This window comes from Halichoeres trimaculatus, unplaced genomic scaffold (genome assembly GCF_033239565.1).
Source record: "Halichoeres trimaculatus isolate MK-OKI-2021-1 unplaced genomic scaffold, fHalTri1.1 fHalTri1_scaffold_4, whole genome shotgun sequence".
NCBI lineage: Eukaryota > Metazoa > Chordata > Actinopteri > Labriformes > Labridae > Halichoeres > Halichoeres trimaculatus.
The window spans coordinates 32536974-32609062 of NW_027437182.1; the positions used below are offsets into that span (position 1 = coordinate 32536974).

Here is a 72089-nt window from a genome sequence, read left to right on the forward strand (position 1 = left end):
AGAAAGAGCATCTAATACACTGAGCATTGTTTTATGTAACATTCCTAAATGCTTCTTATCTCCTTCAGCTAATTATTTGCTATCTGAGTGCACTGCCATTTCTAATTATTCAGTATGAAGGAAAGTGTTTTAAATGAAAACGTAACACAATGAGAGAGCTATTTCATATTCAGGATTTCTAATTAGTTTTCTATCTCTGTGATCATTTAAACAACTTTCATCATCATCTTTTGATGTTTACTAAATACAAAAAGAAGCAGGCATCATCCAGATTCATGCTGCATATTTGCCTCATAACAACACTTGCATTTACTAGTCAATTAACTTGATTAAATTCATATTCCAAGTCAGATCCAACAGGAGACAGTTATTGCTTGGTGGATTAAATAGCAGCACAAATGATGCAACAGAGAAAGTGGGTTGGGGGGGTGACACATGGGGGGGTGGGTTGGGGGTGGGTGTCAGGTTCCATTATGCTGTAAACAACCCAGGACAACAGAAACACACAATGTAAGCAATACAACCCATGTGAGGCATGTCTGACGGAGGAAAAGATATGTTTGCTTTATTTCCTCATCATTTCTTTCAAGCAGTGATAATTTACAAGCAGCACTGTCACCAACCCTCAAAGGAATTCAGCACAAGAACTAATGAAACCATTAGGACAAAAACAGATGACGTTTTTGCTGCATTCTTCCCCTGACTTTGTATTCCCACAAGCAGCAACTATCTTGTAAATTCCGTGCAATTAGTAGCCTTAACATACCCGGAGAAGCTCATTTGATTTTAACCTCCTCTGTCCAATTAACAAAATGTAGGTTGGAAAATAAATGGCAGACGCCTAAGCAAATTAATTATGTGTCCACCAAGCTGTTAGCCTGTGTGCGCAGAGCCGAGGCTGGCAATAAGAGCTGGGCACACACTGCCATATGGCCTGCGAGAGAGCGGACATCGTTTGGGGTTGTGGTGGCACACCCCGCAAATTCTCACAGATATTTATGTCCCAGTAACAATGGACGGATTGTGCAAATTCTGCAGACTTAATCTGGTCGAAATGTTTCTGTGATTGTTGTTTGCTGATTTGTGGATTTGATCCCCTCGAGTCCTTTAACCTTTAACCTTCTGTTAATAAAAATCTACTTGTGGCTTAATTGAACATTTCTAAATGCAGCTCTATACTATTGTTTTCCTTAATTGGATGAAGAGACCTACTTAATTGTGACTGATTTATGAAAATGGCGTTTTGCCAAATTCTCCAGCCAACATATATGAATTGGTTGAGTTTTCAGGGCCAGTGTGGATATGTGTATAGATTTATTGGTATGAGGATATGCATCATTTGCTAATATAAGATCAATTTTTGGGGTTATTTGGAAAAGGTGTCATGACAAACTTTGTCCAGCCGACTGGGACATAGTTTAGTGTTGAAGCAGTGGTTTGCACTCCAGATAGTTAGCAATTTATGATGTTTACTAGGGGTGCATGATGGGTACCAAATTAGGTACTTTTATAGGTACCGACCAAATTCTGTAGAATCAAAAGGTACCATGTAAATACATCCTTGTGACTGTGAGAGAGTGGAGGAGTAGGCAATTTTCCAAGCTGGACATGAACACAGCTTTTCAAGGTTATATATTGAAGAATAAATATGTCAAGTTGAAAAAATATGTGTTTTATTATTAAACAAATTGATGTTTTTTACCACATAAACACAAACAAGTACCCAAAATTGGTACCATTGTGTACCGGTACCGATTGCCAGGTACCGGGTATCTGTACCGCATCGTTTCAAATGTGAAAGGTACCCATTTCTAGGTGCACTGATCACAATTTTCTGGCCAATCACCGATCTTTAAAAAGCCTGACCTGTCGATACTGATTTGGGCCAATACCTATTTTTATAACTGACAGGAAATACCTTCAACGTTCCAATCTTATTTACTGAAAATCATTGAACAATACCTGTGAATCAATAAAATCTTTATGTTTTTACTTAAACAACCAATAAAGTGTCCTGGGTTTTAGGTCTCAGAGCAAAAAGCAACAAAGGCTGGCTGTCAGACCTTCCTGGAAGTTTATAAGATCAGTTTCACATGCAAGGATGGGCCGATCACCGATCCCTCAAAATTAAGGAAATTGGCATGTCTAATGTTCACTCTTTTTTTAAAGTTTTTTATTCATAAGAGCAGCTTCTTGAGTACTGTCCTGTGTAAAACCAGTGCACTCTCCACATATCTTGTATGACCGTTATGATGTGTATCTAAAACTCAGTTCACTGCAGCTGTCTTGGCCACGACATTCTTGAAAAAAAGAGATTTCTAATCTCAGTAAGCATTTTCTCCTGGTTAAATAAAGGTTGGATTAAAATAAAATAAAAGTAGTTTAAAAAAGAACAAAGAGGGAAAATCCATTTTCACTCGAAATACTCAATAAAGGTCACCGGATCTGAGTTGACTTTTCGCCACAACTATTGTTATTAGTCATAGATCTGCCAGGCTCTGGTAACTTTCACACACTTCACTCTCTGTGTCGTTGCTACAATTTGATTTTACCTCCGCTTTGGCTTAAAACTTCAGTTTCCCTCTGGCTGAAACTCTGAATCACAGGGTGGAGTTAAGAGATCTCATAAGAGGCGGATAATTAAGAGTTCAAGAGTCTTTTCATGAGCTGTGTTGAGTTGATGAAGCATTGTCCTTGATATAACAACCTCTAAAGTGGAAATACATCTGCCTGTGCTGCTTTTGTTTATCCACTATTTTCTAACATTTGTCCTGTGAGTGCTCGAGTTTTATGGCAGTGTGACAAATTGATCCTTGTGTACATTTTTCAGTGTTTGAGCCATCGTTCAACTATTCACCTAATTACATTGAAACTTTCACAATACATTCAAAAACAAGCACAGTGAAGGAAAAACGGTTTCCAGCTTTTCACTTGAGGCTTTGTGACAAAGTTTGATCAGAGAGCAGGAAGGCCGCTCACATGCTCAGCTATGTTTCATTACAAAATATGATCAACATCGCCCCCTAGAGGCTGCACAAAATACACCAGGTCTCATTTTGGAGCAACAATAACCTAAATCCTCTCTCAAACAGGATTTTGACATTAGATTATTGGCACAATATTCACAATTAACATAAATTATGATGGTATTATGCAGACAGACATTTAATCCACATGGGATCTGGTTAACTGCATACTACACATGTCTGACAACAGCAGCCAACGCATTAATCCCATCCTGATTCTGACTGCAGTTGTTGTTTTCCCAGCACCAGTTTATGCATTACTACATTACTAAATTACAACAAATTCACGTGACCTATGTTTGGAATCATACATTTATGGTGCTGGGTGTCCTCTTGTGGTAAATTCACTCTAAACGGCACAAAGCACATAAGTTATTCCTCCAAAAATCTATGTAGAGACGATCAGCGACCGTAAAATCTGCTACATTTGGTTTCAAATAGAAAGATACAGGAGATTTATAAATATAGAAGATGGTCAGAAGATGGTGCCCTTTCAGACCTCCTCATTGACTTACACACCTGACAACTGTGTGAACACATGCATACATGTAGGATAATTATATGTCACGGGCACAAGACTGCAGGTTTGTACATAACAAGTGAAAAGACAGACGCCCGTCTGCCTGGACTGAGATCAGCTACCGCTTCATACACATTTCTGTAACCGAGCCCTGGCCCTGACCCTGAGCTGTGTCCTCAGACTCATGGTTATTGAACGTAAACAGCCAGCTTGAAATGTAATGTGATCACTTTTAAAATCATGAGGTTGAATCTCATGAGTAATGAAGTTGTTCAAAGTCTGAAGTAAATGTAAAAGTCATTGTTTGTGAAGTTTTGTCCCTTAATTTTACAAAAGAGAGGTTACCAGAAAAAGAGTCCATATTTGTTGTGGCCCATACTGTTTGAAACATATGTCAGTCTAAACAGTCCAAATGCTGAATCTATGTGAACATAAGCAGGTAGGTGTTTTGTCTACTCCTGAGAAGTGATGGTGGCTTAAATTAATGACAGATGATCACATAATCTGACTGTCCATCAGCCTGCATGACTTCAGTAAAAATCCTCAATGTTTTCATGGCTCAATCATTACAGTAGGTCACAACACATTTAGCGAAATTGCATTTTTTTAGTTTACTTTTTCCCTTACAAGACAGCTTACATCAGAATTCAAACCTGCACAGTTTCAACATTTATATCAACGTTTTTGGTTCCCTCTATGTCTATGGTGGGGAAAGTGTGATGGATGAAATATCAATACTCAAGTCACAATATAAAAACAAATGAATAAAATTTCCAAACCTTTTTGTTTGTTTTTGTTTTGCATTACTGTTGAAAATTTATCTATAACTCTATAAGTGCTACATGCACTGTTGAGTATATTCTCAATCTTGACCTTTGTCTCTCCCTAGTGGTGTAAAGGAGCTCTTACAAGTGGGGCACAGCTCCAACAACACTGAAATAAAATGTTAAAAATATTTAAGGGACTTATTTACTATAACGACTGAAAACTGCTGGAAAAAAGCCACTAGCACCACCATTTGTACAGCCCTGTTTGGAAACCTGATTAGGTATGACTATTTAATTTTTTCAGCCAGTTGGTCCAAAGCCAGAGTGATTTCCTCACCTCCATAATTATGCGACAGTGTCAGAATCACACGCAAATCCATATGGAGTTATTAAGCTGTACCAAACAAGTCGGAAGGCTTTACGAAGCATGGTTTTCATGTTAGGAGTTCGCAGCTGTAGTGGTAAAATAAAGTAACTGATGGTGCTGCCTTTCAATTTCTCTACGATATCCTACCTTCTCAAATCAGAAACACAGGATCCCTCGGTTTGTTGCAGGGTGAAATGTTATTTCTTTCTCTCATTCATGTGAAGATCAGCAGAGCCTGAGGAAGAAAGTCTCGGTTTAAGACAGCCACAACCACCTTGATGATAATCATTGTCTACCTGGAGTTTAGTTGGTCAAGATAATACAAAGACAGAAATTCAGTTAAACTACTTCTAGTCAAGAAGTCCAAGATACTGAGTTTAATACAAAACCTGTGTTTTTCTCCAGTGACATGGTATGATATCTACCATACCACAAGATTTGTGACAAAATATTTAAATAAAAACAATATTATTATTATTATTATTATTGTTATTATTATCATTATTATTATTATTATAACAATAAAAGTTAGCTGTTTGGACATCACAAAATAGAACTACGTTCATGTTTCACAAGAATCTTGAATAAACCTTATTTCACTAAAATTATTTTCCCCTTAATTAGTCCAGAGATTTGAAATAAGCTGCTTTGTGTCTAACGGCAGCACAAAGAGATATACTGCTCAACAAATTTCTGACTTCTCATAGAGTTCCAGTGTGATAGTTTAAATTAGGGAACAAAAACATCAATTCAGTTTGAGTGAATAGGATTTGGTGAAAAAGAAAAAGTCTGAATTAAAGCCCTTCATGGTTCTGTTTTTTTATTGGTTTTATGACGAGTGGTCTACTAGATTTGATAAGCACTGTACATTTATTCTGTTTTTAATTTCATTATTCCCAACAAAATATTTCATTACTACCTCATTCATCTGTTGTACTGATAAGTCCTAAAGTAATACAGCAACAATCTAAATATGCATAAATACATTGAAGTGTAACATAAACTCTGGAAGTAGCGTTGTGACTTGATGCTAAAGAACAAAATATTCAACTACATTTGACCCCTTTGTCTAACATCACTACAAACAACGATCAAAGTGTTAAGCTGGTGAAATGTGTTGGCGTTATTAAGCTGGCTAATTTGAAATGTACTCTGAATGAACTTTGTGGATACTAATGCTGTATCAGCTAACAGACAGGAACTCAAAACTAACTGGATGTCACTACTTTACCTGGTTTGGCCAACAGCTTCATGTTGAGACGGACCAAAGCTCTTAGAACGATTCACTGAAGAGAAGTGTTTGAAATGTAGTCGCCTGTCAATGACTGGGGCTTTCCTGTGCAACTGGGTTTGCTTGCGTTTTCTAGAACTTTCCACCACATGGAAAGGGTGCTAGCCATTGGCGCTAGCTTGAGAATGAAACGTGTCTCGCGCCCGCACTGCGCAATCGGCGGCGTTCTCTAACAACGTCACATTCGGTTTGCGCTCCGGCGGGAAACAACCTGCTAGCTACAATGGTGGATTGTTGCCAGGTGTCCTTCTGTACCAATGATTGAAAGAAGAAAAAAAAATAATCTAAAGTGGCTAAAGTGTCTTTTTTTTTTTTTTTTTTAACAAAAAAATCACAGAGAAAAGGAGGAGGACATCTTTGCTGCAAGAGTTTGTCACCTGTGGAACACAAAAGTCATTCATGTGTATGTCTGTTACATAGGTCTGTTGTCAGCAGCTAAGCGAACATGAGGTATGAATAACTTGTCTAAACATTGTTCCATGAACAAGATGAAACACTAAAACAAAAGAGAAGTACAAACCACGCTTTTACATGCTGTCCTGTGAGTAAATCACTGCGGGACAAAGCTTATCAAAAATAACTAATATCAAGAATGCATGAAACGCATTAAAACATATTTTGTGTAAATAACTTTGTTTAATTTATTATTATTATTAAACGTGATATTGCTTCTCACAGGAAAATTTAACCAGGCAGGTGACTGTAGGTGATTTTGTTAGTCTAATCTTGTCTAATTTGTGAACCATATGATGTATACATTTGTATTAATGTATTGTTCTGTCAGTTATGACTCATTGAAAAACATGACATTTTATTCAGTGTTTTTAAATCAAGGCTAATTCTGGGCAGGAGAAAAGGACTGACCTTTATCCAACTGTGACATGATGCTAACTGTAGCAATGACTTGGTCATGTGTCAGATCATTTACAGAGCAAGCAAAAACATGTTCTCATTTACATAAATCACACACCCAAGCAATTTAAAACTATCTTACATTTTCAAATAATACATCTGTACACTAAACTGAAAAAAGATACTACACCTAACACACAATACCCAGACTTCCTTATAGGTCACAGCCTTAAGTTTTATCTTACCCATAACCCCCTAAAGTGCAGTGATAGATTGGTTTCTCTGTAAAGAAAGCTTCTTGGCTTCAACATGCATTTTTTAGTATATACAGCTCACTTATCATATGTTTGTACGTGTGTGTGTTTGAAGTGATTATTTATATAGCATAGAGCATAGCAGTAGAGTTGGTTGTGTGTTAAGCAAGTATAACAAAAACATCGGAACAGGTTTGACAAGTGACCAGCCAGGTAACAAATTGATGATTTTTAATGAAAAATTATCATCTTATTAAATTCACATCAAATATCAGCAGCATATCTGTTTTTTGACCACAATAAAGGCAAACCTTTTTGTAATTCACCAAAACTATCACAAAGTCTAAACAGCAGAAACTGTCTGACTGATTACAAACTCAACACCAGCTGAAGTTGAACCCCTGACTGTGCGTATGAATCACGGATTTATTGAAAAGTTATGACATATCTTCATTCATTGATTGCAAACCTTTGTACCTATAGAAATAAAAGGCTCATTAGGTTGAGAGGCCTGTTAGCCTGTCAAGACATTGGAGGTCAAACCTTCAGTTATTCAAGTTTCCAGTCTGAGTTGTGGTATCTGTGTGTGAATACATTAGGAATTAAGAGCCTGTATGTGTACATCTGTGAGAGAGTGAGTAAACGATGTGAATACTGTGATATACTCTAAAGCTCAGTAAATGTTCCATGTAAGTTCAGTGGTTTTAGCATTTATTGTTAAACCCATGTAAAAAAAAAAACTCATCTTAAAAAGTAATCAGTTTTGACAGTTCAGCATCGGGAATGAAAGAAAGGGTCAGGGACAAAAATATAATCTCACTGTGCATCAATCAAACCCCAGCACTACAGTTTAAGGGAAGACTTGTCCTGTCGTGCACCATGATCCATTAAATCTTCCTCCAGTTTTTTAAGATTTCTTCTGCAGCATCCAGAGTGCTATCTTGCTGTAGAGGTAAAGAACTGAAGGTTATAAAAACAGTTTACCAGAGAAAATTGCATTTTTTAATAGGTTCATATCAGTTATTCTGAGTTTTTGTTTGTATCTGGTAAGTTTGTCCTTACCTTGATGAAACAGAGGCGAATATATCTCTCAAACTGCTTCTTGGACTCATCTCCAACAAACGCTGTGACTGGGATGGCTGCCAGTTTCTGTTTATGATGATATTATTATCAAGAACAGAAGACCTGTGATGTAAGTGCAGCTAAACAAGAATGGTCTCATATTTTAGGAAAACATTTAACGAAGTTCAGTACACTACCTTTTCTTTAATCATCCATTTCACAAACTTGTAATCATAGGCGTCATCGTCGACCATATGTGAGAGGTCCTGATCTGTGATGAAGAGAGCTGAGATGATTATTCACATGTAGGGCACTGTATGTTATAGTTAAACAGTTCATGTGACGAGATCAGTGTGATTTTTCTTTTTACCTTGATTTGTTGTGACTTGTCTGTCAGCTAATTTACAGAGGTTTGGTTGAGAGGGCCTACATGCTGTCACACACCTGGGAAGCTGTCCTAAAACTGCTGAACAACAGGGGGCACCGTCATCATGCCACTTCAGCTGCAGACCCGGACGGTTCTGCAGCTCAGGAGGAAGAAAATCCACCTCGACACAGATCATCTCAGGACGCTTCAGTGTGGTGAGTCAAAGCGGTACTGTAACATGTATAGTTTATACGTGGAAATATAGGCAGACTTCACCAATAAACTATTTCTATAACAGGGCTCCATCCTGCTCCTTCACTTTTCTCTGTCTGTTTTATCCATCATGCTGAAAGTGTAGTCTAAAGATCCCCTCTACCGTCAGTTTGTCACTATGTTAGCACTCAGTCAAGTTAGCCAGAACTAGTAGGGAGCTTTATTTATACTCGGCTCTTGGTGGGTGTATCCCTCGGTGGCGGTTGTGTGACTAACTGACATCACAGAGGAGGAGCTGCTTTATCAGATTACTCCAATAAAAAGAAAGGATCCTCGTGTGGTCACGAAGGTCGAAATCTCGCAGCCAAATGTCAATGACCTATTTTCAGAGGCATCAAATCTCGTTCTAGGATATCAGAAAAAATACAATATCTCATTTTTTGAAAATTCAGGGGGTGAAAGGTCTTGTTTTCAACTTTATTATATTATATGTAAGTATTAAATCAGGGATCAGCATGATGTGTACCCTTTAAATGTAAAGATGTAAGACCTCCATCACACAACCACTGGCTGAGAGATTTGATGATCATCCTCAAGCTGAAAAGAATCAAATGGACCCTCAAAGGTACCTGTAAAAGTTTTTATAAAACCTGGTAACCACTTATGCAATATGTGAAAAGTTTAACCCAAAATCTAGAACTTCAGGTGGTCTTTCCCAATCAGGATAAAGGTTTTAATTTTCAATTATTAACATAATTTTATAAGTATTATTAATTGCAAATTGTATATTTCAGCTTTACATTAATCTGTATCATGTCTTCATCAATTTACTTTTACAACGTTTTTTTTTGTTTTATTACTACATGTTTATGCACAGACATGCATATGTGTATGTGTCTTTATGAATATATTTTCTATCATTACTTTATTTTATAGGTTTACTTTTGAGTCTGTTTGTATGAGTTGTAAAAGTGAAAATCTAATAGAATAAATTCTTTATTAAATATGCGAAGGTAAAAAAAATGATCACACTGGTCTAGTTACATAACTTTCTCACAAGAATGTACGATGTCAGACCAAAGTAACCTTTTTGTATGAGAACATGACACCACTAATCCAGCCACATGTTTGGTTTATGTGGTTCCACACTGTAGAAGCTTAAATCTTACTATTTGTTTTGATAAGATAGTTCTGAGTCAGTGAGAAAGAATGTTATTTCCCATGACAAAGACCATCTTGTAAAACTTATTTTTCTATTTTTGTACAGTGCAGTTATGAGCCAATTGCTGCTTTATAAATCTTAACCATCTATTACTTTTTAAGTCATTTCAAACTATAATTTACTCTTTATTCAAAATTGTTGTCAGCTACCTTGCTGCAGTACTAAACTAAGCAGAGATTTAAATTGAAAAATTGGAAATTGGACACATCTGTTGAGTCTCCTGTCAAAGGGACTCCAAGAAGGTTTAAATGTGACTTAAAGAAGCACAAAACATCAATGAAAAACTGATAAAAATAACAATGTTCCTCATGTCTCAAATTCTTCATGTTACTGGTTCAGTTAGTTCAGCAACTCACTGAGAGATGTCACATCCACCAGCATGAAGTATCCTCCCTCAGGGATCACAGGAGTCATCCCAGCTCCCTGCACGATGGCAGCCATGCGGTCCCTCTTAGCCTCCAGCTCCTCTGCCAGCGAGGAGAAGTAACACTCGGGCTGACCCATCAGCTCAAAGTTCAGGAGCAAACCTTGTGCCACAGCCTCCTGATGAACCACAGTGAGATTAATTAGACTAAAAACAGACTTCAGACTTGAACAAACACACTTCACCCAAACTCACCTGTAGAGGAGTCGGGCAGGTGTACAGAGTGTTCTGCATGACGGTCTGAAGGTGCTTTATCAGGTGCTCAGGGCCGACAGACCAACCCAGCTACAAAACCAAAGACATAATGTGTTAGAGATAAATATGAAGTAATGCAATAAGTGACCTAAATTTACACATTTCTTACCTTCCATCCAGTGACACTAAATGTTTTCCCTGCACTGCCGATTGTGATGGTTCTGTCCCACATTCCAGGAAGAGTGGCTGTAGGTGAAGTGAAATAAGACAGGGTGTTAAAGTTTTTCTGCCAGTAACTCAGACCACAGAACACACAGTGCACATCTTTACCAAAGCCAGGTAAAAAGAAGAGAGAGGTTATACCCATATGACCATAAGAATATATCCTATATCTTTCATTTTATAATCGCTTATGTTTGAATACTTTATAATTTGTCAAATCTTAAAATTCCTTATTTTGTACTTTCTATTTTAGACTTTTTGAAGAAGTAGCAGTAACAAAAAAGCAATTTCTGCAATTCTGATATCCACACACCACAATGGACCTGCTTCTTTACATTTTTGTTATTTTTTGTTTTATGTTGGGATTTGAATATTAAATCTTTTTCTTAAAAACTTCATTACTATTTATGTAAACTGTAAAACATGGGTCTTTGGGGAAAAAATCACAGTTTTTAAACATGGGGTTTGGAGCCTGACATTGCCATAATAAATGTATTGTAGGACATAAGCTAGGGGCAGGACATGCCTGCTTTAGATGGTTTAATCCATACGTCTGAGAAGCTACAGGAGCATAAAAACACAGCAGCTCCTGTCACACAGATAACCACTGAATCCCTGTGGAGAAAGAACGCAGAGGTAATAAACAAACCGATTTTGATATGTTGGTGTCCCCTGTAGACAAGCCATTCATAAACCTCGTCACTGAAACACAGCGTGTCGTGTTTGATGCAGAGGTCAGCGATCATCTGTAGCTCGTCTCTGGTGAAAATCTGCAGGAAGAGGACAGGATCCACTGAGAGCACTTGTTCTCTGTCAGGTCAAATGAGCACGTTTAACAATAAGTGATGAGCGTGGTTCATACTAACCTTTCCGATAGGATTGTTTGGGGTGTTGATGATGATAGCTTTTGTTTTGGAGTTGAATTTACTGGAAAGCTCGTCTGGGTCTAGAAACCAGTCGGCACTTGTGATTGTCTGCTTCTTCCCAGGCTTCTGAAATTTTTGCAGTAGAAAGCAGTTTTCTCCTCCTGCAGTATGTTTAGTAAACACTGTGTATGTCACAAGCATTAGTTAAACTTACAAGGCGTAACGGTATCAACACAGGCTTGGCCCCTGCCATCCGCACCATGGGTACATAGCAATCAAAAAAAGGCTCGATTATGATGACCTGCAGGAAAAAACATCACATAATGAATCCCATTCAAAATCAAAGATCATATTTGTGAATGCTCTGTCTGTGTGAATGAACACCTCTGCAGTGCAAAAGGCAAATGCCCTTACCTCGTCTCCCTCTTCCACCAGTCCCTGCATGGTGCTGAATAAAGAGCCATAGCCTCCCACTGTGACCAGGATCTCTTTTAAGGGGTCAATCTGTCGCCCACAGACCTTCCCGTAAACCTGGGAAAGGGCTTTTACCAAAGGTGGATGACCCTTACAAACAGAAATGTAAAACAACTTTTAAATATGACAAAAACAGAATAACTCATTTCTATATAACATTGAAGTTCATGCTTTATTTAATTATTCTTATTTAAGAATTTGCGCTTATGTCAGAAGCTATAAACAAAGATTTTGTAAAAGATCGTAAGTTTAAGCCAATAGGTGAGCATAGTCCAAATTTATGAGATAATAGGAAAATAATACCTCAGAAGGATGAGTCGTAATTTTTGAATATTCAAATAACTGTTTAACGGTTAAAAAAAATCAATTTGTTTATCTGACTTTTATCTCATGTTAACATTTATCATTATTTTAACATTATTTTATCAATAGTTTTTAACAACCCCAGGTTTTAATGTGATGTAACCAAACAGTGTCTGTAGGGCATCTGAAAGCTGTTTTTCATTCAATAACAATTGACCCTCAGCACAACATAAATATCTTCCAAATAACTCGAGAACATGTCAGTCATTATTCACTATAAAAAAAAACAAACACAAAGCTAGTTTAAATGTCAACTTTTCCATAACTTACTAATCTATATCTAACTGACCTACAACAGCTCTGCACAGTCATTGAATGGAGCTCTACCTCCTTATGTCTGCACGGGGGTGGGAGGTATTCAACCACTCAGCAAATTGTAACAGGTGACAATTGACCAGTAAAATGCCTGTGGCCAATATGAATCTTATTCTTTTGGCTTTTTCCATTTTTGGTGTTTTATTTCCGATTCTGCATGGTGTTTTTTCACAGTTGGACACAGAATGAGCCTCCTAACACAACCCCCGCCGGCTTTTTCGACCACAGGACCAATGTGGGACTCAGTGCTCAAGGACTGGGATCGAATCCCTGACTGGTTTCAAGATAAAGTTAAAATTAAAGTACGTGGTGTTTTTCGATCTTCTCCTTCAAGAGTAATCCAATATTTTGGAATAGATCATAAACTTAGGTTGGTAGTCAACCATAATTCATGTCCAAATATTTTGATTTGAGTCAACTATTTTCATGAAGAGCTACCAAAGAAGTCTGTAAGGTGTAATGTTTGAACAAACTGTACTCTCAGCCAACAGATGTCTTGCCCAGAAGAGTTTTCTCCAGTTTTGACAATACAACAACAACCTCACTAGAACCTGGCACAAAGTTTTTTCCTTGTTATTGAAGAGCTGTGAGCAAACCACTTTCAGCTGGGCTACAGCCACCATGTGGCAGATGGACCGCATTACAACAAGGTGCTTGTAAAAAATTTCAAAACAGAGCACATATTTATAAGAAGATAAAAGCTGCATGAACCATTACTGTTATTGCATAAAAAATATAGAAATCTAGGTATTTTGTATTGGACCCCGAGTCAGACCCGGACGGTTCTGCAGCTCAGGAGGAAGAAAATCCACCTGGACACAGATCATCTCAGGACACTTCAGTGTGGTGAGTCAAACCGGTACTGTAACATGTATAGTTTATACGTTCATACTCTGCTCTTGGTGGGTGTATCCCTCGGTGGTGGTTGTGTGACTAACTGACATCACAGAGGAGGAGCTGCTTTATCAGATTACTCCAATAAAAAGAAAGGATCCTCATGTCATCACGAAGGTTGAAAACTCACGGCCTACTGGCAATGACCTATTTTCAGAGGCATTAAATCTTGTTCTAGGATATCAGAAATAATACAATATCTCATGTTTTGAAAATTCAGGGGGTGAAAGGTCTTGTTTTCAAATTGATTATATTATATGTAAGTATTAAATCACGGATCAGCATGATATGCCCCCTTTAAGGACTGAGCAGGAGCTGAAGTCTAACCCAGTATGTTTGGGTATTTTGTCAGTGGTAATGGTCCCATGTCTTCTTTATTATCTGCACTGGGACTAAAGATATGAATCATCTTCCTTAATTATAATGCTTTGCCTTTTCCAAATTAACAAAAAATTAGGAAGACCTTTAGCGATGCAGTGTAACAGAGCTTTTGAACATGCTTAACTGAGATACTTGATTCTGTTTGTAGTATCTTGAACTGTTTAACACCAGGTTTTGAACACAGCTTGCTTGTTTTGCAGGTAGACCATGATTTGTCTTACAAAGCCTCTCGTGTACTGGTTCATCCTGTCCACAGACGCAGCCTTAGCGAGCGCTTCCTTGACATAAGAAGGTGGAGGGATGTCTGGGAAGCCTTGGCCCAGGTTCACAACGGATGGGTCTGCTGCTAATGAAGTAAACGCCACCCTGAACCACCAATGAAACAGACGTTAGAAAAATACTGACATTCAACACCTTCATGACATAACCACAAAACCTGTTTCTATTCTCTGATGCCTGCTTTGACTGACAGCTGGTTTATCCTGTTACAAGAACAGCTAAAGGTTTTTTTCCTTGCTAGGAGACATTCATTTACCTTCACCTTTTCCTTTCAAAAGAGACACTTTTAGTAATCACAGTAACAGTAAATGAACACTGATATGGTTGAAAGACTTCAAGTAAGAATAACTTTTACACAAAAAATTACAAAAAGGGTTTTGTTTCTGAGTGTAAGAACTCATGAAACCAAAACAGATTCATGTTTCATTCTTTCACTTACCAGACGTTCTTATCCAGTCCTGCTATTCTTTTGGAGTGAGTGTGCCGGGACATCATTATATGCTAAAACACAAGTACAAACCAAAAAAAGCACCATAAATGTGTTTGTTTTAGTTTTATCAAATATTCACAAATGTTTCCTGTGTCAAAGTGCTTCCTGTTAACTTCAAAGTACTTCATTTGTTTTGCTTTGATTTATCAGTAAGTCATTTCCAGGAATTCCTCAGCACAACTATGCCAACACTGCAGCATTAACACATCAACTTTTATTATCAGCATCTCACATATCATACACACACAAGTGCTGAACCTAACACTGTCTCCAAGGTTATTCTAATCACTGTTTTCTGATGTTTAACCAGATGCAAATCATGAGAAGTTGCATTAAAGGTTTTAGAGACTTACTTGTGAAGTGAAAAACCTTCTTCTGCAGTTGATGTTCGCTAAATGACAAACAAACTTGGAGCCACTCAGGATTTGTCTTGCAGTGTTCATGCTGCACAAAAGAAAATAAATAAATAAATATACATGAAAATGGTTGATCTTCAACATGCATTCTGAAAATCTAGTTTTAATCGTGGATTTGATTGGTCTGTCATACTGAGAGGTGCTCAGTGACTCATGGTAACATAATCTGCATGCAGTTGTTAAGGTTCAACTGATATTTCCCAAGTCACTCATCTGTACAGAACAAGCATGTCCAAGCCTGGGGGTCTATTTTCATACAGCCCCAGCTTTCATCAAACAGTAAGATATTCCAATGAATCATGTTTTCATTTGTGTTATCAAAGTGCACAAACCAAACCAAACCAAAGTATATCTAGTAACCTCTCACTAAACTACATTTGGACTGTTTATAGTTTGTCTAGGCTACATGGCTACTTGTATAAAGCTAAAGCTCTGTACATTCTGCAGAAACTTAACAACTCTTACAGCTGACGTATTGAAAAAACACATTAGAGGACATGAGTCGATTAAAGTTATGAAATGGTGAAGAAAATAAAAACAAAACTTGTTTAAAAAAATAGTTAATGATGCAGGATTAGAGATATTGGGCTAAAATTGTTGTTTACAGGTCAAACCAGTCTGAATATGGGAAAAAAAATCAGAGAAAAAACATCCTGACATATTTTTCTCATATCGCCCCCTAATGGAGGACATTTTCCTTGGTCAGGAGCAGAGTTTGCTGATGTTTACACGGCACGTAACACTGCAGAAAACTGACCACTGATCATCTGGGATCAAGAGACACCTTTGGGTTTTGGTTATTTTCACAAAATCAATGTAGCCTGTGCCCTTCACCTTCTTGAATTCTGCACACTAGATGGCGCCTGTGTGCATAACATGAATTAAACACAGAGTGCTGTGTCGTCCAGTGGGGAAAGCTGCTGCAGACAACAAAAGGGAGCCCTTAATAATAACAGTAAAAACAATAAGGAATAAAACTGAGTAAAACACTGTCTAGCGATATCGGACCTTAGGTCATTTAACCCTGGCCAGTGTTTGTTTTCCCCCAGTTCCGCAGGAAGCATGAATGTTACATGTAGCTGGACTGCACACAGCACCACTGTTAGCTTTATAATGCTAGTAATGGCTGCTAAATGGAGCTGTTATGTGCCTTTAACCTGGTCTTTGAGTTACAGGGATGACAGCTGCAGCCAGCAGTCAGTCAGTCAGTCTGCTTTAACAACACGTACCATGAACCGTTAGAAGAGCAGTCAGTGAGTCCGCAGCATGACTTACTTGTCCTTACTTATTCCAGGTTGAAGAACAGTTCAGCGTCCGGGGGAGGAGATGACGTCACAGTGCTGCCTTCACGGTCGAGGGGAAAAACAAACGTTACAGACAATGAACTTGAATCTGAGAATAGATAGATAGATAGATAGATAGATAGATAGATAGATAGATAGATAGATAGATAGATAGATAGATAGATAGATAGATAGATAGATAGATAGATAGATAGATAGATAGATAGATAGATAGATAGATAGATAGATAGATAATATGAATGGTCTAGGTAAAAAAAAAAGAAAAGAAAAGGGAAGCTAATAATAATATCGAATACTGCCACTTTGCACTTACCAGAAATGATGATTGTACTTCACAACCATTCACAGGTGTTCTCCTTTTATTCGTTAATTACAACTGTCATGGTCTGTTCCCACCTCCTTCACTTTGTAGCCAGTGTGTTCCACATTCCACTCTCAACATTTTGACTACCTGAGAAATCAAAGTGCTATATGTATTTCTGTGGTGTCAGTGTGAACACACTTATCCGCTAGCAAATGTAAGAGTAAGTACAGATGTACTGCAGTTAAGATAGTGTTGGTCTATACCAGAATAGAGTCAGTTACTTCCACCTCCTCACTGCTTGACATTAACCTTCAATTAACAGAATTTCGCTGAGTGTCATACAAGTGTGTGACTCCATGTTGAGATTTTTCCAAACTGAGCTCAAATTAATGTTTGCTTTGGTTTTAAACTTTAGAAATTTGCAAACAAAGATAGTGGACAGGCCTGCCACTCAAATAGGATTGGGAAGTTAACAGGGAACACATGAGGGATCAGTATGGACCTAGTTACTGGTGAATCACTTAACTCAGCATTAACAAAAAAGTTTTTTGATATGTTTACAAATCAAAAGCTTCCTTTAATATGTGATTATGAGTACCTAATGGAATCATTTTGAAGAGGTTAGTTCCTAATTTCTTCCCTTGCAACTCAAAATGTTGCATCTGTTTTTGTCAGAGTGAAGACTTCTGAGTTAAGTTGTGTATGGTTATGTTTAACCTGAAGGCTAGTTTGGGGCTGCAGATTAATTTACTTAATTTACACTGCCAGATTTGAAGATCTGGACTGTACAGGCCAGTTATAAAGCTAAAAACACACTCAGATGGAATTGAATGAAGAGAATAGGATATTTTCTCTGTAGGAATTTATTAATTACATTTCTGGTGTGACACATTGGACATGTATTAACCTGACAAGCAAGAGCCAATGATATCAATAATAACACCAATTCTATCCCTTTGCTCTCTTTTTTTGCGTGTGCACATCCAGTGTAGAGGTGTCTCCATTCTTTGTAAGGTGAAGGAGAAGGGCAGCACCACACTTGAAAAGAAGAAAAACCAAAACCTTACTTAAAATCAAGGGGTATGACAAACATACCATGATATCGATACTTTTTTGTTTATCAGATTTTCTCTTTAATTCATTTATTTCTTTGTTGACATACACTGTTCTGTGTAATGTTTGTTTAATGTTACTTTTCCTTCTCAACTGAATGGACACAATGTGATTGGATATGAACTGTTATGTGCCTTACAGTTTGTAGCTAAAAATATATTAATAAAGAAATTGATTTTTTTTTTTTTAATGTTTATCAGATATCCACTCCTTTGCTACTACACTTTACACTTAAAGTTTAGCCATGTTTTAACTCGTTGGTTGTATTTTGAAATCACTTGTTCTAACAATCTAGCTAACGCTGCTATAGCAATGGCTAATAATGGCTACACCAATGTCAGACCAGGGCAACAAATTTAGGGATTTCACTGCAATGAACTGCATTTCATGTATGATTAAACAGATGAGCTGCATTCAGGAGCTGCAAAACAGGCAGGAGCTGCATCTTTGTTTCATAAGCTATGAAAAGCAAACGTTAATAATGTTAACTCAAGATTAAGGGAAAATTGAAGTTCATGTAACAGAGCCTAATAAACAGGACCTCAGTCAGTTTGGTGAAACTGCTTAAAAAGAACATGCAAGTCTAGGATGGGTGTTTCAAAACTCAAATTTTAGCAATTGTTTATCTTGTTGTCAAGAAAAATTGACATATTAAACTAACTATGAGCCATATTTACTTGACAATTCAAGGAAAATGTCTTAAATGAAGATATTAAAAGGCAGAAAAGAGGGCTGACATTCTTGTTCAGAGTGAGACAATCCTGACATGTCAGGTGTCATGAAATTAAGATCACATTTTAGAACATACAAGCAACTTAACTAGTACATTTTTCTAGCCCATTGGTACATTTTTTCAGTTTTATAAGAAATTCAGGCATTATTTCTGTCTTTTGATATCTTAAATAGGGACATTTTTCTGGACTTGTCCAGTGAATGTTGCTCAGATTAAGAAGATAAAAAAAATAGACAAACAGTTTACGGGTTTCTTTTGGTCAAATGTAATAAGATTCACAGAATGTTGAATGTAGGCCAAATTTTACAGTATGAGAAAGTTGTTAAGGTTCACTTTTCATAGCTTAGCTGTCTCATCACACATGTAAGGCAGTACAACGCAGTGAAGTCTGTTTGCTGTGAATTTGTCACCCAAATCTGACATTGGTTTATCATTAACTTGTGAAAATGTCTTTGTTGTAGAAGTGAATAAACAGTCACTCTATGACAGCCACCGAGAGTCCAGGGGTGACGTCGAAGCAGGGACTGAGCGGCGCCAAGTTTCTAAGGGATGTGTTTTCACCCTTTCCCCTTGGCCCTCGAAACAGAGGTCCAAGGAGAAGGGGGAAACAAAGGGGTAAGACGAAAGGGGAAGGGGAAAGAATCTCCAATGCTTCGTCAGTTGTGTTATGTTCCAAAGTCAGTCATTGTGTCACTGGGTCACAGTCTGATCATCCAAAGCAGCTGTGAAAACAAGAAGCAGCTTGAAGGCCTTCCTGAAGAGAGAACAGATGGGGATAGTAGAAAATAAGAGAGTGTGACATAGTGAGTCATTCCTCTGCGTTTGTGAACTGATCAGGTGGGAAATAAAACGTCTTCATTAAGTTTCGATGGAAGCGTTTTCTTTAACTCCACTGCGTATTACACATCGTTGTAATAAATATCAGATACATCATGCAGATTGAACATGACAATACGTTGCAGATTTCTGTGTTTATTGGTGTTTTGAAAGCACATATTTGCTTTGCAATTTAAATGAGTTGTGTTGATTGGTGTTTAAATGTTAATACATGCTGCCCTCAGGCAGGAGATACAGATAACCACGGGCGAAATCCAACAGGATGAAACACCCTTTTATAATTCAGGGCTTCTAGTGGATCCTCTTCAGATCCAACTCTGATGTAACATGGAGGTTTTAATTGTAGTTTTAATGGTTTTAATGATGATTTTACACACTCTTGGCATCTTGTTGTCATCCAGTGAAGGAAAGTTGTATGTTGTGATGTCAGGTGTAATTGCTTCTTTTGTAAAAGTGGCTTGTTGGGGATCATGGAGCCAGTGTTTTAAATGAATTCTAAAGATGGAGGATTTTGTCTGCAGAAGAGGATAGTGTGTATGCATGTGTATTAATGTGTCTAAGTGTGGAGGGGCTTGATACTATTAAATCTACGAGTTGCTCTGAAGCAAAGGTCTAGGAAGCAGGAACATGCCTTTGGACTGAGGGAGGAAGATGGAGCACTGAAACCAGAAACTGTCCTGCTGTGAAGCCACTCTGCTAGCCATTGCACATCATGCAACTTTTATCTTTTATTAATGCAGTTTAATCTTTTTTTCTTGTTTAGTTTTCCCTTTTTTTTGTACAAACCCAAGTGCCTTTGTTTTCTTGTTGTTTTTGTTTTTGCCTGGCTGAAAAACAAATTTACCCTCAAGGAAAATCAGGGTTGAAGATGAAGTTCTTATTGGAGGACTGGTACTTGGTTCTTTGCAGTTTGATTGCTTGCAGTGGTTTGACAGAAGAGTTTTGAACACTTTCATTCAATTTGGGATCATTAGAAATATAACAATTTTCTAAAAGAGTTAGAGTGTAAAAATTATTCTTAATGCATACAAATAATTGCAGGTCAGTCTCTTGCTTTAGCAGAAAGCAAAACTCATAATTTGACCAAGAAACCACGTTGGTGGTGGCCCCTGTAATGCACAATAATGACAGTGTATTGGGGCCACTTTGAGAGGTAGAAAAAAAAGTATAAGTCCAATAAGTGATTTTTTTTGGGGAAAAAAAACTTTGAGTTAATAAAGTTAAAAAATATTTGTGTTGTAAAGATTGCAGATTTAAAAAAAAAGAAAGAAAAGAAAAAGAAAGAATATTTTTTTGTTTTTTTAGATGTGGAGACTTGTGTGACATTGAACTCCAAATCTCTAAGTTTTCAAAGTTGTACATTTACAAGAAAACTTCGAATTTGAATGTTCTTAACCAGCTGCCATTTCACTGTATCATGGACCCACTTGACACCCTAATCAAGTTTTACTTTCTATAGACCCAGCAATAAGGAGACACAAATTAATTTAGTCCAGAGTCATCACAATAGTTAAAGCATCCAGACTTAGAAAAGATTTAGAAAAGGAATGTTACAAACCCCAAAGCATTCTGTTTTTTTTTTCTTGAATATTTTTTTTTTTTAATTAATTTCCATGAGTACCTTAATACACCATCGTACATGACAAAAAAAGGAGGAGCACACTGTCTATCTTTTTGTCTTTTTCCCTTAAAGAAAAACACTATTTCGCCATTATTATTTTTTATTCAACTTGCAGAAAGAATAAATAAGGTCCAGTACTGAAATGTTGCGTAAACGTACCGTGACAGGAAATATTTAAGAATCGCAATTTAAATCTTACGGCACCACAAAAATTGGAAAATAGATATCGGGAGATTTCACTATACATTACACTGCTTGTCACCTAGCTACAACTAAAGATAGCATCGAGCTAACACAAAGTGTTGATTCAAGGCTGACTGATTGACATCAAAATGATTTCCTCATGTGGCCTTAAGAAAAAGTAGTCCCTCAGATGTAACAGTTGGTTGCACCTTGGTGGCAGTGGTAGACTGAGCCACTCACCTGTAGGTCAAATTTACATCATACATCTACCTGTGTTTGTTTTTATTTGTTGTTTTCCCCCAGGCACAGATGTTAACCCCACTCTTTACACAAACCTCAGCAGATCACATGTGATGTAGTGGATAATGATACTTGGATAATGTATGGTCAGCGAGTAGTTACGTGAAATAAATATAATATGAATTGATGTATGTATGATGTAATAAGGAGACACAAATTAATTTAGTCCAGAGTCATCACAATAGTTAAAGCATCCAGACTTAGAAAAGATTTAGAAAAGGAATGTTACAAACCCCAAAGCATTCTGTTTTTTTTTTCTTGAATATTTTTTTTTTTTAATTAATTTCCATGAGTACCTTAATACACCATCGTACATGACAAAAAAAGGAGGAGCACACTGTCTATCTTTTTGTCTTTTTCCCTTAAAGAAAAACACTATTTCGCCATTATTTTTTATTTATTTTTTCATTTTTTTAAATTTCCCAGTTATGTTTTTTTCTCTTTTTTTATAGTCACGCTTCCTTCTGTTTTCATGTTTTGTTTTGTTTTTTTTATCAATTTAATTTTTTTGTTCCCATTTTTTTATGATAGTGTTTCCTTTTTTGTGGTTTGCACTTCAGGGCTACCATATACTTACTATACATTTGCCAACGTTATTTATAAAGGCAGAAATTGTGGTGGGTTTGTTCTATTTGGATTCATTCAATCAGATCTGGGTCATGTGTCGTTAAGGTACAGACAACAGGAGGAACTTTTCCCAGAAGAATATAACTTCAAGTATGTTCAGTATGTATATTTTAGAGTGTAAACCTGTACTCAACAGAGTGGGTTTGGTTTGGTTGATACTTTTTTTTTTTATTTACAAAAACGATTCATAATGTGTATTTGGTTGAAAAAGTACATTTTTAACTTCTAGTAAAGCATTTCTCTTCTGTTAATGACCTCTTTGTGGCCTTTTGCCGCTCTGTGAGTGTTACAGCTGCTGCTGTCTCATAAACAACACACATCACAAACAGTGAAGTCTCAGCCTGGGTTTCCTCAGAAGTCTCCGCCCCTGAAGGCTGCTGACAGTCGGCTGCATGCCTGCATGGTCTGCCTGAGGAGGATCCAGGAAGGTTAGCGGACTGGAGACGTACGGGAGCAGCGCGCATCATGATCCCGAACCTCATCGCATGAAAGCCGAGCAACTCACATCCTTAGGTCCAGCTCTCACCCAAAGCCAGGTAACACTCTGACTGATATGCAGATGTAATGGAGAGTGTATCGGTGCGACGGAGCGAAATGTTCAGGTTTCAGCGCGTCTCTTCCAGTTCCCGTTAGTTTACCTGGTAGCCTGCGCTGACACTACTTCAGATAGGCATCAGTTTCCGTGTCAAACACTTAGAGCGTTCAACTCTCAGTCCTGGCACAGTTCCCAGGCAGTTCCTTAATATTTCAACGGGAAACTTATACTATAGTCGGATGATTAATTAATGAATAGTGCTGATAAATCACAGCCTTTCAGACTGTATCCGCACTTTTTAGGAGCTGCTGTTCCACAGTGAAGTCCAGAAAAAAAAGTGCGCCTCATTATGAACACCTCGTTTCGTTTCTGCAATGCGGGTAGTATTTTTCCATGTCTCTAAAGAGACAGGACTTTTGTCTGCCGGGGGCTGGGTGTGTTCCAAACATGTCTGTTTTTGGATATCTGGGATTCAGACAAATTTCCTGTCAGGAAGGGACAAGGATATGGCCTGGTCAGCTCCCTTCAATGGCTGACTCATCCAGGAGGAAGACAGGATTTTTCCTAACACAAACTCCAGGCTTTAGCTTACACACCCTAATACTAACACACACATCCCTTTACTATTTCTTCATGAATCTAATCTATTTATAGGGGCACAAGTTGATGTAAAGAGGTATTCTTTCTTGAACTTTACCTGAACTTGTCTCTTTAACCTGATGCCAAATACTCCACTGATTTACCTCCAGATGATGCCATCAGAGCTTTTCCTGTGACTCAAACTTTTACAAAGAAAGCCAGATTTACAAACTGGAAGTGTGGAGTTTTAAAGGTACGAGCACCAGGTTTCCAGGAAGGGTCTGAAAGAAGATTAAGGAAAAGTTTGACCTTATGTGTTTTTGGAGCCCATGAAAGTCTTAAAACACACTTCTCCAAAATGTTGGTGATGTGTATTTTAGTCATTCTAATTTCCTGTAAAAAGGAGAATCCCTGGTATTTTTAAATCTCGGTGCTGTCAAGGAGTGAATAATTTCTCAAGAAGTTAGTTACTGTGAAAAAGTTGAAAACCTTAAGTGCCTTGAAAAGATGTCGGTCGCAATGACCTGCTCCATCTGTAAAAGTAACCAGAGCTAAGTGGGAATGATGTGTCTACTTTGGCTTGACTACAGCTTCAGAGAAAACCATTAGCTCTGTGTATTTTAATGTCAACATCCCCTGATCTCCTGAGCAACTACTCACAGTCATTCCTGCAAGACACTAAGCTGGAGGAATCAGTACCGATGTAGAGATTTCCAATGTCTGTGCACATTTCCATGGCTTTATAGCAAACTGTGCATGATTCCTCTAAGTTATACATAATAAACTAAAGGTTTAGGGAAGTATATACAGGTATTGACATTGTCTGCGTCTGTGGAAATATGGATTGGCACGTATTTAGTAAGAGGGTCTTATCGTGAAACAAAATCCTGATATGATCAAAAGCAAATCTGAGGGTTTGACCCATCCTGAAGGTTTTCACTTGGGGTGGGAGAAAAAAAAATTGATGTATGGTAGTATCCTATTTTTCTTTTTTTAACGATTTTAGATAATGATTCTTTCCTCAAAAACCCTTTTTCCCCCCCTGAATTTAAGTCCTTCATTTGAGTCTTTTTTATAAGCTGGGTTGGAAAAAAGTTGAGAAGTCGGATCCCCTTATAAATCTTAAAAACTTACTCACATGTGATGTGCATTTTGGGGGAAAATATGGCCTCTGACATAGTCTGTGGACATCATCTTCATCATCATTTCATATTTTCTGTTTTTTTTTTTTTTTTTTAAAAAGCAAGCTTTACAAAAGGAAAAAATCTTCACACATCTATTTTTCAGGTCAGGTGCATTGGAGGGTCAGGTATCCTGTTGAACAATTCCAAAGTAAACACCCACACACCATCCAACTTGCAGAAAGAATAAATAAGGTCCAGTACTGAAATGTTGCGTAAACGTACCGTGACAGGAAATATTTAAGAATCGCAATTTAAATCTTACGGCACCACAAAAATTGGAAAATAGATATCGGGAGATTTCACTATACATTACACTGCTTGTCACCTAGCTACAACTAAAGATAGCATCGAGCTAACACAAAGTGTTGATTCAAGGCTGACTGATTGACATCAAAATGATTTCCTCATGTGGCCTTAAGAAAAAGTAGTCCCTCAGATGTAACAGTTGGTTGCACCTTGGTGGCAGTGGTAGACTGAGCCACTCACCTGTAGGTCAAATTTATATCATACATCTACCTGTGTTTGTTTTTATTTGTTGTTTTCCCCCAGGCACAGATGTTAACCCCACTCTTTACACAGACCTCAGCAGATCACATGTGATGTAGTGGATAATGATACTTGGATAATGTATGGTCAGCGAGTAGTTACGTGAAATAAATATAATATGAATTGATGTATGAAATTACTTTTAAGTAATCAGTCTCAGTGATTCCTCAGTGGTTAGGGATAAGGCTGTGTAGCCTGCTGTAATACAGACTCAGCATGGTGGAAAAATACAACAGCTTACAAGGACAACATAGAAGAGAGGAGATAAATGAATTGCTGGTGCATCTGAGGAGACAGCAGTCTGTTTTCATCTGGAGCACAGAGGTCAGTGATGCAGCGGTGAAAGCCAGCTTCCTTATTGCTAACATTAGCATCAAAGAGAGTCAGTGAGAAAATTCATGCTAAAGGCTGCTGAAGTCGTGTATTCTGAGGAGCAACAAATTTTGCCAACATTAGCCTGACGGAGGGTGAAAGAGGGATTTCAAAACTATTTATCACGTGTTATACATTTACAAAGCAGGGGATAACTTTACTTTGTTATTTGTTTAGAATAGTTGATCTTCATATGTTCATTTTGATTTAACCTTTCAGTGCAACACTATATTTTTAAATTCCAAATACATGTAACTCAATGTTTTGTGCCTTTCATGTCATCATCACGCGCTTAGTAACTGATCATCACACTGTGATCAGTTATTGAGCTCACGAGTTATTATATTTCTTTGTACTAAAACAAAGGGAAAAATTTGGACTTGTTATTTAGTAATTATGCTACAAATGTTCCAGTCCGGCTCACTTGAGATCATATTAGGGCTAGTTGACATGACAACGTTTCATCTGAAAACACTGAAATGCAGTGAAAAAAATTTGCATTTACACGGAAACACAGAGGGACTGAAAATGCTGTAGTGAGCAGGCCTGCAGGTGGTGCTATAACTGTCTTGTCCAGAAGCAGCTTTTGGTAGATCTCCACTGAAGTAGAGTTGGGCCGATCATCTGGTGTATTGGTAAATACCCAAAAGTGGAGTAAGAGATGCACATTTTGTATGAAGACAGTCAGCAGATTGAGCAGCACAAGCACGACACGGTAGTTAACGACGATCTGTACTGTTGTCCTGTTGCGCGAAGCGGAGTGTGACTTCAGTGTTTCCACTGAAAAACGCGAGCTTACTGTTTACACAGCAATGATGTTGGGAGCGTTTTGGAAAAATCCCACTCTGGAGGCCGTTTTCAAAAGTTTGCATTTTAGGTAGACTGAAACGCCGTTTCCGTGTAAACGCCTCTCACCCTTAAACCAGTGTCGTGTAAACGGCCCCTTAGACTGCATGTTGCCCTCGAACTGACATGAGTTTGACACCACTGGTCTTCAATGTCAATCAGGAGAAGCTAGACTCAAGCCGTTGCTTGTGTGACAGATGATAACCATCATTGATGAGTTTCGGCCAATTAAAGCAAACATTTTACAAAACCAGAAGTTCAGAAAGAAAGACGGGTGATAAATTATGTTAATACGAATATTTATTTCACTGTAATAATTCAAACCTTTTTTTTATAGTTTTTCAACTGTCTCATGATTTTGTTTCTTGAATTATTTTAACTATTTTTCCTGCTTGTCTTTAATACTTCCCAGTACATTGATAAAAAATAATTTGTGTAGCCACAATGAAGCTACATTTACCTAATGAAATGGTATCATTTTAAGTTTAACATCATTCATGGTAAAAGCAAAAAATGTTAAAGTTTCTGCTGGCATTCTTAAGACATGCAAAATACAAGGGTGGCTTTTATGGTCCTCTTCCCTTAAACTTTTCTGTTGGTATTTTCTCTTTCCTTAACCATTACCGTCTCAATGACAAAGCCCACAGCGCGCCGTGGTCCGGCTGCTTTATGCCTGTATTTTTCAGTTTGGCTGAAGTCTCTATCACTTGGCTATTAGTGTGTTTTGCTGGTGAATATTTCTCTGCTGCTGATTGGTCAGTGATGCTGTTAAAAACTAACATTTTTGCCACATTATCAACAGGAAGAGGTGAAATCATGTTTTTCTTCAATATAGCTGGATAATTAGTAAGAGAAAAAACATGTACATACTGTTTTTTTTGTAATTTATGTATCAATCACTTCAGCTACACATTTACACCACAGAACACACGTATAATAAAATGACTGAATTAGTCTTAACTCATTTCATACTGAGATATATGACTACAGAAAATGTGGCACAGTGTTTCCATCCAGCTGGCCTTTCACTGCTGAAAGACACTGCAGCTCACAGACTGCCAGACACATATTGGAAATAGGACACTTGCAGCTGTAGTCGTAAGCACTTTAAAAAGGTGACCACACAAAGAGTGAGCACAGAGCAGCATCAAGGATTGCTGCTGCGCTGTATTTCAAACTGCTGTTGCTGTTAACAAAGAGCTGGTCCTGACAGTCTTTAAGAGATTCATAGATTGAAGAAATGCTGAATGTAAACAATGAAAGAGCACAGGTCTGGTTAGATTCAGTGAACATGTTTGTTATGAAGCAGTTTATTATCAGGGGACTCTCTCAGACTTTGAAGCTGCTGTCCAGAAAGCTGTCACAAGCTCTCCAATAGAGTCATTCATTCAGACCTGTGTGCAGTGACTGTCAGTTTATTAAAATAATAAAATGCATACTTGGATAATGTTGAAGCACAGCTTGAAAAAGAGTCCTCAGTTTGTGGAAACATTGTGTATTAATGTCTGTTTAAATAATATCCAGGGAACGGGTTAGAAACAGATAAGATTTTTGGAACGTGGGAAGGCTATTTCTAGCAGGCACGTATGTGATGTCATTGTCTTAGTTCCGGGTGCTAACATGCTAACTGTTTCTAAATAGCACCAAACACAAAGAAGGCTAAAAGCTTGAAATGTCATGAGTTTGGTATTTTGTTGCCTTTTGCTTTCCTTTTTTCATCACCACTTCCTTAAGCCTTGACATTTGAGGGACAAAACGAGGAAAATGGCACCATTGATAAACAATGGAACCTTGTGTTGGAAATTGAAACAGGATGCAGTGCTAGCTTGTTGCTAACTTCTATGTGCATGCAGTTGGGGGTTTAACAGTGGACTCTCTGTTTATCAAACTGTTATAAACTCAGCACAAAAAGTAAGTAAACGTGTATTTGGGGATGGGTACCAGTCACATTTGAAACGATACAGTATCGATGCACGTTACCTGGCAATCGGTACCAGTACTTAATGGTACCAATTTTCGCTACTTTTTGTGTTTATGTAGTGGAAAATATCAATTTATTTAATTTTAATTTTTTTTTTTCAACTTAACATATTTATTTGTCAGTATATAATCTTACAATGATGTGTTTATGTTCAGCATGGAAAATCACCCTCTCTTCCACTCCCTCAGAGTCACAAGGATGTGTTTAGGTACCTAAACATGGTACTTTTTGATTTTACATGAATCGGTATCCGGTATGTTTTACAGAATTCGGTCAGTACCTACAAAAGTACATAATTCTGTACCCATCCCTATGTGTATTTGGTAGATTTTTTTCCCTGGTGTAACAATGTTTCTTGTTAATAAATTTTATAGTGTTGGAAAGCCTGTTAAGTGGTGCCAGTTTTGCGGTTTGGCATTAGCAGAGAAGGTTTGGCACATTTTTCACAGGTACAACCCACAAACTCATCTCTGCTCCTTATCCCATAAATACATCTTCCTTACAAATGTGGCTCTATTTAAAGAAGAAATAAACAGGCTTTACAACACTATAAGATGTGATACCAAGGAGCAGTTACAACAAAGAAATCATCCATCAACCACTGTCTGTAACTTTTTGTGCCAAGTTCATACTTTGTGGTTGTTTTTTTTGTTTTGTTTTTTCCATTTCAGTTTGGCATAACTTGAGACAACAAATACTGAGAACTACTGGACAGTGAAGATTTTGTGGCTTCAGCCCATAGACTGTATGTAGAGTGGACAGTGTGGCCTGGTTTTGAAGCCAAAATTCCCCTGTCACAGGCACCACCATCGTAGCAGTTGTGCAGTCAGAGTCTGTGTATATTGACTGAGGGATTTTGGGTGAATCTGAGTGGAGCCGGGTAAAAAAAAAATATATATTTTTTCTTTCAAGAGTCTAATCATTTCCTGACTCTACTTCCCGACATATTTTACAATCCCTGAAAAAAAATAAACAATAATGGCAGCTGTCAATTGTCGTTTAAAGTGATGTAAAACCTTATTTTTAACCTCGTATAAATAATGAGAACAAAAAAATTTCAGAAAAAGAAAGGACTTGAATACAATGCAGCCAAATTATATCTTCAAATCAGCACAACAATTGGACATGAAACATTTTTGCACTGTCCATACTCTTTCTTACTTTTGTTTTCTTAAATGCTGCGGTGACTCCTGAATTTCCCCTCGGGGATAAATAAAGTATTTTCTATTCTATTTCTATTCTATTCTATTCTATTCTATGAGAAACAATTCTACGAGGTGTATCAGTTTTTTTAAAGTTTGACCACAGCCCATCTGGAATGACTGGAGAGCCAGATTTTTTAGCTATACTACAGCCAGTCACCAGGGGGAGCAGTTTTTGTGGCAACTTCACTTCGCAGCCGAGCAAGATGACGTCCATTTTTTTTACAGTCTATGCTTCAGCCTCTATTCAGGCACTGCTAACATACCTGCTATCAGGCCTGCACCAGTGCTTTGAGTTTCATGCTAACATGTCTGTGGAGGTTGTCTTCTAGGTCATGGTAATTCTAAGCTTGAGCCAATAAAAGCCACAAGACTTGATAGAGTTTTGAAGGTTTTGAAGATTTTTCACTTCTCCTTCAAAAGGTCTCTTAACTTCTTACAGTCTGGTTGACAAAGCTTAGCAGTAAAAAGTATAAGCCGCTGAAGGCTTGTCAGTCTGCCAGTGAGTCACAGCCACATTTGACTCACTGGCAGACTGACGTCCAGACTTTTTGTTAGGAGAGTCTCTAACCTGGCTCCTGAGAGTCATTAGAGTCTTCAGTTGTCTGAGATTATAGTAAACACAGTCGTTAACCTTGTTCCTTGGAATCATTGGGGTCATGTGATCCACGGTGTGGGACATGAGACATCTCTTTCCAAAATCTGGACAAGGCATGCTAGGTCAAGCTAAGCCAAGTGTGATAATTTTGTGTGGATGTTTGAGTATTTATTAAATTATTGTTCATAAGAAGCACATGAATGGTTTAGGATTTTCAAAACTTCTTCTTGTTCCTCTTGACATGTAGGACTGTTAGAAACCTGCACAGACCCTGTACTTAGAATTCAATCACATCACTGTTTCACTCTCCCAAAGCCAATCTGTTTTCCTCTTTGAATTAACTTAGAGCAATGTGGAAAAACTCTCCGTCTCTCTTTCATCTCAACAGGCACCATGATTCCTGTGATGGAGTTCAGACAGTTTTCTGAACAGCAACCAGCGTTCAGAGTCCTGAAGCCGTGGTGGGATGTGTTCACAGACTATCTGTCTGTGATCATGCTAATGATCGGCGTCTTTGGATGCACTCTTCAGGTCAGTAACAATCCCTCACAACGACGTCTCTACTAAGAGGGAACCAGATAATGTGATCCATGAGGGGTTTTATGGCTTTTGCTACTTGTTTCCTCTTTTCGACTGCAACTGTAGGAGTGAAGGACAATTGTGGCTAATGCACACTAATGTATTATGAGATTGTCAGAGAACAAACAAATGTATGAGGCAAAATTTGTTTTCTGTGTGTTTCCATTCAATTTGGAGTTATTGAATTTCCAGGAGTGAGCCTGTGGGCTCTCTGCTGCAGCATTACTGCCGTGCCTCCTGCATTGGCACCAGCTCAGAGCCGCTCATTCTCAGCTTTTACAACCTGGACTGTATGCAGCAAAGGAAGCATTCAGCCCATCAGGAGGTTACCAGTGGAAACATTTACCCACCCAGCCCCTTTTAGTAAACACAAAATCCCACAATGTTTTTTTTCTCACAACACTCCCCTCTCGCCTTTCTCCTTCTCTCAGGAGCAGGAATGTGTTTTGGCCACTGCAGTGCTCTGTAGAGTAAACCCTGAAAATTACACCAATACATTGTGAGAAAACTGTTTAATGGGTATTTATCAGAGCAGGAGCAGCTTTTGTTTTGAACTCACTCCTCTAACAATGTTAAAGCAAACTGTAGTTAATTATGCAACCGAGTTTACTTTCCAGTGCAGGACACCATCAACATGGCCTTTTATGTAACAGCTCCATCACCTCCTGCTTTAATCCCTGCATTTAGAGTCTGAGGGAGAAAAAACGAGAAATACTGAGTTTGTAGAAATTTGCAGATCAGCTCCTCAGAGACCTCATCACACCTGACTTTGCATTTTAATCTGTGCTGTTCTGCTTCAAACTGCACTGCCTTTACTTTAGTATCACATTGTACCCATGCCTCCTGTGCAGGCATTAGTTTATTCAATCACACCACATTATAACATGCATTAAAGAGCATCAGGCTTATTTTGTAAACAGTTTACAAAATGTCTCGACTCTAGGCCTGCCGCCATTGAATTAAAGTTCACATTTCCTGTTATAAAGCGCTGCAGCAGAGCAGCTGTGTTTCATTATTTACTCATTGTGTAAATACTGTTAGCTTTTGGCCAGAGCCCTGAGAGTATTTTTTGGCTCATTACATCAGGATACCCTGAGGAATCATGTCCCAAAAAGGATTTAAATCACTGTAAATCCTTAAAAAACAGAGTGACTAAAGATAGTCCCATAAAAACAGAACACATGAGACTAATCCTCTGTGCACAGTTTCTTTAGCCTGCATTCTTTTGTTTGGCCAGCAGGGGGGACCTAATGATTGCAAAAACAAAAAAGCAACTGTGTACAAGTCTAAAGACCCCTTCACTGTTTGTAAACAGCTGCAGCTGCACACACATTTTGGCAGCGGAGTACAATGTTTTATCAAGCTACGCAAGGTAAAACTACAGAAAACTTCACTTTGAAGAACAGTTAATGACTCCAGGCTTCCTGTGCAATCACTGAGAGGATGGAAGGCATCAACAATGGACAGATGTTTTTTAGTGGAGTTCACCAGAGAGGGGTTTAAACACACAAGTAGCTTGATGTTTGTAACTGCATTATCCATGGACATATTCAGCCTGTTAATTACCAAAACACAAACTTGTGTCATTAAACCAGAAACCCTCTCAAACAATAGACGAGCACACAGACCAATGAGTGTGAGATCTTGGTTATAAGAAAAGAAGCCAAAAAACTATACCCAGGCAGAGAACTACTCCAAATGTATTAGAAGAAAAGTGGTTTTACATTTCAGGATCTCTAATAGAGGGTATGTGTTTACATCTCTTCCCCTCTGGGACACGCCCACTTTCAGTCAGACTGTGTGGCAAAACCAAGCAGCAACCTCTGGTCTAAGAAAATAAGACACTGCTGAAGTGATAAAATCTGCTGTTCCTCGAGTGTCCGCTTGAGGCTGGCTCTGGAAGTACAGGAAGTCACAAACACACCAAGCCAAAAAAGCTGTTATCAAAGCAGAAATTAACCTATTTACAGCCTGGTTCAAAAAACGTCTCCTGTCTGAGTCACTAATTTTACTATCGACTCACACTGTCAAAGGGTGAGTTTTTTTTCTAACTGGGCCGTTCAGAGGATATCAAGATTAGTCCAATCAAAGGCACAGCTGAGTGCTGACCAGCGGGCCCCCTACAGCTGTATTCAAAGCCCTTGCCACTACCAATATGGCTACTATAGCCGATGTGCTTCATTTTCCGTTTAGAAACAGACGGGTGACGTCGGGGAGATGATGTCCAGTAAATAGGCAAAACAGACCTCACTTTGTGTTGCGGGACATGGCAGTTAACTCAGCAAGACAGGGAAAAATGTGTAATATGACATGAAAATAGGGATAGTTGGACTTGACATTGATGTGTTAAAGCTACCAAAGAACCAGGGGTACACGAACATCGACGTGTGACTGGAAATCATATCCTGACATTTACTTGTACCTGATTTTAACACCAGGAAAACACACAATGTAAAGCCTGAAAGCTACGAAAGCCTCTATATGATACAATTTACAGTGTAGTGACCCAAGGGAATACACATATTATCTATTTAAACTTTTGGTATTGAACATAGACTGTATAATTAATGGACGTGCAGCCTCCAGTAGTGTCGCTTTAGTCAACGAAAATTATGACTAAATATCAACGGGAGGAGACAGGATGTGAATGGTGGTCATGTGACTAAAACTATAATTAGATATATAATGTAATATTGTTGACGAATAAAAACGGGACTAAATGTGGTTTACAAGATGAAAACTCTGCTAATATACATCTTCATTTTCGTTAACCAAAACGAGATAATACAGAGAGAAATTATAGTTTGACACAAAGACTAGACTAAAACTAAAATTAAAACAGGTCGCCAAAAACAACACTAGCCTCCAGACAGTATTCAAGTATAGTTAATATCAAATACTTGATACAACACAGCTACAACTGCTTAGTGCTGGAGTACCCCTTATCTGGAAAACTGTATTAGACTCACTTTAAGTTAGTGTACAAACTATGTCGAGCACAAGGTTTCTAATCACACAAACACAAAAATGTTTTGGTTATGAAAAATATAGCAGAATGAAATATGCTAACATTAAGAGATTTCTTACTTTAATGTATAATTATACCCAAAATACAGCATAAATTAACGTTAACTGACACACAATGAGAACCGCAAATCCAGTTGTTGGATTTGTTGTTTCTGTAAATTGCAGCGATCCATCAGTTTCTCCTCTCTTTGTCTTTTAGTAGCCCTTTAGAAGTTAGGTTGGACTGCTTTTCAAGCATGTTTGATCAATAATTAGCCCAACAGCTCAGGTGTGACTGTCTTTATTTTAAAGCTACACCTGTGAAGTGGGAGATAGACGAAGTGTCAGGACCACAATCTGCAAACACAGCAGAGGATTTAAGGCGACCAGGAAACTCAATCACATTGTGAAGAGTAATGTAACATATGTAATTGATTATGTTTTCACATCATGTCAAAATAATTCAGCTGATTAGACTTAATAACAGTTTGCTCCAATGTCAGACTTCATGTGGCCTTTTCGGCTGCCCTGTTGATGCATCATCTATAGCGTTTTGCCCATCTGGCACATTAAGAGGGGTGAAGAGTAGACTGCTCAGGTGCATCAGTTGGTTTTTAAATTCTGGCAGTAGTTCAAGTCAGGTGAAAGTTAGTGCCAGAAAAGTAAACTATATATTTAAAAAAAAACTATGTCACAACCTGCCTGTTGTTTCAACTGGTTTTTAATCAATGAGGGTGTTGTGTCCCCCAGAGGATGAAATGTTGATTCCCTAACAAATCACACCCTGGGTCTCCCTAAGCCAGGGATCTCAAACTCGTGCCATGGAGGGCTAAGAGGCTGCAGGTTTTTTTTCCAACCAAAAACTCCACCAACTGATTTCACTGATTAGTCCCTGCTCTCTGCTTGGAGGTAATCAGTGAAATCAGCTGGTGGAGTTTTTGGTTGGAAAGAAAACCTGCAGCCTCTTAGCCCTCCATAGCACAATTTTGTGATCCCTGTTCTAAGCTCTTTCCCCTCAACCAAGTGTGATGATTTTTGGCAATCGCATGGTGGTGACCAGTAAAACTTACTCAAGCCCAAGCCCAGTAGATTTGGGGGATGCTGTGATGAGGCTGACCTGGTGAGACCTGCCTGGGGACTCAGAGTGATAGCACTGACTCTTCTGCTGGCAAAACACAAACCAGTTGAAAGAAGTTGTGCCGCGTCAAACTTTCCAGCAGATAAATTTACAGGACATTTTTCTGTCTCATTCACATAAATCGTTTTCTTTAAGCAGGATTTATCTTGTCTTATCTAAAAGTAGACTCCAGTAGAACATTGTGTCATGGTGTAGAAATTCCTCCTGATGTCATGCTGCTAACATCTCCACTCTTGTTGCCTTTCTTTTCTCCCTTTTGCAGGTAATGCAAGATAAAATCATTTGCCTACCTCAGAGAATATCATCGTCTTCAGCAAACAGCAGTGACGAGAATAGGTTCAATATTTCCAGTATTTCCAAACCAAGTGAAATGACAGGTCTAAAGACTGATCTGGATCTTCAGCAGTACAGTTTCATCAATCAGATGTGCTATGAGAAGGCCCTCCATTGGTATGCCAAGTACTTTCCTTATTTAGTACTCATACACACGCTGGTTTTCATGGTGTGCAGCAACTTCTGGTTCAAGTTCCCTGGCTCGAGCTCCAAAATCGAGCATTTTATCTCCATGCTGGGGAAGTGCTTCGACTCTCCCTGGACCACAAGAGCTCTGTCTGAGGTGTCTGGAGAAAACCCTGAAGAGAAGGACCATAAAAAGAACACCACAACTAGGGCCAACACGGCTGTAAGCCCTGGAGAAGGAAGTCTGGAGAAGACACAGTCGCTCAGGTCTATCCCTGAAAAGATCGTTGTTGAAAAACCAACGGCGAGCGTGCTGGATAAAAAAGAGGGGGAACAAGCCAAAGCTCTGTTTGAGAAGGTGAAGAAGTTTCGTTTGCACGTGGAGGAGGGAGATATCCTCTATCTGATGTATGTTCGACAGACGGTGTTCAAGGTGATTAAATTCCTCCTGATCATTGCCTATAACAGCTCTTTGGTGGACAAAGTGAAGAACAGAGTTCGCTGCCAAGTGGAGATCCAGGAGATGACGGGCTACAAGGACTTCCAGTGTAACCACACCATGGCTCATCTGTTTTCAAAGCTTTCTTACTGCTACCTGTGTTTGGTGGCTGTGTATGGATTAACAAGCCTCTACACCTCCTACTGGCTGTTTTACCGCTCACTCAAAGAATACTCCTTTGAGTATGTTCGACAGGAAACAGGGATTAACGACATCCCAGATGTTAAGAATGACTTTGCTTTCATGCTTCACATGATCGATCAGTACGACCCGCTGTACTCCAAACGATTTGCTGTCTTTCTGTCCGAGGTCAGCGAGAACAAACTGAAGCAGCTCAACCTGAACCATGAGTGGACGGCAGAGAAGCTGCGTCAGAGACTTCAGACGAACGCCAACAACCGGCTGGAGCTTCAGCTGTTCTTGCTGCCTGGGTTACCGGACACTGTCTTTGAGTTGACCGAGCTGCAGTCACTGAAGCTGGAGATCATCAACAACGTCACCATCCCTGCCTCTGTGTCCCAGCTGGAGGACCTCCAGGAGCTCTCTCTTTACCAGTGCTCTTTGAAGCTGCACACAACAGCTACCTCCTTCTTTAAAGAGAACCTGAAGGTGCTCCGTGTGAAGTTTGACGATAACAGAGAGCTTCCACACTGGATGTATGGCCTGCGCAACCTAGAGGAGCTCTATCTGACTGGATCACTGTGCCCTGATGCCTCCAAGAATATCGTCTTAGAGTCGCTGCGGGAGATGAAGTGTCTGAAAACTCTCTCCCTGAAAAGTAATTTGACAAAGATACCCCAGTCCATCGTGGATGTTTCCAGCCATCTGCAGCGGCTGTACCTGCACAACGATGGCACCAAGCTAGTGATGCTCAACAACCTGAAAAAGATGTCCAACCTGATCGAGCTGGAGTTGGTGCGCTGTGACCTGGAGCGCATCCCCCATGCTATCTTCAGCCTGACAAATCTCCAAGAGCTCGACCTGAAGGAAAACAACATTCGCTCAATAGAGGAGATCATCAGCTTTCAACACCTACGTAAACTGACGTGCCTCAAACTGTGGCACAACGGGATCATGTACATCCCAGAGCACATAAAGAAGCTGGGGAGCCTGGAGCGCCTCTACTTCAGCCACAACAAGATTGAGATATTGCCTTCGCACCTGTTCCTGTGCAACAAGCTGCGCTACCTGGACCTGTCCAATAACGACATCCGATTCATCCCTCCAGAAATCGGAGTCCTGCAGAGTCTACAGTATTTCTCTGTCACTTGTAACAAAATTGAAAATCTCCCAGATGAGCTCTTCTTTTGCAAAAAGCTGAAAACACTGAAGCTTGGCAAAAACTCTCTGTCCATCCTCTCACCAAAAGTCTCCTACCTACACCTACTGACCTACCTGGATCTCAAAGGCAACCACTTCGAGCACCTGCCTCAGGAGCTCGGTTGCTGTCGTGCTTTGAAACGAAGTGGCCTTATCGCCGAGGAGGCACTGTTTGAAACTCTGCCTTCAGATGTCAGGGACCAAATGAAGGCTGAGTGAGATGCCTTAATGAGGACAAAGTGTCTGCTGTTTGTTCTACCTACAGACTCAGAGCACTTGTTTTGTATGAAGCCATTGATATACCGAAGTATTACACTACTGCTAAGAGTATAAGGTTTTATTTTTTTATGTTTCTTGGTGGAGGATAAAAGACTCATTCATTTATTGTCACATTGATTCAAGCTGATACTCGGAGGCATGTTTGGTTCTGTTGGTAATAATTTACAGTAGGGAAAAGAAGTATTGAACGCGTCAACTTTTTTCTCATCACATTTATTTCCAAAGCTGTAATTCAAACAAAGTTTCTACCAGACATTGGTATTAACTCAAATAATCCACACATGAAAAGAAATCACAATGTTCAGGTCCATAAATAATGATTATGTGAAATTAAGTTTGATAACACAGGAAAAAAGTACTAAACACGCTAACTGAGACTTATCTAATACTTAGTGGAGAAGCCTTTGTTCTCATTGACAGCTTCCAGAAGCTTCTTGTATGTTTGAACTAATGGCCCACACTGCTCAGGTGTGATTTTGGCCCATTCCTCTGCACAGATTGTCTTTAAATCTGAAATATTCTTTGGCGCCCTCTGGTGAACCCTTTTCTTTAGTTCTTTCCACAAATGTTCAATTTGATTTAAGTCAGGTGATTGACTAGGCCATTCTAACAGATTGATTTTCTTTTTTTGAAACCATTTGAGAGCCAACTTTGCCGTCTGCTTTGGATGGTTGTCCTGCTGGAAGGTCCAGCCACGTCTCATCTTCATCATCCTGGTGGATGGCAGCAGATTCAGATCAAGAATTTCCCCATACATGGCTCCATTCATTGCTTCATCAATTATATGAAGTTTGCCAACACCATGAGATGAGAAACAACCCCATGCCATGATGCTTCCACCTCCAAACTTCACTGTTGGTGTAGTGTTTTTTGGGTGATGTGCAGTGCCGTTTCTCCTCCAAACATGGTATGTACTATTACAGCCAAAAAGTTCAATTTTGGTCTCGTCTGACCAGACAACATTCTCCCAGTATTCTACAGGCTTGTCAAGATGCTGTTTAGCAAACTTTAAACCAGCTTGAACATGACTTTTCTTGAGGAATGGAGTCTTGCGAGCTGAGCGTCCATCGAGGCCATGGCGGTGGAGTGCATTGCCTATTGTTTTCTCTGTAACAATTGTACCTGCTGCCTCCAAGTCTTTCTGGAGCACTTTCAGGGTGGTCCTTGGCTTGTTGAGTACTTTTCTGACTTTCTTTCTGACTTCCTGGTCAGAAATCTTGCAAGGAGCTCCTGAGCGTGGTATGGTAAGGCGGTGCTTCTTCCACTTGTGAATAATGGCCCCAACGGTGCTGACTGAAATATTCAGGTGCTTTGATATAAGTCTGTAACCAGTTCCATTCTGATGCTGAGCAGCTATGAGGTTGTGAATGTCTTCAGAGAGCTCTTTGCCTTTACCCATTATAAGGTGTGTGGTATTTAACTGCTTGGTGATAAAACAACCTTTTTTATAGGACCATCAATTTGCTGTAGCCCAGCTGATGTTGGTTTGCACTAATTGGAAGTTCATGGAATAATTACTGACAGATTTCAGGTGGTATGGTGCATTTCCTTGCCAAAGTATACAGCCTTTCCATGGTGTGTTCAATACTTTGTTCACGCGTTATCGTACTTAATTCCACATAACCATTATTTATGGACCTGAATGTTGTGATTTCTTGTCATGTTTGGATTATTTGAGTTAACACCAATGTCTGGTAGAAATTTTGTTTGAATTGTATCTTTGTAAATAAATGTAATGAGAAAAAAGTTGACGCGTTCAATACTTATTTTCCCAACTGTACATTCCATATAAACCAACCATGCTCGGCATTTTGGGAATTCACCCTAAACATTTGGGAACATTACCTTTTGGTTACTATCTAAGCATAACAAAACAATAATAGTACAATAACAACAATAAAAATATTAAACATTCACTTCATTATGAAGCCAAAGCCGGCAGGTGATTAGCTTAGCATCTAGGCAGAAATAAGTGGAACCAAAAAGCATCCTACCACAATATCTAAAACACCTCTGAAGCTAATTCATCAGAACTTCAAAAGCTTAAAGCTTGTATTAAAACTTTTTTTTTTTAATTTTAGCACCTCCTGTGAACAAAGAGTGCCATTAATATTTTTGCTGATTCTGTTTTGAAGATTTCGAGAAGATTTTTCAGTCAAAGTAAACGTAACCTTATCTGTGTTGTTCTTTAAAATAAAACCTCAGCATTTGAAATTTAAATATGGTGGTTTCAGTAACTGACTGTTTTTGAAACCTACCCCCCAACAGTTCAGGGACAGTGAGTCTAGTCCAATTTGCTCCTTAAGCTCTTAATAAGGCATTCATTTCAGATGTTTCATGGCCAACTGAAAACTAAGAACGGATGTTTATCTGGGCTGAGGATACATCTGAACATTTTTTAAACCAAAAATTAGTGTGATGAAAAGTGCTGGACTGAACAAAAACTGTTGTTTGCTAATGCTAAGCTAAATGTCTGCCTGTAGCTTCATATTTTGTCACCCACATGACCAACAATGATCCTCGTGAACTTTAAATCAGAGAACAAACCGGCCCTTTCTCATAGTCTAATTTAATCTGTTTTCAGAGCAGATTTTACATTGTTAAAGTAATTCTATCACTGAATGTAAATATAACCTGAAGACCTCATTTAGACTGCAGCTTGTAGCCTTAATAATGCCGTCTTTTTTCTATTTTAAGTTGCCTTTATGAGACTCTTTATTTTTCTGAAGAGACTGTTAGATCTTGAGGACCGCAGCAGGGACAATGCAAACATAAAGCATATACTGTACCTAAATGTATGAAATACTTTGGCTTGAAAACATGAGTCATATAAACATGACTCCAAAGTGCATTAGAGTTAAGTCTATGTAATAACAGTGTTTCTACACAAGATGACGTATGCACACTCCAAATATTGTATTTTTATAAGCAGTATTTTTATGTTGTTGACCAATAAACACTGATCTATGTATAAATATAATTTCTTGGGTAAGAAAAAAATGTACCAAAGTTCCAAAAGTGCTAAAAAAATATCAGTCTTAGAGGATTTTACAGTTTATATTTCATCAGGTGCTGTGTGAGTAAAGCATCAGAGCCAGAGTTATTACAATAGGAAAAAAGTAAATAAATAAAAGTGTAACTTAATAAATGAAATCAAAACATGTAAATTGCATTTTTTCAATTGTGTTATGGTATTAGATATCGTCTTCTGTCTGGTGAGGATTAAACCAGAGCAGATTATTCTATTATTATGCACATAAGGCACCGAGTGTAAAATGAAGGTGAGTCTTGGAGAAAAATTCAGTCATGTTGAAATTTTGCAAACTTTCCCTCCATGGTTTAAAAGGTTGAGGCAGCATAGTTAAAATCACCATTTTATAATATATTTATGCTAATATTTACGTTTTTCGAGCAGAAATTGTAACCTTTTCTGTGATGTACTTCTGTGGGTGTTTGTATGTATGCTTTTCCATGCAATAACTAGGAGGGAAATAAGGTGGCTTACTGATTCAACTCCTGGCCACAACCCAATGCTGCAATTTTTTCCTCCTCTTGTCCCCTTCAGCAAGCAAAATGGACACCCAACCTCAAAAGGATGTGATAAAAATAGTAATTACACAGAAGCCTTTCGGAATAAACAGATTTAAAACGGTTGTAATAAGCTTCAGGTCATTTAAAATAGGAGAATATCCAATATTCTTCAGACATCTATTCATTTTCAGAGGTCCCAAAACTTCCCAGCCCACCACCAAAACTAGCAGAGCCAGAGTCCCGTGACTCTGTGCAGTGGGTATACACTGATCAACTAATCCAAAAATCAACAACAAAAATCCTTATTTTACTGGTTCAGCATAAATTAAGCCTAACAATGCACACATACTGTTGTGTTTCCCAAATTATTAGATTATATAATGCAAAAATATTTTCTATTTGCATGTTTGATATAAAATTCAACCCTGAGATGTGTTTATATTTATATTGTAATGGACAAAATATTCAGTGGTGAATAGTTTTTGATTTTAAAAGGCATAAGTGACCTCTCAGAATGATCCCTGACCCCGACAATGGGAACCACTTTTCTCAACTGTGTAACATCTTCTAACCTTCTGTACCATCTCAACTGGGTTTTGAACAACTGACCTCTAAATGCATGACATGCATTACACATTATATTCCATAAGGTAGACTAATAACAATAGTAATAATAATAATAATAATTTTTATTATGATATTTTATAATATAATATAATATAATATAATATAATATAATATAATATAATATAATATGATATAATATAATATAATAATAATAATAATAATAATAATAATAATAACAACAACTATTATTATTATTATTATTATTATTATTATTATTATTATTATTATTATTATTATTAGCAGTATTATTATAATTGTGTTGTTGTTGTTATTATTATTGATATTATTATATTATTAGCAGTATTATAATTATTTGTATTATTACAATATTTTTTTAAAGAATAAGCTAAGAATTGGCTGATACTGTTGCAGATGAAAAAAAAATCCTCCTCTGAAGTCTGATTCTTGTGTTTTATTTTCCTCTGTGGGGAAATAAGTAAGTTCTTTTTTTTACGCGAATTGCAGCCTGTGCACTTGTGCGACGGTCCCTAACATCAGAGGGTCATCTCCTCTCAGCTGTGTATTCTTCTCCTCAATGTTTTAAAGCGCTGTGATGATCATCACTTCAGCAGCCGATGTAAAATGAGCAACAGACCCATTTATTCCTCTTTTAACAGAGCAGTGTCTAACTGGTGGTCATCATGAGCCGCTGAGAGGACAGACCACAGTGAGCGTGAGAACAGATCATCAAACCGAGGACGCTTGAACAGCTGGTGCTGCGTGCCGGCTGTGTCGCCAGCCACAGGACCCGACCATCTGAAGCGGAGTGGGGGTAGTTAGATAAGCTGTTTACAGCCCGGCCAGCAGGCCCACGGTGGAAGTGAAGCGGAGAATGGACGGCTTCATTCCCGCTGGGAAACATGGCTATTGATAAGAGGCGTAGCTCGGTACTGCTGGCATCGACATAACCGGACCAGGACTCGTGAAGGTGCGTATCTGTGCGTCAGGGTGCCGCTCCTCGGGAAGTCTTAACCAAGGTCTATACAAATAACGCTCCGCTCTGGCCCAACAGTGTTAGCAGGGTTTGTAGCATGACAGAATATCGTTAGCAGTAATACTGGGGATTTGATGTAAATAAGCTGTGATTTTCTTTGAATGGGTTCAGACGCGAGTGCTGCGTTTAAAGGCTTCACGGACATCAGGTCCACCTCTTTGTTTGTGTCCATGGATGCGTCTTGCTGCTGTAGCCGGTCTCAGCCTGCTCAGCAGCCTCATTGAGAATGGTGACCTTCATGCTGTCGATATGAACAATAGACTGTAGTCACAGTGGTGGCATAGATGTTTTCCTTGTTAGCAAAGAGGCTGTATTCATTATTAACCCACACCAAAACACGAGGAAGCTGTAACATGTACATTAATGTCTCCATAGGATGTATGCTCCCACTACTAACCACAAAACAGTCAACATGTCACAGCCTCACAGGGACAGTAGTTTATCTGTGTGGTGGTAATGATTTCCCTCAGGCCACATCATTATGAACTGAAGCCAAACCTCACTTGCTCATTTATAGAGTTCATACCCACATTACACTATCACTGCAAAGAAAAGCAGTACGCAGTGCTGCATTTTGGATCAACTACATTCATGTTTGCAGAATTTGTGTCACACATGACGTGCCAGTCTCTTGTGCCAGACAACTTGTGTGCAGTGTCCTACTTCCAAAGCAGTGTCCTCTCTAAATCCATAACAATCTGATAAGGCTGTCCTCTCAGCCTGGGTAATGTGCCCTATTAAAACTGCAGTGCACAGTTTGTATCATCCCATAGTTCTCGGTATACAAAATACTTGTGTGTGCATTGCTCGCACTCACTGGTCTTTGTCAGTTAGTACAGCACTACTTACATTTCTAGCAGGACACCAGAATAAAAGGAAAAAAAACACACTTCTTTAGAGCTTGTTAAATGATTATGAACAGTGGTGTGCACAAAGTTTTTAAAGATCAGGGGCCAGAAAGGCTCCCAAAACGGCACCTTAGCATGCATTCTGGCTCCTAAGAAGGCACCTAAAGGCACTTTGGCTCCCCAAGAGGGAACTTTAGCAAGAGTTCTAGCACCAAAGAGGGCACTTTGGCACATGTTTTGGCTCCCAAGAGGGCACTATTGTGTATGTATTGGCCAATGAGAGGATATTTTTGTGTAAGTTTTGGCTCACAAGAGGACTTTTTTTTTTTCCGCACCCATGAAGGCACTCCAGTGCATGTTTTGGTGCCCAGTAGGGCCCTTTATCGTGTGTTTTGTCTCCTAAGAGGGCACTTTAGCACAAATTTTGGCTCCTAAGAGGTCGCTTTAGTATGTATTCGGAAAACTTGGAGGGCACTTAACAAGTGTTTTTAATTTCTAAGGAGGGCACTTTGCCACATGTTTTGCCACCCATGAGGGCATTTATCGCGAGTTTTGACATGAGTATTTTTTTTGCCTCACATGTTGGGACTCTAGCACCAATTTGGCTCAGCTCCCAAGAAGGCACCTTAGTGCACATTTAGGCCCCTAAGAGGGCATTAAAGTACACATTTTGGCCACTTAAGCATGCATTTATCCAACCAGGAAGACACTTTAGTATATGTTTTTGCTACCAAGAGGACATTTCAGCAAGAGTTTAAGTTCCATGGAGGGCACTTTGGTGGATGTTTTGGCTTATGTGAAGGCATTTTTGCACAAGTTTTGGCTCCCAAGAGGGCAGTTTAGCCCACATTTTGGCTCCTACAGGGGCACTTAAGCAGGCAGTTTGGCCTCCTAGAGGTTACTTTGTCATTTTTGCTGCTAAGATGGCACTTTAGTGTTTCAGCTCCAAGGAGGGCATTGAGTTTTGACTTTTATGTTTTTCGGGCCAGTGAGGGTATTCTGGCACAATTTTGGCCCCCAAGAAAACTCTTTAGTATCCATCCTGCCAGCTTGGAGGACACTTTGGCCCAAGTTTTTGCTCCCATGAGGGAACTCTAGTGCACATTTTGGCTCCCAAGAGGACACTGTAGTGACAGTTGTTGAACAATTGGGCCACAAGGCGGGTCTACTGCCCCTCTTTTTCACACTTCTTACAATGACTACAAAACTGTCTTATAAAATTAAGTTCATCACTTAACTGCTCTAGCCTTTTTTAATTTTGCAAAATAACAGAGAAGTCACAACTTTGCCTTCTCATCTTATGAAGAAGTAATCCAAATTTAATGTTGTTAACCAATCTGTGTTTAATGGGCTGACTTCTAATTCAGTTTAGTCCTCTGCCAGTCGCTGTTCTGCGGTCATTAATCCTGTAAAAGAGTTAAGCAAAGGATGAGGCGTTGTCCTGCATCAAACTGCAGTTACTGTAATGAGCTGTTAATCTGCAAAACTGATTTACGCACTGCTGGCCACAGTGAAGTACATTGTTGATTATGAAGTCATAAAAGTAGCAGTTCCGTGTTCCCTGAGTTAGAGGGGTACAGAGGAATATGAGTGGATCCTTGTCCAAAAGCTTGTTCCTCACTGCATAAATTTTCCTTTGCCAAAGATGAAAGTGAAGATAAAGCACCTATTTTTAAAAAAAGAATGAAGAAAAGTCCCCCTTGGGCCCACTGTGGACATCAGATAATCTTATTTTGGACAGGAGATGATACAAAAATGTTAAACTTTGATTCAAACAGTATCAGTACTTTTTTTAGATACCACAGCAACATTCAAATGAGCTTGTGGGCAGCCAGAATGATTTTTTTTCTACACTAACACTTCCTCTGAATTATTAGCCTTGATCCAGAGAAGTGTGTGGTAGTGTTGTGTAAAACAAGCAGGAATTTATTTTCTGAATTTCTTAGTAACTTGTCCATTTTGGGGGCATCATTATTATGTTGTGCTGTGGAGCTTTACATCAAGCATGTCCAATGTCAGACGTGAGGGCAGATCATGACTAAGGTCCATTTTCATACAGCCTCCGGCTTTCATCTGACAATGTATTAATTATGGTAATGAAATTGCTATATTTGGTCTGTACATAGGCTACTTGTATAAAGCTAAAGCTCTGTACACTCTGCAGAAACTCTCAACAACTCCTACAGCTGATGTCTTTAAATGAATGGATTTATCAGGATGGAAAAATGTGACGGTTCAAAAGACACATTAGAGGACACAAAATCAGATTAAAGCTATGAATTGGGGCAGGAAATAAAAAATGGTGCATGACAATAGTTCAGAATGCAGGATCAGACATATTTTGGTCTTAAAATGTTGTTTGCAGGTTAAAGCAGTCTGAATATAAAAAAAACAACAACATACTTCCTCCATATCGCCCCCTGATGGAGAACATGTTCCTGGTCAAAAGCAGAGTGTGCTGATGTTTACACAGCATATAATATCAAAAGACACCTGAGGGACAGGTGAGCTTTGATTTCATCAGTCTGTGATGATGGAACAAGGAGGTTTGAGCACTGAGAGACTGATCATTACAGAAATCATTAAGAGAAATATTAAACTAATAGAGGTGTTGTTGGACCTTGGTCATTTTCACAAAATCAAATGTCGCCCTCTTTGAAAAAAGTTTGGACACCCCTGGTCTTCAGTGTCTTTGTAACAGACACAAACATAATGTGTGTGTCCCTGCCACACACAAAAAGACCTCAGAAGAAGACCTTCAGTCGCCAGCTAAAGTGTTGTAGATGAAATTGATTGATTTGAGTGAAGTATCTAAAATTGGACCCATAGGAAAGGATTCAGTGTATGTGCTCATAGTAAGCTAGCATCCGCCTTTCCTATAGCTCCTTGTATTCTCTTTGTCTTCCCTAAATCTGTCTGATGAACACATCCTATCAGACGTACCGAGTAGTTTTGTGCTTCAAGACAGTTAGGTTTTCTATCACTGTTGGTTTTTGCTTTTTGACACACATTTTTATAACAGGAAAGGATTAGCATGAACAGCATCCTTACTGAACGACCACACTCACCTGACATTTAGATCTCCCTGTTGAGCCTGCTAGTCATTTCAGAAGATAACTACTCATTTTAGTTTCATGAATTTCTACAGTCAAATGATGAAATGAAAGGAAAGAGGGCATCCAACAGAAGTCAAACTGAGGAGATCATCTCAGTACAGACACTCCAAACTAAAGTATGGATCAAGCTGAGTGTATTCAGTTAAGGAATTATCCAGGACAGTAAGAAACTCTCAGAATGAGAAAAATCAATCTCTCTGTTAACTCTTGTTCTCTGTTGCAGGGATGTTCACCCTCACAGAAGTCGCCTCTCTGAACGACATCCAGCCAACGTATCGGATACTGAAACCATGGTGGGACGTCTTCATGGATTATCTGGGCATCGTCATGCTGATGTTGGCCATATTTTCTGGAACGATGCAGTTAACCAAGGACCAAGTGGTTTGTCTTCCTATTCTGGAACAAACCATGGAGGACACCCCAGACTTCCTGGCTCCCCAACCACCGGAGACAGTTGATAGTTTGTGGAACAAAGAAAGTGCCATTGGAGAGCAGGCTGCCCCTTTAATGGCTAAAAAGCCTCCTGATATCATCACCCCCACCATTCACTTCACACCACCTGTTACATTTGGGGAGCCGACAGGTGTCAGGACCAAGCTTGATTTCCAGCAGTATGTGTTTGTGAACCAGATGTGCTACCATGTCGCCCTCCCTTGGTACTCCAAGTACTTCCCTTACCTCGCCCTGATCCACACCATTGTATTAATGGTCAGCAGCAACTTCTGGTTCAAATACCCAAAGACCAGTTCCAAAATTGAACATTTTGTTTCCATTCTGGGAAAGTGTTTTGAATCGCCTTGGACTACCAAAGCTCTCTCTGAGACTGCCTGTGAGGACTCAGAGGAAAACAAGCAAAGAATAGCCGGTGCCTCCTCCCTCCTCAAGCATCTGTCCACAAGCAGCGAGGAGGGGAGTCCAAACCAGTCTGCTCCAATGCTGAACAAATCTGGTGTTACGTTTTCTGCTGAGAAACTTGTCAGTGAAATCCCTTCGATGACCATCCTGGACAAGAAAGATGGCGAGCAAGCGAAAGCCCTTTTCGAGAAGGTGCGGAAATTTCGTGCCCACGTTGAAGACAGTGACTTGATCTACAGACTGTACGCCATCCAGACGTTCATCAAAACAGTCAAATTCATCCTGATCCTCTGCTACACCATGACTTTTGTTGCCTCTATAGATTTTGACCACGTGTGTGAGCCTGAAATTAAACATTTGACTGGATACAAAAAATTCCAGTGTACGCACAACATGGCGTTCATGCTGAAGAAGCTCCTTGTCAGTTATATCGCTCTCATATGTGTTTATGGAGTTATCTGTATATACACACTGTTCTGGCTTTTTCGGAGACCTCTCAAAGAGTATTCCTTTGAAAAAGTCAGAGAGGAAAGCAGCTTTAGCGATATTCCAGACGTCAAAAATGACTTTGCGTTCCTCCTCCACATGGTTGACCAGTACGACCAGCTCTATTCGAAGCGTTTTGGCGTTTTTCTCTCCGAGGTGAGTGAGAACAAGCTCAGAGAGATCAGCCTGAACCACGAGTGGACCTTTGAGAAACTGAGGCAGCATGTGACGCGCAATCCCCAAGACAAGCTGGAGCTCCATCTCTTCATGCTCTCCGGTGTGCCGGACGCCGTGTTTGATCTCACAGATTTAGAAATCCTCAAACTGGAGTTGATCCCAGAGGCCAGGATAACAGCAAAGATCTCACAGATGATAAACCTCCAGGAGCTACACATCTATCACTGCCCCGCCAAAGTGGAACAGACAGCTTTTATCTTCCTTCGTGATTACCTCCGGTGCCTTCATGTCAAATTCACAGATGTTGGTGAGATTCCTAGCTGGGTTTACTTGTTGAAAAGTTTAAGGGAACTGTACCTGGTTGGTAACCTGAACTCTGAAAACAACAAAATGATCGGTCTCGAATCTCTGAGAGACCTTCGGCACTTAAAGGTTCTTCATCTCAAGAGCAACCTCACAAAGATCCCGACAAACATAACGGATCTGTCCCCACATCTGATCAAGCTGGTCATCCATAATGACGGTACAAAGCTCTTAGTGCTGAACAGTCTGAAGAAAATCCTGAATCTTGCTGAGCTGGAGCTTCTGAACTGTGAGCTGGAGCGTATCCCCCACGCCATCTTCAGTTTGACAAACCTTCAAGAACTGGACTTAAAGTCCAACAACATCCGCACCATCGAGGAGATCATCAGCTTTCAGCATCTCAAGAGACTGACGTGCCTCAAGCTTTGGCACAACAAGATCATCAACATACCAGTGTCCATTAGCCATGTCAAAAACCTGGAGTCTCTCTATCTCTCACACAACAAACTGGAGTCTCTTCCCTCATCATTATTCACCCTCCTCAAGTTGCGGTACCTTGATGTCAGCCATAACTCTATCTCTGTTATACCACTGGAGGTTGGCTTTCTACAGAACCTCCAACATTTTGCCATCAACGCCAACAAAGTCGAGGTAATCCCCAAGCAACTGTTCAAGTGCATCAAACTAAGGACCTTATTGCTCAGTCACAACTGCGTCTCCTCCCTCCCAGAGAAGATCGCCCAGCTCTCGCAGCTCACACATCTGGAACTGAAGGGGAACTGTCTGGATCGTCTTCCCGCTCAGCTCGGTCAGTGCGGTCTCCTGCGCAGGAGCTGCCTGATCGTGGAGGATCACCTCTTTGACTCGCTGCCCATAGAGGTCAAAGAGAGCATCAATCAGGAAGCTAGTGTCTCTTTTCCAAATGGGTGCAAATGTCTGAGTTAGGGGCAGTAGTCCCATCCTACATTAGATCAAATACCCAGCAAACATCTTTGGTACAGAGCAGTTCTTTTGTTTAATGCTAACTGAAGCTGTTCTTCAGCGAACAGTTTGTATGATGTTTAGGGACGTGTTAAAGGAACAGAGCACAGGTGGTACTGCTGGAGAGGTTTTAAGAAAGTTAGAGTTTATCATGGCTTGTGTCATGACTATATACAAACACATATACAGTATACATTAAAGAAAAAACCTGAATGCTTGAATTTCACCATGAGGTAATGTACGAACCATGTTGTACCGTGTTTGCTGTTCAAGTTTGGGTCCACTTGTCCTCTCTTAAAGGGAAAGCTTGTTTTAAATCACCTCAAAGCTGCTCTGACTGAAGCCATGCATGCCCACAGATGAGATGTGAGGGCTCCTGATTCATGGAGTACTTTTCAGAAGACTTGTGTTTCATCTCTCCAGTAGAGCTTGGAGAGTTTTAAATTATTGCGCCGGTATATTCATCCTACTCACATGTCGGCCATGTTATTCTGTTATCATGCTCAAGATGGTTAGCTCAAACGCTGAGACATTGTACTGCTGTAATCATAAGCAGTGGTTGAGAAAGTGTTACGTTTTATGACTTATATCAAAGTAAAGATTGTCCTGGTCACACATCACTTCAATACAAGTAAAAGTTGCTCACTTCAAGTTAGGGCTGTCATTTTTACGCGTTAATTAGATTAATTAATTACACTGCAAATTAACGCATTCTAAAATTAACACAGATTAATGTGGATTGCAAACCCGTGGGGCGTTCAAAGACGCACTTATTTTCAAATGTCTGGTATTTACAAACCGTTTGTCCTACTTGGAAAAAGTGGTGTTCTCGTCAGATTTTCAATTTTCCAACGGTCCCTGAATGTATCACACCTGACGTCAGCAACATGCTTTAAGGGGGGAAGCGAGAGTGATACAGTCCACGTCTCGTTTATTCACACTTCCTTTTTGAAAATCTGCAGAAAATCAACCGTTTGCTCTAGCTCAATTCTGTAAAAAACAGATAATTTTACACTCTTTACTGCTTTAAACAAGCTCTGAATTATTGATATATGTCCTGTATTTAAATCTAAAGAATTCTTTAAAAATTTGCTTCCATCTTCCTGGTGTCATGTTTCAGCTTGGGGCTGCTCTGCACCAATGAGTTTGTGTGTTCAGAGCATGTAAAACAGAAAATACTTCACTTTTCTTTGATCCAAGACTTGAATTAAGTGTTTTGTACTTAATTCCTCACAGTTTTTTGCCTTTAGCCCTGGTTCTCCTGACCTCATAGAAGTATAGAAGTTCATATTGCAGTGACAGTTGAGTCCACAGTGAGTAAAATGTGACAGAAGCAAAAACCGTCCTAAAAATCAAATCAGCTTATCTTAGGTGCAGGAATGTGTAGATTTTGTTAAGGTAGGTTCATGTGTTCCTCATGCCTCAGGGTACCTAAAAATGTGTTGTATATATTCCCACCTTATTTTTTAAAGTCTTTTAATGTCTTTTAATGTAATTTTAATGTCCTGGAATTCAAATTCTTTATTTTGGGACCTTAAGCAGATATGAGATTAAAATGAGATTAATTAGATTAATTAATTACAAATCCTGTAACTAATTAGATTATTTTTTTTAATTGCCTGACAGCACTACTTCAAGTATAACTTTAGTAAGCGTATAGATGTTCTTTCTCTAACAGATATTTAAGTATTCAAAATACTTCTTTAAAAATCTTAGAACATTCAATGCTTTTCAACCACAGGAACTAGTGCCAATTTTTGTTCTTGGGTAATTAATCTCCCCTGCTTGGGGGTAGTACTTTACACATATTAAGGGTGAAGGGTGAAGCCACCAAGGTGAACATTTCTGATTGGTGGAGCAGCCATAGTGTTTTTATTCCCCCCATCTCTCCGCCCACTATAAGATGATTTCCAGCTGTCATTGAGTAAGTTTAATAACTCTTCAACAATGGTCTTCTTTGAGCTTGATGGCATGAATATGATTCTGTCAGCTCCCAGTGTTAAAGTTTCAAGAGTGACCCTGTAAACTGGAGACTTTCTGCAATTACTTTTATTTATTTATTTTCCATACCTCACTGTCCTAAACTACATTTCTACCCTGGATTTTAGCTTGAGGTAGAACTACTGACAAACGATGGGCCACATGCATACAGTTTTACAGGAAAGAGTTTTGCAGGAACTAAAAGTTTCAGGACTCTCTAGTCATAAAACACCTATAAGCCCTGTCTCCACCAAGCAGTTTGGTCCATAGTAGCGCGTCACAGTGTACCCTGCTACTAAATCCAACAAAGAAGAGAAACGCGACACAGTAAACAAAGAGCATAGATGGAAGACATGCAGCATTTTGTCCTCTCTGTGACTGGCATGTAGCTCTTTGATACAAACTGCAATGAAGCCTTGTTTCAGAGAAGACTGTGTGCTGCCAGGAGAAATGCAGCCGCTGTCGGGGTAAGTGACGATTCTTTTGACCAATCAACGGTCTGCAGTGTGTTGCTCCACACATGGCACCCATACGAAAATGTCCCAAAAAGTGGGATGGCTCGTCTCGGTCATTTGGGGATCTGTTCCAGGATAAGTCAGTGGAAACGCTGTAAGATGCACGCTGTACTGAGACAAACTGAACCGAACTGCTTGGTGGAAACACAGCTTCCATGTTATGAATGCATGGGTCTACATTCTACTGTTATGTTAGCTAGAAGACAGTATTAATTTTTTTTTTAGTTTTTGCCTCAAATTGGAAGACATGCAGCTCTAAACTGATACTGGATAAAAATAGTGACTAAGTTAAAACAAGCAATGACTGCTTGGTTTAAAACCATCATTTGGGATATAACTAATGTTTAGCCACATACCTCGGCTTGTTTTCGCAGGTTGGATCCTGAATGTTTTCGTCCGTCATACAGAAGTTTGGTAAACAAAGAAAAAATTTTAAATGATACAAATCTTTCCTCGTTAAAAAAACCCTCAAACATTGGCTGAAGACTCCACAGTAGATGCTCAGGTGGATTATTCATGGCCAACAGCACCAGCACTAAACAAACTGCCTGGTCTGAGTGATGTTTACTCTTTGTTCAAAAGTGGAGATGTGTTACATACAGGTACGGCTACACCACTAGGACAAACCACAAGCATAACTTGATAGGAGTTTGAGAGGAGTTTTTAATAAGTTATTAAATACACTGAAGTTAACAGTGATGCCTTTTTGTTACTCAGAACAAACCAGGGCATCATCAACAAGACAATTTCTGTTTTGTAGTTGGTAGCCCTTTTTATTTTCCAATATTTACAGTAAGGGGTATGCTTCTCTGCAAAAAGATTTTTTTCCCAAAAAAACGGGATCAGCCCTATGTTCCCACATTTCTCATTTTTTCTCACAGGCAATGAGGCCCTTTGTTCCCACAGCCCATAAATCATCATAATCACAATCATTGAAAGAAAAAATTTAAAAAAAAAGGTGAAGCAAAGCTTATAGTTGTGGAACCCTTGTTTTCATTTCAGACTAACAAAAACAGATTTTGGGAAAAAAAAAAAAAATCTCAGAAAAGTGGGGACTTAGAGCTGTGAAGATGCAGGCAAGCTCCTGAAAAATCAACTTTAACATGTATGAGACAAAGTCAGAAACGAGTTCCTCACAGGAGCTTAACGTCACGGTAACAATTTTGCTAACCGCTTAGCTTCACTTAGACAACAGCTAACGTTGGCCAGTAAAGCTAGTTGCTAGCAAACACAATGCTAAATTTCTTTACCATATTGTGTAACTCCATCAAACGTTATTTTAAAGACACTTTCTTGCTTTGTAGTTATATAAAACAGTGGGACATGCTAACGGCGTTTGAGCTAACCACCTGAATTAACCTCCTTAAAGCCTAATGAGCAGCATGTGGTGGACCATCACGTCATTAAGACACTTTCCATTGACTGGTTTCCTGTCTCAACCATAAACTTCAACATTTCTTTCTCTTCTATTTTGTTTCAGTTTGAACAGTAACAGATAAATCAGACATTTCTATCTTTTTTAATGCACAAACATGTATTGTGGCGGTACAAAAAAATTAATAATTGAAACAAAAACCCTCTAGAAACCTGAGGTTTAAAATCTCTCCATGCCAGAAGTAACTACACTTCTAATGTGGAGGTCTAACCGTGTGGAAAGGTTTTTTATATAGGTCTAAGTTTTGGTTTCTATATGTCAAAGAATGCAAATATAATGAAAATGATAGTCTGTGGTGCTTAGTGTCATGAAATCTGGTATTTTACAAATAGACTTTTCTCCTCAATGTGTCAACCTGCCATTTTTACTACACCAATATTTGATCAGCAAAGTATTATTAGTGAGATCTGTTTACAATCAGAGTATTGGTCATCCAGAATACTGAATACTGCATTCCTGTCCGGTTTATTTGGTTGAGGGTAGAAAACTCTTCTGCAGGTATGTCAAAGAAGAAACGGCTGAAAACTCCAGAAAAATATGAAACGAATGAATTACAGTAACCAGTATGCAATATTTACATCTGTCAAGAAAGACTCTTTGACTGGTATAACTGCAGAAACAAGTGAAAAATACTGCATCAACTACTGTGTATGTACAGCCGTGTGTTCACATCATTCCACGTTCAGTAAACTTGTGATACATTTTTACGTTAACAGCGATCTGTTGCTTTCTGATCCTTGAAAAATCTGAACCATGCCATCATTTTTTATCCATGATAACTCCAGTTTCAGTTTGTTTCTCCTCCTGTGTGCAGCAAATGCACAAAGATGTTTTTTTTTTATATTATTTGTCATTTTCTTCCATATTTTATTGTTGTCATATGTATATTTACCCTGTAATTTGCGTGCTCACTGTATGTATTTATTACCTCAGTAACTGTTTTCCTCACTGCACAGCACTTTGCCAATCCAGTTTTAAAATGTGCTCAAAGAATAAAGGAACTCCCACCATATAACACTTTTATTATGACTGTAATTAAAAGTATTACTCAAGCCAAAACTGAATTGAGGAGCTGTTTTTTTTTTTTGTACCAGACAACACTTTTGTTTTTCTTTGTAATAGTACAGCTTATATAAACTCCATGAACGTGAATCTAATCTCAGTGTGAAAATAATATTCAAGCAAATCAGCATCCGTTTTTGTGAGTGTGAACGAGGCTTTTAGCTATCAGGTTATAGAGAACACATCAACACCTCAGATATTCAAGACTAGTCCTCTAGCTGTTAAATGCTAAGGTTTAATTTTGGGTATGGGTGAAAAAAATATTTTGCATATCATTCATCCCATGCTTTTTTTTTTTTTTTCTAAATGAAACATTGACAGTGTAGTTGTATTACAATTTTAGAAATGAGTGTTTATCTGTAGACAGTGAAATTTGGCGGTTGGCTATCCAGTAATATAGGATATATATAGGGAATATAACACATGATGCTCCTTTACTCAATGTCTAAGGCTCACTCACCGGACTATAAACTAAAATTTCTTTGTAATTATCACAAAATACATAACCTTCTTAAAAATAAATAAATAAAAGAATCATGTGATAAACTCAGTATGTGAGAAAGACAGAACAGTGTACATGGATTTATTTTAACCCTGAGGCATGTCAAGTGTTCAGCTGGGAAAAATATTTTCATAACAATACTACTTTTAATGATAGTATTGTCTTGTGAGACTGATCTTGCAAATTCATAAATTCATACTTGTCTAACTTTTATTCTATGACATGGGCAGTGCAAAAAACTCATGAAAGGTTAAAACGTAAGTGAAAATTAAATCTTAATTTCTATAGCTCCTCTCTTCATTTAATGACTGAGGACTGCAGTACATCAGCACTAATAATGCAGTGTTGTCTGTGTTATGGTATGACTCCTGTTTTCAGTGATGGAATTTAAAATACATTGCAAAGGTCAAAGCCTCATTAAAAGTTTGCACACGTCAGTAAAACTGTTTCAGTGTAGCTTAAAACTTGTGCCCTCATGGAAAGTAGTGAGAGCTTGGTTCTTACATGCATTTCTCCCTCAACTGAATATTTCCACTTCTCTGATATGTCACACAAACCACTACACACCCCCCACCCCCATCAAGAACCAGTTCATCAGTGGCTTTGAGAGGAAGCCTTCAGTCAACAAATGCACACACAATTCTTGGATAGTGCTGCCCTCTAGTGGTAGCACATCTATAATACATATTATAACAAATGAGGTATTTCTGCAAACTGGACAAAAGATCCAAGTTTTGCTGCCAGTCAGCTGTTAACTTTATCCAGATCAAAGGAAGTAAATACTTCTTCAGTCTGCAGTTTCATGGGGTATGAGACTGAGAACTACAGACATGTGCAAAGGAGAGACAAATCAAACATACACATTAGAGTTAAAGAGCAGGGTTTAGCTGTGATCTGAGAAATATTCAAATCAGTGAAATAAGAGACAAACAACCTGCTACAGGCAGACTGAAAATCCCTCACACAAACACTCCATTACTCCAGTTTCAGTCTTTCTCTTGATTTGGAAACTATCAAAAGATGACGATTAATTATATATTTACCAAATATTTTGAGGTCTTTAAAACAGGAAATAACATCAGCACAGGACAGGACAGGGTACAGAATCTGTATTGGCAAATGTATGTCATCGTTAACCATTAACCCTATATTGCCAAACATATATTTAATATGTATGTTTCAAAGACCTGTTTCTCATAAACATGAGACGTACTTTCCTTAAAAACATGTATTTTTTTTTCTTGTTCTTCTTTTTTCTTAACAAAAGTATTCTACCCCCCTGAGGATTATCATACCACTACAGGCAACTGAACTTGTATTTTGGCCCTTTTCAAAATTGCTGCTGTCATGAAAACAGTCACACACTTTTTTTTTCCATGAAAATCTTTTCTAATTTTCATGACATTGTGGTAAGAAAGAGTAACATCTAGATTGTTATTTTTTGTGTATTTTGTTAAAAGTGTTAAAAAACATCTTAGTTTCATCAAATCAGAATTTTCAGGCGTTTTTTTTTTTTTTTTTTTTTTGATGGGTCAGGCTGTGCACGGTTATTCATGTTAAGCCTTGGTATCTTGCTTAACTTGGCTTTTCACACTATAATTCATGAAGTCTTTTTTAAGTAAAGACTTTTGTACTGTTCATAAATGTATTTCCAAATGCTTTTCCCTCTAAGTTTTGCAGCACTATGGAAGCCCTTAAAGACCATGTTTAAGTACATTTTATGTTCTCCATTCTCTCAAGGTGAGTAATTTTAGTCGTTTTCTTAAAATCTTGAATTATTGTTTATGTTATCTGGAGAAAACAAGACAAACGGGATAATGTATCTTGTTACACTGATAACACAAAGCTTGTTTAACAGGACCATGGAAACTGAAAAAATATTATTTACAAATTACAAATTCATCTAATTTGAATCTTGGATCATGAATAGAAAAAAATATATTACGTGACACTATTTCAAGATCGCTTAGAAAGTCCTCAAAGAAAAAAAATAAATTTGTCTTGCAGATAGGGAGAAGAAAAGAATGTCTTTGGCAAAAATTGCTTCCAGTGCTAATATACAGATCTTTTATGAATAAAAAAAACCCCAAAACACAGAGAAAGGTTATGTCAAAATTATTTTGACAATCATACAAATACTAGTGTTCTTTAGAAGCATATTTTTATGGTGTGGCCAAGCGTCAACCTCTGGCTAACTACAATCATAGACTGTATAATAAATGGGCGTATTCTCACTGACGTCACCAGTCTGTTTCTGAAACAGATTTTTGAAGCAGATTGGCTGTCACGGCCATATTGGAAGTGGCAGGAGCTATAGGGTGCTCGTTGGTCACATGAGTTGAGCTGAGCTGTGCCTCTGATTGGGTGAGCTCACAATCTTAACATCCTCTGAACTGCCATGTTAGAAAAAAAAAAAAATCACCCCTGTACAGTGTGTGCTCATAAATAACTTAGCGATTCAGACAGGAGACGTTTTTTTTTAACCCGGCTGTAAATAGGTTAATTTCTGCTTTAAAAAAAGCTTTTTTGGCTTGGTGTGTTTGTGACTTCTGGTACTTCTGGAGCCAGCCTCAAGGGGACACTCAAGAAACAACAGATTTTAGAACTTCAGCATTGTCTCATATTCTTGGACTGGAGGTTGCCACTTGACTGCAACAAAGCTGGTCCAAGTTCAGTGTTTCCAATATGACCCTGTCTCAACGGCAGACTTTAAAACTCTGTATCAGCAACAAATGTGTGACATCACAGAAACTACATTTATGAATTACACAGTCTCCGTGTGTGGCAGAGGTTTTGATAGGTTGTTTTGAATTCTGGCTCCGAGCTGGTTGGTCTGCTGGTTTGGCCGGCATGTGGGCTGATTTCTGTAGTTCGTACAGTCTGTGTTCAGTCTGTGTTTAAGAACTGATTGTAAGGTTTGTTTTGTTACTTTAAAAAATCTCTGTTGCCTTTCTTTCTTTTCAGACCTTTTCGTAAAATCTGAGTCAACTCTTGAGTTGAGATCCTCTGGCAGAGGTCGTTTGCTGTGAGGGGTTCAGACTCTGGGTCAGCTGAGTGGAAGGTCTTTTTAAAATCCCTCTTTAGGGAATATTTTTGTCTGACATGTCCTCAATTAATTCTAGTTTGTCAAATCCGACTTTTAATTCATTCAGAAGATTTTATGTCCTATTTTTGATATATTTTGATATGATTTCTTTGTTCATGACCTATGACCTGACTCTTTTATTTGGCTGTCCCTGTGAAGTTGAATCTTTGATGTTGAAATGTGCTTTCCTTATAAAGTTCATCATCATCATAACTGTGTTTGTTGCCTGTGTTTCACCTCTTATGGTCAGTCTATTTTGCCGCAGCGTGCCTTGAGCCCACAGCATGTTCTGCCCAGCATTCACAAATCCAAACAAACCTCCTCTGAATTACACACAGGGCACACACATCATCAGAGCAGACTTCATTGTGACGATTGTGCCATTTGGCTCCCCGGCTCGGGCTGGGAGGAACAAACACATGTCGTGATAGCTCCGGCTGAGCAGCACAGAGAGGAAGCCTGACCTTAAGCCGGCCTGACACTGGGGTTGTTAGAAGTCCGCCATCAGGTGGACGCAGAAAACACACCGCCTACAGTCCAGCCTTCATTACTTCCTTGGAATCAAGCGATGGCCTTAGCACTCGTCACAAACACTTAGCGTGCACTTTTCCCCTCACAGGACTGCACTGCCAGCCACATTTGTACCCAGTGGTCATCAGAGAAGCAGTGGTCACGAGGCTGCGCTGCATCCTGGGGACAGGGCTAACATGATGTCAATTTAAAAAGGTTGACTGGCTCCTCAATCTGTGCATCTCCTCCTTTTACAGCGCATGCAGTTTGACACATCAGCCAAGGAGACAAGTTATTGCTTTAACGACCTGCTGTGCATTCTGGGTTTCTGGCTTGATGTGTGCTGCCTGCTTCGTCCTTGGCAGACAACATATTCTTAATAAATGCAGGTGTTTATGGAGGATAATAAGCACCCAGAACCATCAATGCTACACTCATTTGAATCTGTTCTTCTCCGGCAAATGTTTTCTCCCTCGTCTTTGTGGTGATGAGACGTTTATTTGGTGTAAGTGTGTCTGTGCTGGGAGTTTTTGTATCCGTATGTGGCCTGTTACTGCTCTGATGCCCTGGAGGAGAGCGGCAGATCTTCAGCGACAGCACTTTGTGAGCACTTGCACAGCTGATGAGCTGTAATTATGTTTTAATTATTTCTGTAGGGCATCATTCTCTCCCGACGTGAACCCCCCTCCTCCCTCCTCCTCCTCTGAATGAAGACATTGGGTATTTTGAAAACATTTGGTGATGAAACGCTCGTCGGAGAAGTCCACTAATTACTGCACAGCCTCGTGTCAGCGCCCATAGACTGAGGCTTTGATGTCTGCTGCCCAGGATGATAATCAAGGGCACAGATCGCATGTGATTGGCTGTAATTGGGACAAGTTGTTTAAAAAAAGGGCACCACATGACTTTGACGGCTGCTCCGAGACACTAACCCCACCCCACCCTGTCCTGTGCCCACGGGTGAGGAAGCCTTGTCACTTATTAAGGAGGCTGTTGCCATGAAGTGACAGATGTCCTGATGTGATCTGTCTGCATCTTTGGCCTCCATCTGTCTTGTTAGTACAAATAGTTACGGATGGTGTGAGGGGAGAGAGCTGTTGTTCTTTCATATATGTTAAACGCGTTGGAAGCTCTTGTTTCTGGGAGCTGAAGCGAGCTCCCCTGGCAATCCTTCCATAACAATCTCTCAGCGCTTCTGTTTCAAGGTTTCTCTTCTCTCTCCTCCACCACTTCTGCAGGCCCTGATGTTTCGGGTTCAGTGCCACTGAACCATATCTGAATCTCCATTTTTTGCTCTGCTTTGCTCCCTGCTTGGCAAGAGAAAGATTAGGGGCTCGGGTCCTGAGGTGCGTCTCCCACCCTCTCTCTGGTCCTCACACCCTCCCTCTCTTCACCCATCCTCTGAGATTCAAATCCTTTTAGCTTCTTCCTCAGGTAAAATTGCCAAGGACCTTGTGAGCCCTAGGTTCCCCTGGAGGTAAAATCTATAATGGAGTTTTGATTTGGGCAAGAACAGCCTTGAAAATGGACTTCTTTAACCAGGTAGCTGCCTCGCAGAAGGTCAACAGTACTCCGGGTGGACACAACATGCCACAACTGTGTTAGAAAAAGGCAGAACAAAGGAACAGTTTTATTCCAAAGGAAAGTGACCTGTAGACACTGTGGTAAATAAAAAATCGCAGTGATGCGTTGCTTTTTTAAATTTCTCAAACTGAATTATTCAGCAACACTTACGATATCAGCGTCAGGTGGAGTCTGTCACAGAATAATCCCTGATAGCCATCATAAATATCTGAGTGTTTGCTGCATGAAACAACAAAATTTCCCTCCTAATTACTGTAAATGAATGTAATTAGGAAGAAACAGTTGAGGACTTCACATGTGGTCTTTCTTTCTCTGCCACCCTGGCTGGCAGATAGAGGGCACCACAGCCTCAGTTTTGGGGAGAACAGTGATCAGAGAGGAGCACAGAGGACCTGGAGAGCTTTGTGTGTTTAATGTGAAGTGTGTTTCCTATCTTTCCATTTAAATCTCAGCACAAGTCAGAGGGATGCCATTAGGTGAAGCTTGGAGAAGCGTTTTATTTTGAAAGATAGTGCAAAGAAACAAATCAGCCCCACAAATATCAGCAGCGAAAACAACGTTAAGAACAACCTTTACTCTCTACCATAGTAATAATAATCAATCAAAAGCTATATCTTCAGTTTTATGTTTATTTTAGATGTTGAGATTTGATTTGGAAACACACCAGTTGTATACATTTGCTTGCACAAAAACGCAGGAGAAAAAAAGGAGATGAGGCGAAAAGGAAAAGCTAATCTGAATCTGGAGAATAACAAACCCAAACAGTATAAGCAGATTAAAATTAAAACATATGTTTTCCAGCAACAAAATTAACCTACAGTTGGCTTCATTACGGCACCAGATGTTTTATGCTGCTTGACGGGTGACAGAGTTTGAGAATTAGACATTTCACACAAATATGCCTCATTACCACTTTATTGATGTACCCTCTGCTGAATCTCAATTATTCATCAGCCGCTGGAAAAAAAAAAAAAAAAAAACTGTTTGCTCTGCCTCAATTTGTGCTCTGAATCATAACAGAAACCACATCCGTGCTGCAGCTATAATCTTAGTTAATCAGCATCATTTAATGCACTTAGCAGCAGTGTTTCAAATTCTAATGAAACACTTGTGCGGAAAGCATTCGCCGTCTGCCCTAGTTCTCATCGATGGTGGGTTTGTCAAAATGATGCAATTGGTCATTACCTCACATCAGACGCCTTAGAGACATAATTCTGCCTGACAGTTGGATTGGAGCTTTGACAGCCTCAAACTTGTTGAGTTTTCTCTAAATACTTGCCATTGCAATGAGTTAAACATCCCCTGGAGGCAGCGCAGAGTTTTCCTTTTGAACAAACACCCGAGGGACGCCAAGCTGGGACTGCACGAGGAACTGGAGGTCTTACGGAGAGGGCTGTTTGGGTTTATCTAATGCTACAATGGGTAATTTCTTCTGCCACTGCAGAGGGAGGGGAATAAAAGAGGGATGAAAAGAGAGAAGAGAGTATGTTTAAGAGAGAATCTTTATCTGGGCTTAATATCCCATGCTCAAGCAGAGTGGAGGATTTTTTTGTTGTACAGATCTCTTTTGTCAGATCCTACCTACCCATGGAAGACCCAGGGGCACTCTAAGAACATACGCATCACCTAGATTTGCCTTCCAGCCCACTTCTCTCCAGCGATTGCACCCTCTCCCCGCTGGCTTCTTTGTGTAGAAGAGACGAGCGAGCATTTTAGAAATCAAATCTCAGTTTGTCGGAGTAAAACTGGAGCAGACTTCAATTTGAATAGATTTATTTCTACATAATTGTTCTGAGCACATACATGTGAGGAAACCCTCTTCTGCTGTGTTTTGCTATGTTGTGATGCAGAATGGAGCTGAATGGAGCCACTGTGAGACGGGCTCCATCTCTTCCAGGCTGAACCATTGAGAGTCCTTGTGATAGCAGCTGTAATCCTCCGCTAAACTCGTCAAATACTGACGCTTTGTCTTAGATCTCTGAATCTAGGGTTGATGCACAAGCTAGCATCTGATAACTTACTTCCTGAGATGTGGAATATCTTAAACGGGCAGGTTAGGAGTCTGCAGAGGAGAAGCGTCAGATATTACAACTGGAAGTAAAACATCTCTTTGCTGTGTAACACCACAGACTGTATACAATCTCTGATGTCACTCATTGAGTTCTTGAGGGATGTTTTGAAGCCTTTCAGTGTTGTTGACAAAGTAAATCCAGACCCAAGCTAACTTCTGATCAACTAGAACAATGGTTCCCGACAAAACTCTGATCAGGGGCTTGTGAAATGCCCTCCTTAAAAAAATAATTAAAAAAAAAAACTATTTACGCTTGCATATTTCACCCGTTATTGTAAAAAACTATAAACAAAAACAGGAGTTAGGTTTCATACAAAAACAACAAACAGAAAATGTTTGATCTGTTTTCCACATTTCTTTGCTGAAACTCCTGAGGTGACCTCCAGGATAACGATGGTTTCATTGGAGGCAGATTAATTTAGAAAACACATCAACATGAGCACGTAGGTAGTCTAATTTCAACTGATCATCTATATTTAGCATCTAAAGCTTCTTTTTGTTGCTTTGTTTTTGTAATTGGCCTAATTGTGTATTTGTTTGGCAGGGGGTCTCTGGTCTCTGGGACCGCAATTTTGGGGGGTTATGAACTGAAAAGTTGGACCCCTTGAACTAGAACACAGGTAAAGATGTGCAACCACATTGGATTGTTAGCCTGCTGAAAAAGAGCTACAGCATGCCCCACCTGTCCATCAACAGAACCACTGAAGTGCAACTCTTACTATTTGTATTACTTTAATTTAAAACAATCATCACATCTTGAATGTTTATTTAAAAAAAATTAACAAGCTGCACACACATCTAAAAACATGTTTTATTTTTCTGTAAGAGTTTAACATGAGGTTTAATGAGGATTCTTTGGCTTTTGGGATAGCCTCTAGTGGACACTCAAGGAACTTCAGTTTTTCCTCTTCATTCATCGGTCTCACTTTTCAACACCAACACTTCATAGACATAAATCTTGGCTTTTCCATGCAAATACCAATTAACTACAACAGCTTTCTTTTTTAAAGGTGGTCTAAAAAGTCTTTTCTTCAGAAAATAAGTGGTTTTCTCTGATAAGTTTGGGTGTCTGTTAGACCTGCCAGCATCAGCCCTATGTTCCATTTCTATGACTTTCCTTTTTCTTCTCCTTTTTTTTTATGTCCAAACAGACAGTTAGGCCCTTTATTTACACAGCCCACAAATTGTCACAATTCCAATCATCCCAAGAAAAAAAAAAAAAAAAGGCTGATCGAAAAGTGTTCCAGCCAAAGCAGAGCCTTTAAATGCAGAACCCTTGTTTTCATCTCCTTAGTGAGACAAACAAAACATTTTGGAAGAAAAATCTCAAAAATCTGGGAAACAGCTCATATGCTTCCACATCTGGCTAGCCTGTTAGCTTGTTCATTGTTGATCGTGCAGTGATCTGTAGGGGTCCTGTCAAAACCCAATTTATAACAACAACACAAAATGTAATTAAACCCTAAATATTATAACTTCTGCCCAGAATGTTGGACAATTTTTTTTTCATTTTTTTTTTCATTTTTATTTCAGGCTCAGCTTTTTTGACATTATTGAACAGTTTTTACATTTTTGGTTTCATTTTTTAAATGACATATGCTATTACACATGTCGTTGGTCTGACTCTATCAAGCCTGTAATTTAGAGCTAGCATTGTTTTTTTTCAATATCAGCAAAAGAGATGGCAGGCCATAGTGAGAAAACCACTGCTACTTTAGGAAACCACATTTATTTTGTTTACTGTTTGCCCCTTCACCAAATGTGAGCATCACTATTGTTTCTTTTGGTTCTAGGAAAACAATATCAGGAATGTCAAAATGCAGAAAGCTTGAATTCAGAAAAGAGACAACCAACCAATGGGTGACATCTTCCCAGAATGATCTACTGTTCATAGAAATGCTAAAAAGGTAAAAACTTCTGTGTGGCTAAAAGATTGAACACACAGTGTTAAATTTGATGACACTCTTCAGCTGTTTGATCTAACCAGTGTCCCCAATCACCATCACATGTGGATTCAATGAGTTTGTACTGGATTCACAAAGAGCCATGTCATGATGCTGCCCATCAGTTGACACTGGAGTCCATTCAAGGATTGCTTCATATTACACAGATTTTTAAAGATTTGGTTCTTAATGAAAATAAACAAAGGGCTAACTTTTTACATGATCAAATCCACGTCTTTTGTTATCTAAAACCTGTGTTTCCTTAGTTTATCCTCCTCTGGTACCAGACTGTAAGGCTCTGCTCGTCTCTTAATGCCCCTCTATGCCAGAGTCTGGTTGGTCTCTGAAGGCCGAGCCACTTTGCAAGGGAGAATTCATGCAGGTACAGCAGTCATCATTGTCAAAAAGGAGTGCACAACACTGCTGGGACAAAGGAAGGTGCCGATGAAAACACGAGGTGAGTGGAGCAGGCTGAGGTGGAGATAGGAGGAGGGGTTGAGGGGGAGCTGAAGAGAGTCCCAGAGCTCCCTGCCAGTGATGACCAGAGTGTCCATCAGCGAGGTCTCACGGGTGCCCGCGGAAACAGCAGCGCTGGCAGAACTAAAAAACACCCAACCTGGGAAAGTGCTTTTTCTCCCGCCAGACGCCGAGTGATGGATTGGGCCGGCCAGTGCACACAATGCATTTGTGAAGAGATAGAGAACAGGGGGGGTTGTAGGGGGGGCAAGGTCTGTCAGAAAAACACTTCCACTTTACTCCTAGAATGCACTAAAATATTTAGGAGTTCGATATTTATTTCATTATTTCACACATTGGATGTGAGAATGGACATACACACAAATGGAAGCATACAACAAAAGGTTTAAAGTCACACACTGCGCTCGACAATGCACTGAAGTGCTGGAAGTAAAGGCAAAGAAAGGTCCATCTGAATAATTCATTGGGAGCTGATGGTTTTTTAAGAGCTAAAACGGAAATTAACTGTGATTAAACTATTCCAGCGACAACTAAAGGGCCTTGGAAAGTTGGGAGTAGATTACTGGTTTGGCTGCGTTGAGGTTTTTCTGCCTGAATGATGGAAATGCTTCTGCAGAGAGGTACGCTCCAACCACACCTGCCAACCTCAAGAGTCAACAGTATTGATTCAACCGCCGCATCCTCTCAAATCCATCCCCATTTCCTTTGAAGGCGAAAATCATCCTTGATATCTGCCAACAGCTTACTTACTTAGGGATTTCTTCCTTTCCATCTAGGTTCTACTAATTAATGCATGCTTTTCTTAAATTAGCCCTCTGAGGAGCTATAACTCAAATTCCTGTATTTATGAAAGTAATAGGTTGGGAAAAAAACGGCTAAACTGAAATAATTATGCAGTGCAACACTTTGCTTTGAGAATAAACTGCGAGAAACCCGATGAAATATGAATGTGCATTGGGTGCAAAAGTGGTTAAATATTTACAATCCTGTGTTAGTCCACAACCTCAGTAAAGATGCTAGTCAACTGCAATAATTGCTTTACTGCAAAACTTTGCACTTGATTCATCGATTCACAGGGTGTTGTACAACTTCAGAGCGCTTTTCTTTTTTTTAAATGTACAACCATTAAAAATATATATTTCTGAAGCTGCTGCTTCACTCGATACAATCCTGTACAAGCTCCATTTTTTGACCTAATATAATCAGGCAGGTTGATGCATCAGCCCATAGTGTAGTAAAGAAAGGGCACACTGCAGGAGGATGTGGAGGGAGCCCCCAGAGGGACTGATCTTATATCAGGAGACTGTATATTTCTACGCTAAAGAGGCTATTCAAAACCCACCAATGCTTGAATTATTAAAGACACTGTATGTTTTTCAAAGCCTTGATTTAGCTTTTTTTGAGCCTGGGATGTGTGCGGTGCTGGTGGTGCTGTGTTGTGGCCAGGGGTTGGGGATAGTAAGGAGGGAGAGGAGAGGGAGGGAGGGGAGATGTGGGCTATCAGAGGCTGGATTGTTTCTGTTTCCCCCCCTCCCTCCTCCGGCCTCGTCTGCTAAAATGGCCTTTAACTTTCTAAGCATGCTTTTACTGCCTTTGAAGAGTTATTTTTGTTGATGAAAAGGATACGCCGCCTCAGCTAAAGTGAACCCCGGCTATTCACAAGGTTGTTTAATACTTTCCCCTCAGTTTGGCTTATAAATTTATTATCAGTAAAGTGAACCAGTGGTCTCGCGCCGTACTACAGACTGCTAGCTAAGTGGCTAAGGTTGAGCGAGTGAGCAAAGGACACAGCAAGAGAAGGAGAGAGAGGGAGGAAACCACTCGGAGAGAAAGAATGAAAGAAAAGGTTTAACAGCGGTTGATCCCGTTCTGGAGTGGAGGAGTGTGTACTCAAGGTTTTAAGACATTAAAAGTCTTAAATTGGCTCTATCGATGGCTCTCTTGATTCCTAGATACAGTACAGAGGCCTCACTTGTTAACAACTTGTATGTTAATGACTTGTATTAGAACTGATCAATCCACTTTGGATGCAAGCGTTTCCCATCGCTTTGAAGTGAAGGCATTGATTGGTGAGAATATAACAGAATTAAACAATCGGTCCTGCTAAGTGCTGAGTGGAGCCGTCTGTTAGAGTAAGCCTGCTTTCCTTTCTATTATTAGACCAGGAAACATCCTGATAGTACAACACAGATTAACGTATTGACATTGTGCTGAAATATATGGCAGGAGGGATTGGATGGAGGTCACTGCTCTGCACGGGGAAGTCAACTTCTTCCCAGACCAAATCTCGGCATCGGCCGACCCTGAAAAACCCTGGATCGCTCCAGATACAAATGATTTTAAATGTAGTCTCCTTTCACAGTATCTGCAGGCAGTAGTAGCTGTACGTGTAACCGAGGGGGGAGGAAAGTCATAAACAAGATCCTTCAGCTAAAACACTTCGTCAAGGTGAGCTAAAGATATGCATTGGTGTTGACTGTTAGCATTAGCCACAAACATGAGAAAATTTTCAACACAACCAACACTTTTTATTGTTGCCAATCAGGCTCCAAACTGGAAAATAAATAGAAATTGTAAAAATGTATATATGAATAAAGAAATTAATCAAGTAATTTAAAAGTACAATGCGATGGCTTTTTGAATTAACCCTGCTCCTTATAAAGGTTAGTATTCCACTGAATTCTCAAAGCCATCACACTAGAGTCCCCAGGTGAAATAATGTAATGCCTCAATTCACTTCAGGTTTTCCTTATAAATCTTACTTAAAAAAGAAAAAGAATACACTATGAAATAAATTATAATGTCCCAATACTAACTGCACAAGGCCTGTATTAGTTAACCTGTTACTTATTTGCTAATGTAAATAAGTTGTGTGACAATGTAGTTTCTTGGAGACAGGTCTACAGGGGCATTGCAAAAGTCAAACAGAGCCCCTCTCTCAAACTGTAGTACTTTTTCTATGGCAATTCAGCCATTTCAGTCTGTTTTATTACACTGATTTTTTTTTTACAATCTGTGATGTCACACATTGGTTCCTGGAGACCTGCTACAAAGACAAAACTTGGTGATTGCTACATTGGAAAAGCAGACTCAGGCTAACCTTAGAGCATTCCAGTAACAGGCCATATCAAACATGTTTGATAATATCATTTCCACGATGGGTTAGCTGCCCTCAAACAATAACAATACCCAGTGAGAGTCATATTTCACTACACAAGTTTCTGCTAGATCCTATGGCTGGAGAATCATAAACACAAACACTGAGTGTGGTGGTTTTAAGAAGTAAAAGGAATTTTATTGTTGTGTTTAGATAATTGTAATACTAAAACTTGATTGGAACTCTCTTTATGTGTGTGGCCTTCCACAGTTTTACAATCACTTTAAATCTAAACGCCATCTTGTGCGTGGCCTGCTTTAACTAGCTATCAACATCCATCAATTTCTAAATGGAAGAGGGAGTCGCTAAACGTGAAGTTCAAGGCCAAAGTCACCATCTTAAAAAAGGAGAATCAAAGTCTTTTAAGTCACTAAAAATAGGAAATTTCTTTACCAACAACTGAGGAACAAATTATACTGTGCTGTTTTTAAAGACAAGGGTCCAGTCATTACACAAACGGCACAATTGGTCATAACGTACTGTTATGGAACGGCCTCTTTGGCTGTAGCGTTAGCCACATGCACGGCTGCCAAAATTGGCCGCTTCACTAAATTGCACCATGAAAGTGAGGCAGATGCAGAATGATGTTTGGAGAACTTTCTGGAAAACCTTCTTCCAAAAAATTTGAACTGAACATGTGTGGCAGTTTGGTTTGCTAGGCAGGCTAATGGCATGAAGAGCTAACGCTGTATTTTGCTTCCACAGCCCACTTTTTGATCAGATTCAGCACAAGTGTGGACTGTTGACTGAATTCTCTTTTATTTTCCTGAATTTTATTTTATAAAATAAAATAGAGAGCAAAACTAACATGTAGCTAACATGAAAACTTGATTAAGTGGTATTGTGGTTTGTGTCTGCTGCCCCCAAGTGGTTAAAGTTCTGCTCTCCGCTTTGAGATTTCTACTCACTGGGATAAAGTCACCAAGGCCATACTTTGAAAAAGGCCCAACACCCAGTGAAGAAGTGTTTATACAGGCCAGTTTTCTGACTTTTTATAACCCATCACTCTCTTCTTCAAACAGGACTTCTTCCTTAGCGCACAGATGTTCAGGCCTTCAGTGGTTATTTAGATCCTGGCATCAGTGGTGTTAAACTGGAGCAAAAATAGTCCTACACATAAACTGCACCACCTCTGCTCTGTGTATTTTAGTACTGGGTGAAGAAGACAGGATGCTGTTTATGGATGCTGTTCCATGTGGGATACTGCCGCTGCACTGCCCAGCAAACAGATGTCTCCACTGAATTAGTTACCTCATGATGCCCCCTGAATACCAAATCAGGGAAAACGTACACGAGGTTCCCAGTTCTGATTTTTATTCATCCATGCTTCATTGATTTGTCCTCTACAAGGATATCATAGATAAATAAATGATACAGCCTTGAATTAAAGGTGGTGCAGCTGTATCTGACACCATCATGCTGCTGGGGTTTGAATGACCGAGAGCAAACCTCAGATCTCCCCAACAAAACCAGGATGTAGCTCTGTTTCAGGGTCTGAGGAGGGGGTCTAGACTGCTTCTCTGTTCAATCATAGCTACATCATTTCCTCTCTTAAAGAGGGAGGGGATGAAAACAAGGAGGGCTCATGCTATCACCCCCTCTTCCTCTCCTCCTCCTCCTCCTCCTGCAGCTGACCGAATGGCCCAGCCTTTCTTTATTGATAGTGGAGTGCCTGACAAAGCCGGGTAATTAAAGCAATAGTGCCGGTTGGGTTTCATTGATAAAGATTGGAGCCGATGCACCTCTCTGTGGTGTGTCAGCAGCAGAGAGCTCCCGTCCCCTGGATCCCTCGTTTCGCCTTTCATCTCCCCCACTCAGCCATGAAAAATTCATCCAAGACCTCCAGAAATATTTATTGTAAAATCTTCGGGAGAAGTGGTAGCACTGAAAAATTCATGGCCTTATTCGCCTCCAACAGCTGTGGACCCCCTTAATTAATTTGATTGCTCACATTACACAATAAATTCATTTATACAATATTTATCTGTCCTCTTCCTCAACTGGAGCTAATCAAACAGACGAACACACAGAGACAGTGTGATTTGACTCTTTTTACACACTCAGCATACTGTATTTTCTGCTTCAATCTGGTTTCCCTGCGTTCATTTCCTCCATCTTAACCCTGAGTGAAAGATCCCACAGTGACAATGTGATCCACAGTTTGTGTGACAGCTTCTGATATTTCATCAAGATTATGTGATATTGCAACAAAACTCTGCCTCTAACCAGCGTTTAATCATGTTGAATATTTTACTTTTAAACTAATTTGAGCTGGCGCCTTGTCTGACACATGAGAGGGGCACTGGGAGAGCACAGACCTCCTCCAGTAGTTGAAGGCCATTATTTCAGCTTCATTATGACCAGAAATGTACATTATCTGCCCTGGAGTAGTCACAACAATGATCCAAACATGTCTTAAACCAACTAGATGGCTGATTTCAGTGAGTTGTTCAGTAAAGGAGAACATCATCTGTTTTATATGTTAAAATCTTTATTTATCTTTATGGCCTTGATCCCTGCAAAACCTGAGCAACATAACCTGCACTTTAAGTTGTTATCCTCCACATGGGTTGACCAAGAACTTTAAGTCTTACAAACCTTAAAGAAGTAATTTACAACTGTTCTAAGGTTTTCTGTCAGTCCTGTCACATTTAGACAAAACAGTTTAAAAATAGTGATGCACACACCTTTTAAGGGTTCTACTCAGAGGAAGTGACATCATTTTGTTAGGAAAAACTGACACCCATCAGGGTGAGGCCTGACACTGAGAACTGCTACCATAACCCCGTTTTTAGGATGTTTTTATAATCCTATATCCTATTATCCTAGAAGAAAAATTAGGGGGAAAAAAGTCTGAAAATTTGGCTAAAAGTCATTTTTTATGCTAACAGCTTTAGGGATGGGATTTGAAAACCGGTTTCTATTGAGAATCGATAAGCAATGTTTCAATCCATCAATATCGTTAGCCTTTTTATTTATTTTATTTTGCTTCTTCTGTGTTTTTATTCATTTTAATTTGTTTTGTTTTATGTCTTTTATATTGCTCCTTGTCCTTGACAAATTCATTTTACTTATGTTTTATGTCTATTTCCTTTATCTTGTATCTTATTCACTCTCTTGTACAGCACTTTGTTTTAACTATGGTTGTTTTTTAAAGTGCTTAACAAATAAAGTTGGATTGGATTGTGCTTAACAATTCTCTTGTCAATTCCCTTATTGATTCAGGATTTTCAGCTTGAAGTTTCACTGAAGAACTGACTCCATAAAAAATGTACATTACTCTCTCTCAGGAGATCCATATTCAGTACATTCAAAATGGTATAAATCACCTTATTTACCAAAATAACAAAATAGCGCACGCTTGATGCTAACGTATACTGGAAACTGCACTGATATGCTAGCAGTTAGCATACATCAGTATAACTTCAGCTTCAGAATAGAATTTCAACTTTCATCACAGAAACATATCACATCAACTCTTAGTAAAAAATACTGAGAATTTCAAATGTCAAAAGCTAACAATTGAAAGGCTCATGGCTGACTTCATAACTACAGAAAGCTTCCAAACAACTTAAACCATTGCTATAACCACTTTGAGACACTAGATGGCCTACTTGAATTATTAATATATTACAACACAGTACATCAACATCACACTGTGTGCATTTTTTACCTGTTTCTGTATAACTATGCCCAGAAATATCCATGCTCAGGGACCAATCACATTTTATCCACTTACAGTATAAACTCAGTTAAATGTTTTTGACACAGAAAACCTGTAAAGCTACTTTTTGTACCAAGAAAATTCACAACAGGAATTGATAAGGGAATTGAAAAAGAATCAGATCAATAAGCAGAATCGACAAAGGAATCGGTATTGACAAAATCTTAGCAATTCCCATCCCTAAACAGCTTATACACTAGCATCATAGACTGTAAAAAACATGGACGAAGCATCCGCTACATCACCCGTCTGTTCCTGAAACTGTGAAATGAAGCCAATCCACAAACAGCCACATTCGCTATGACGCCAGTTATGAGTTTTTCTTCAAACGGCTACAGGGCGCCTGGTGGTCATGTGACCTGAGCTGTGCCTCTGATTGGAAAATCAAATGATCCTAATAACTTCTAAACCGCTGAGATAGAAAATTCACTTACCGTACAGCGTGTGTAGATAGTAATTTCAGCGTATTAGACTCAAGCCATTTTTGTAACCAGGCTGTAAATATGTTTTTAATGCTGTAAAAGTCTGTTTTTATGGCTGGGTGTGTACGTGACTTCAGGTCTTTCTGCAGCCAGCCTCAACCACATTCTCGATGAACAGCAACTTTTAGCACTTCATTAGGCTTCATTTTTACTGACCGGATGTTGCCCCTTGGCTAGCATGCATATCTAATGAGTAATATCAGGTCACAGGACTGACTGTCAGGTCCTGTTACGGCCCT

The 72089-nt window shown here is 39.2% G+C and overlaps 3 protein-coding genes across 4 annotated transcripts; 2 read left to right on the forward strand and 1 right to left on the reverse strand.

Annotated features, from left to right (window-relative positions):
• Positions 1 to 6683: 6683 nt before the first annotated feature.
• On the reverse strand, positions 6684 to 16629 carry LOC141789682 (kynurenine--oxoglutarate transaminase 3-like). Of its 2 annotated transcripts, none has more exons than XM_074669229.1 (14): positions 16536 to 16629; positions 15198 to 15288; positions 14794 to 14855; positions 14297 to 14441; positions 12063 to 12212; positions 11863 to 11949; positions 11649 to 11774; positions 11432 to 11552; positions 10730 to 10806; positions 10561 to 10650; positions 10298 to 10484; positions 8337 to 8410; positions 8140 to 8226; positions 6684 to 8021 (listed from the first exon to the last, which is right to left on the reverse strand). In XM_074669229.1, exons 2-14 carry the CDS (start codon positions 15285 to 15287, stop codon positions 7965 to 7967), a joined length of 1353 nt encoding a protein of 450 aa, XP_074525330.1. In that variant the 5' UTR covers position 15288; positions 16536 to 16629; the 3' UTR covers positions 6684 to 7964. The 2 variants fall into 2 exon arrangements, with proteins under 2 accessions (XP_074525330.1, XP_074525329.1); XM_074669228.1 differs by having other exon boundaries at positions 6686 to 8021; positions 16490 to 16629.
• A 6041-nt stretch (positions 16630 to 22670) lies between these two features.
• Positions 22671 to 37597, forward strand: lrrc8c (leucine rich repeat containing 8 VRAC subunit C). The gene is made up of 3 exons (XM_074668329.1): positions 22671 to 22818; positions 30514 to 30656; positions 35111 to 37597. The coding sequence occupies exons 2-3, from the start codon at positions 30519 to 30521 to the stop codon at positions 37343 to 37345; spliced, it is 2373 nt and encodes a 790-aa protein (XP_074524430.1). The 5' UTR covers positions 22671 to 22818; positions 30514 to 30518; the 3' UTR covers positions 37346 to 37597.
• Positions 37598 to 42059: 4462 nt separating this feature from the next.
• Positions 42060 to 54302, forward strand: lrrc8db (leucine rich repeat containing 8 VRAC subunit Db). Its single transcript, XM_074668403.1, has 2 exons — positions 42060 to 42491; positions 46745 to 54302. Exon 2 carries the CDS (start codon positions 46747 to 46749, stop codon positions 49285 to 49287), a length of 2541 nt encoding a protein of 846 aa, XP_074524504.1. The 5' UTR covers positions 42060 to 42491; positions 46745 to 46746; the 3' UTR covers positions 49288 to 54302.
• The last annotated feature ends 17787 nt before the right edge of the window (positions 54303 to 72089 follow it).

Bases quoted from the DNA above. Each gene is read 5' to 3' on its own strand.
- lrrc8db (XM_074668403.1), top strand. From the start codon at position 46,747: ATGTTCACCCTCACAGAAGTCGCCTCTCTGAACGACATCCAGCCAACG.
- LOC141789682 (XM_074669229.1), bottom strand. From the start codon at position 15,287: ATGAACACTGCAAGACAAATCCTGAGTGGCTCCAAGTTTGTTTGTCAT. The intron at 12,213-14,296 runs GTAAGACAAATC...TCTGTTTGTAAG, and splicing joins ACCAGTACACGAGAGGCTTT to GGTCATCCACCTTTGGTAAA. The intron at 8,227-8,336 runs GTAGTGTACTGA...CATCATAAACAG, and splicing joins AATGGATGATTAAAGAAAAG to AAACTGGCAGCCATCCCAGT.
- lrrc8c (XM_074668329.1), top strand. From the start codon at position 30,519: ATGATTCCTGTGATGGAGTTCAGACAGTTTTCTGAACAGCAACCAGCG. The intron at 30,657-35,110 runs GTCAGTAACAAT...TCCCTTTTGCAG, and splicing joins TCTTTGGATGCACTCTTCAG to GTAATGCAAGATAAAATCAT.